Source organism: Doryrhamphus excisus, linkage group LG19 (assembly GCF_037039965.1).
Source record: "Doryrhamphus excisus strain RoL-2023G ecotype Guam linkage group LG19, RoL_Dexc_Guam_v1.1, whole genome shotgun sequence".
Taxonomy (NCBI): domain Eukaryota; kingdom Metazoa; phylum Chordata; class Actinopteri; order Syngnathiformes; family Syngnathidae; genus Doryrhamphus; species Doryrhamphus excisus.
The window spans coordinates 3,912,515-3,970,670 of record NC_136375.1 but is presented as its reverse complement, the minus strand read 5'-3'; the positions used below and the strand labels follow the sequence as shown (position 1 = coordinate 3,970,670).

The window sequence follows — 58,156 nt, the reverse complement described above, 5'->3', positions numbered from 1 at the left end:
GTTAGAGGCCTTGGAGACAAAGTCAGAGAGGCCAGACTGAGATGGTTGGGACATGTCCAGAGGAGAGATAGTGAATATACTGGTAGAAAGATGCTGCGTTTAGAGCTTCCAGGTAGGAGGCGTAGAGGAGGTATATAGATGTAGTGAAGGAGGACATGAGGGTAGTTGGTGTGAGAGAGACAGATGCAGAAGACAGGGTTGGATGGAAGCGATTGATTTGTTGTGGCGACGAAGGGAAAAGCCCAAAGAGAAAGAAGAATCATAATGTATCATAATTCATCATTGTAGCGGAAAGCACCTCAAGGACACAGCCACTCTGGTCAGCAAGCGAGGTGAGACACAATAGAATGTTGGCGGCATGGGCTTTATTAATACACAGTTCAGATTTTCACCCAGCTGAACAGTGCCTGCACTAAATAGAAACATTTAATTAGGGATTTACAACAACTGGGTAAGACCCAAAGACCCAAATATGGAACTTACAATTTCAGGATTATAGCTGCAGGTATAGAAAACAATTCTTAAGTCATAGTGAATAAATTGCATTTCATTTTCGGCTTTCAAGGGCCGCATAAAAACAACTGTAGAGGGTCACCTTCAATTAGAACTTATTGGAAACAAAACACAAAATGGAGAAACTTTACATTCTTTGGTACAAAGTAATGTGAATAACAAACATCATAATGGCATGGTCAAGAACACGCTTATAAAATTTAATTGTATCAACAAACCCATTGAAATCTAACATTTTCCAGTATAATGCACTGTTAAGAGCAAGTCAATTTTGCATACACAGATTACTTCATATTGTAGACTCTAAAGACAGAATAAAACAGTGTTGAACATTGAAATTAATCACACAACCAGCTGAAGGTAAAATGCACAAGAAATATTTCTAGAAGGTATAGTGGAAATAAATAGTCCACACTCTGGTAGTAATAGTGCAAATGATGATGTCAACTGCTACTGCTGGCGTTTCCTCTCCCAAAGTGACAGCAGCTGTCTGCCTGCCTGGGCGTCTAACTCCTACAAAAAGAAAAATAGTTCAATGAAAATCTGAAGCAAAGTACACTTGCATATTCATTTTGCACACCATCGCTTGTTGAACTCTTTATCCAGAATAATTGCCCGTATGTTTATTTTGCCTTGCACCGCGCTCATATACACTGCATTTCCGCACTATAAGGTGCACTTAAAAGCCTTTAATGTTCTCAAACTTCGTCAAGGTTTAGTGCACAAGCCCTGCCTACCATCTGAGTGCACGCGGAGTTGACTTATGGGGCATGTCTGTTTGTTTGTCAGCATGTATGTCGCAAAAACCATGACTTTCTACAGCATGTGTAATGTCTTTAATGTTAGTGTAATGGCATTATTCAATGGGATCATACTGATGATTTTTCTCATTTACAGTATCATTCAAAACTGAATATTTTCTTGAAAAAAACTCTGGCACCCATTCAACCTGTTGTGTGTGCTACTGTAATGAATAAATTGCCTTTCCAGATTAAATGTCATTGGTCTTGAAGTTTCTGAAATCCAACATTTACAAATGCAGCAAGTGCAGTATGACTTTCATTCATTCATTCATTCATTTTCTACAACTTATCTTCAAGAGGTTTGCGGAGGGTGCTGAAGCCTATCCTAGCGGTCTTCAGGCGAGAGACGGGGTACACCCTGGACAGCCAATCACAGGGCACATATAGACAAACAACCATTCACACTCACATTCATACCTATGGACAATTTGGAGTCGCCAATTAACCTAGCAGGTTTTTGGAATGTGGGATGAAACCGGAGTACCCGGAGAAAATCCACGCATGCACGGGGAGAACATGCAAACTCCACACAGAGATGGCCGAGGGTGGGATTGAACTCGGTCTCCTAGCTGTGAGGTCTGTGCACTAACCACTCGACACCATGCTGCCGCAGTATAACTTATACATGTTTTTTTTCCTCTTTATGCTAAATAATAATACATTTTATTTGTATAGCGCTTTTCAGAGTACTCAAAAGACGCTTTACAGTGAAGTGAACACAGTAAAAGATGCATTAAAATACAACATCCATACATTCATTCAGAGCTAAAACAAGGCTAAAAGCAGGGCAGGGTACAGCAGTCAGGTATAAAAAGTTAGACATTAAAAATGGATTTAAACAGGTGGGTTTTGAGTTGTTTTTTGAAGGTGGGAAGGTCAGGGCAAGTACGGGGTGAATGGGGCAAATAATTCCAGAGGGTGGGGGCAGTGATGGAGAAGGCTCTGTCTCCCCAGGTTCGGAGCTTGGTCTTACAGGGGAGTGCCAGGAGATTGGAGTCTGAGGAGCAAAGGGGACGGGGGGGATTGTGTGGATGGAGGAGGTCTGTGAGGCAGGGAGGGGTCAAATTATGGAGATGTCTGTAGGTGATGAGAGGGACTTTGAAATAGATACATTGGGGGAAGGGAATAGAGTTAAAAAAGAATACCCTGTGTGATTGCTATTTTCTGGACTATAAGTCGCACAAGGCCAAAAATGCATAATTAGGTAGAAAAAAACATACATAAGTCGCACTGGACTTATAAGTCACATTTTTTGTGGGTAATTTATTTTACAAACTACTTGACCAAAACAGACATTATGTCATCTTGGAAGGCAAGTTGTAACATAAATAAAAGAATAGAGAACAGGCTGAAAGATGTAAGATATGCTAACACAATGGTTATTCAGCTACACAAAAAATAAACATGAACAGAAAAAAAACAGAAATTCTTCATTTATAAATGGATTATTTTCATCGTTAGAGCATAGAAAACCTGTTTACAAGCTTCTAAATACTCTTTTCATTTTTCATTATTAGAGCCCTCTAGACACACTCCTATTACCCAATATAGTAGCCATAATAAGAGAAAATAAGACATAAATATGATTTATGCACGTATGTTGCTGGAAATGTATTCCAGTGCCAACAGGGGAGAATGGGTGGCGGAAAGGGAAGGCGTTGGGGGTTCAGAGTTGAGTATTAGCTTGGCGTGAGTTACGACTGCAACAGTACCCCAATAATAATCCTGTTCTTTGTGCTTTCTAATGAGGTTTAGCCTTAGGTTTTACAGTAATATGCTTCGTCATCTATAAAACAACGCGTATATAGCTTATAGTACAACATCCCTTAATTTTTCTGTATTCTATATCAATATTTGTATTTTTTGATAATTGTATTTATTGGATAATTATTGGCAGTGAATAACTTAATAATGGTGGCTGAGGAGCAACCAGTGGCAGTGGAAAGTAGTGAACAGAAGAAGGTAAATATTGCGATCACCATTTCCGGTATGCACTACAACACCACAGTCATACCTTGTTTAGCGTGGTTAATTGGTTCCGGAACAGACCATGATAAGTGAATTTCCATGAAAAAGGATCAATATTAATAAACAGAATATTTTCATAGTTAGAGCATACAAAACTTTTTTTTTACCATTGTTAGAGCCACGTAGGCATGAAATAACACCCCTATAGTCACATTTACAATCGTATTATTCTTTGTTTACACTACATTAATTTCAGTATTTACTTAGCGGATTCAAGGCCTGGTAGTGTCATCGAATAAATGAAAAGTGACCCCAAAATTTAATATATAAATACCCACAACGCAAAAAGCTGATATGTATTTCATTTGCTAATAATATTGTTCAAACTGCTGACTTGAAAAGTGTTTCAAGTGGAGTGGGGAAGAAGAAGAAAGAAAGAAGCCAAAAACATACCACTTCCACACAGAATGAGAGGATAACTTTGGGAGTGGAATCTTTCTTTTGGTATGTTCCATGTTGAGCACAATATTCAGTATGCCTTGAAAGAGCAGTCTAAACTGTCTAAAATGGTTGGTAGGGAATTGTTTTTTCAAAATGGATGGGATTGTATGAGTTCATTAAATCATTTTCTAAAAACCAGGGAAGAGCAAAGGAGTGATGCTCAAACTGCGATGTAGGGAGGGCCAACTGTAATGGATTCAAGACAGCATTACAATGTCAAAATTCTTATACTTATTGAAGTGTACTTCCATGTGAAACAGTCATTGTTTTCACAATGAACTCATGTCACCCTGAAGAGTAAAGAATGAGAACTTACCAACCCACTCAACATTTGATTAACATGCAGGTGTGAACTGAATACCTGTCATCAGTCGTCATGCAGGGAAGCATTGGGCTGCCTTTACAGTTCTTTAAAGAGTTCTTGATGCCCTCCTCCGACAAGGCAGGCCGAGGACGCTGGCCTATCCCGCTGGGCTGCTGTAAGCCTGCTCCCTTCTCCTCTGTTGTAAGCACCTGCAGAGGTCACCTTCATGTTAGTAAACATTGTCCTTGTGTACATTGTGCATTGCACTCATTTGGTCAGCAAATACAGAAATTCATAAATATCAAAACCTACAATTTCATTGAAAAACTAAACTAATTTTATATTACTGAATCTTAAGATGTAAGATTGATTTTACATAATGTTATATTTTACAGTGCTAAAGGAATCAAGTAAAGTTGTCGATTTTCATTCAGCCCATTTTTTTTGGGGGGGGGGGGGGGGGGGGGGGGGGGGGTTCCACTCAGGTTTGGCTAGTTGCAGCGTTTCTTTAATGGAGACGTTTTTGGGGTTTCTGCGTGTTTTGGGCATTTGCCGCTTTTTCTTTTCTCCATTTTTTCATCTTGCAGGGTTTGAGAGGGCAGCATTTTTAATTAGCAGCATGCTGCGCTACATTTTTTTTTTAAATGGTGTTTTTGGTTTTGCATCATTCTTTAGTTTGTTAGCATCCCGTTGCGAGGGAACAGTGGTAATTCACAGAGAGAGTGTGATTGTAGCCTGAACTGTGACTGAGTTACAACAGTCAGTAGATAAAAACTTAGAGAAGGTGTCTGTGGAGGTGGAATAATGGAAATAATGTATTAGAAGAGGTTTAGAAATTAGAAGAGGTTGTGTTGCCGCTGTGCCCAGCCTGACTAGTGGTGTCATTGGCTTAAGTTTTTGTTGCGTTACCTTAGGTTCTGCTGTTGCTAACCAGTAGTAGAACATGCACCGTGTATAATGAATGCTATTGAGTTATTTGGTAAAATGTTATTAACCAAAAATTATTTGGTGATTTGGTTAATTGGTAAAATTATTGAAATTTTTTTTACTAATTCGTCGTTCATTATTTGGTCAAATGTTTTATTTTTTTTCTTGTGAATATGATATTGTTATTCATCCAAGCAAAATTGTGTTTTTCCTGATTACTCAAAAAATATTTCTGTTGACTATTCGATTACTAAAATATTAGATATCTGCAGCCCTAGATGATAAAACAATGACGCGTTATTTCCTCACAATATATATACGTACATGCAAACTCCGGATCCCAATTAACACTCGATAATAACTATAAACAAAATCTACAAATCAGATTTGACTGAGGTAATCCTTAGTCCAAAACAGCCCTAATACTATCTATTTCATCAATCTCTCTCATGTATCCAAAATACATCACAATTTTCAGTGCAGTGGTCCAACACTACACTTTGCACTGCAAGGTTTCTGTTAGAGTAAAATGTGAAAGAGTATACAACAAGAGCAAAAATAAAATGAAGACTTACAGAAACCAGGGTCTGAATGGTCATCTCATCTTGCTCAGACCAGGGTTTTGAAAGGCAACCGATTCTCTTGACGAACAGATGATGCCACTTGTGCCTCAGGTCAAACACCCACTCTGCCAACTGACAGCATATTGCAAAGTCACATCATATAGACTGTGCAAGCACTGAATGCACTCACAAAGAAAGAGAATCAACATTCAATCAGCATTGGTGATTCATTTAAGAAAATCTTTTGCAAGAGTACGTTAGTAATAAGCTAAATGAAGCGCTCCTAAGCCCATTGCAAAATCATCATGTTTTCTTTTTAACCAGGTTAAAAACTCACTGAGATGAAAAAATCTGGTCCAAGAGACCAGATCTCAAACAGACAGCTTACTTTGGAGCTGATTCCAATCTGAGGGACTAGAGAATTGAAAGACCTTTCGTCCCTGTTCCTCCTGACATGTGTGGCTGTAAATATGATGGTAGCAGACCTAGTAATGGTTTGTCGATGAAGATGTGCCAGGCAATGGAACGCCGTATAGAAAAGGATGAATAACCAGGAAGGCTGCATACGACACACTGACATGACCATTCAGTCATCGGGGACAGAGCCCAGATGTTATCAATGTTTCAATGTTGATCCAGTTTCCTCCATTTACACCACAGGTTACAAATGAATTCTGATGTGTTGGATGAAGTGTTGTCAAGTTATTTTATTACTGTTGATGGCAACGTTTTCACCTCATTGTTCATTTGAAAGATGAGCCACTCGTCAATCTTCATCTCAGTGGAGTCCTCTGTTTCACTGTCACTCATGTCACACGCTGGACTGTCTGAAAGAAAGCACCTTCAGAATCAAACTCGGCTGTACCAAACCATGTGAATGTTCTCAAACAAAAGTGAGTTTCCTGGCAATAGGATGAAAATAACCAACCAGTACACACATCCTGTTCTGTCTTTATTACCACAAATTAGGTAATTTTGTATCATAATAGGTCATTTTAGGACAAAAAACATACACATTCTATGTAAACATGTATGCTAAGTATAACTAATAACTAAGCTAACCTTTTGAACACGTCGAATTATGAACTGGGATATGTCAGATATTTAACTGTTCAAATAACTCAAATCAAATATTTCATGGATTTGATCCTCTTTACAGTTATGTTGCACTAATAGTGTCACTACCGTTTACAGTGGTATGAAAAAGTTGTGCCACCCCTGATAATTTTCAAGATTTTCCTTTATAAATCACTAGTTGTTGGGATCAGCCATTTCACTTAAATATATCATATAGCATACGGACACAGTGATGGATGAGAAGTGAAATGAAGTTCATAGGATTTAAAGAAAGTGTGCGATAATTATTTAAAACAAAAGTAGGCAGGTGCATACATTTGGGCACCCCAACTTTGTCAGTAGCCACGTATACATGGACCCAAATATTCCAATTGCATTTGGTTTATTTGCTCAAACAAAAAGAATGTAACCTTTGTATAAACCTCATTCCGAAAGAAAAGTGCCAATCCGAATGAACATATAATGGGATTCCCAGGGGTGGAATATTCCTTTCCCCGATCCGATTGAGGCATCTTCATGGTGTTTTTCTTCTGTTGTTTATTGGCGGTTGGCAAGCAGCTTTCAGTGTGCATCTGTGGAACAGAATCTAAACCCTTCTATACTTATACTAAACTAAAAGAAAATATATATCTATATAAAACATGTCCCCAGTTTAATTATAAAATATTAGCAAGATTGAATTTGATCTTTTCCTGTTTAAATTTATCCCGGGTGCAGCCTTTCAGCGCATGCTCAGATATGACGTAACATGCAGCTCCAGACGTTCTTCGCTTTTAAAAAATGGAGGCTGACTGCTGAACACTAGCAACTTGGCTGACCCGGGAATGCACTGCGGTCTCACGAAGAAACGCAGCTTTCTGCTTTAATTGTTCCCGAATAAAAACATTATTTGTTCAAAAAAATTAATTATTTGTGCTGTTCCGAATACCGTATTCGGGTTTGGCTCCACCCCTATAGCATACACAAGCTTCTTGGAACACAGCACACAAAAACATAGTTGTCTTGAATGGAACATAATCGTAGGATTGGACAGTAGCGGACTGGGGGGGAAGGGGCTTGGCAATAGCTGCATTCACTTGCCAGAAACCGTACATTTCATAGTGTGCAAACAGAACAAAAACTTCACACCGACACTACCTACATTTGAAAAGATATTACAGTTTCTTAGATGAAGCGAGGATGAGAGTACCTTTCTGAACAGAATCTTCACGACAGGTGAAGGTGAGAGGTCTGGAACTTCCTCCAAATATTGCTACAGTGATGGGTGTCACCAAAGAACAACAGCGAACACTGGCAATCCTATGGCATCGGCTCATCTCATCATAGACCAACCAGTCTGTGGGAAGGGCCTGGGATGACTTGGATGATATATCCTGCATGAAAAAAATGCATAGAACATGAATACAACAAACTGTTTTGTCTCATAATTAGTATTTGCTGCTCCTTGACGCTCCAACCAAAGAAATGGGGAAGCATGTGACACTGCCCGTGATGATGAGGTGCAACATTATCACCACGTTTGATGTTTTGTGTTTTTTTTAACATCTCGTACTTTTTGCTTCCATGTGCAGTTAATGCATACCCCTTTCTGTTGGGCGGAACTCAGGATGGATGTGGGATGAAAGTGGACTTTCTTCTCCTTGTTACTGGACAGCATGTTTGTCTCTTGGTTGATGTGAACCAGATTTGGGTACATGCCCGCAACTAGGGCTGCCTTCACCACAGCCCAGTTTTCCGAGTTGATGTTCACATTGCGAATATCACCATCCCCATGGGCCCTGACAAAACCTGAAGCATAAACAATCATTATAAAGGGCCAAAGTTATTCAAAGTTTTTGGATAATAGAACCCGTACAAAAGTGAAAAATAAAGAGATAATTTTGCAGGAAATGTCATTCTGCTGTTAAATAAAAGGCATTCTCAAGGGGTGGACAAAGTCTGGCCGGTTTTGTCCTTTGGCCCATCTACAGAATGGTGGCAAGTGCTCCTACCCAACTGTGATAGCTTACGATCAACCATTGTTAAAGGGGACCTATGGTCATGTTCGGTCACGAGAGCTTTGCCCAGGATGCAGAGAGCAGGACCAAATGCAGGTAAAAAAGCAACTCAGGAAGCAGAAGGACAAACTATAATGATCCTGCACAGGGAGAAGCACACACCTGAACTAAATACACACAGAAATTAGGCACAGGTGTGGGTGACTATGGCAACGCAGGCAGACGAGGCAAAACAGGAAGTCCAATACAAAATAAGTGTCAAAAACGGAAACCAAAGCCCAGACAGGGAACACAAACAAACTGCCTCGAGGCAACCCACACAGGGCGTGACACCTATTGTGCTCTTTGCACTTTGACTTCTGACCTACAAATGTTACAATGTTGTATTGTCCTGTTAAACTATGGTAAAGTTTATAGAGTTTTTTATGGGGTACCAGGGTACGCCTGCCCTCCTCCCCAGTCTGCTGCATTCTTGGACAAGATTTCACTGTCTTAGCATTGTTGCTGAGCATTTTTTTGTGTAATCTTATCTGCATGCATGCAAATTACAAGCTCAGTGATGTCTGGAACACGGCTAGTTCCGCAAAAAAACATGTAATAACCACATTTCCACTACCAATGTTGTGCCAAGATTGCATGCGGCACCCTCACATCCGACTTCTGAGCTCCATGGCACCAACGGTGCTTCTGACAAATTGTGCCCGACACTGTGTGCTCCTCCTCGGGTAAGCAAGGTGGAGGCACCCACTCTGAGTTCATACACAGTTATTCAGGGGTTTTCAAACAGTAGCTAATGAGCTACCAGTAGCTCTTAACCGCTTTTCAGGTAGCTCTCCAAAGGATTCATTCATTTATTATCAACTCATATACTGACAAATATGGAAAGTGGGGTTCAGCGGTCGTCCGGAAAGAGTCTGGAGCATTGTAGGAATGTGATGAAACACAGCGGAGTGGGCATAAGTGGATAAATAAAAAAAGACCATTTTGGAAATCCAAGGAAATATAGCTGGAATGGGTGAATATTCTGGAAGATCTAGAAAGCCTTCTGTGCGAGTTAGTGTGTAGCTTCTCTATAGGAGTCCACATCTCAATACAGGGCCGAAAATGAGCATAGTAGGTCGTAGCAAGTGCTACCTTGCTCGATCGTAGTTAACATTTCACAGATTTGCGATGCTTAGTGCTTCTTTTTATCAAATTATTATTAATTTAATTTTTATTATTCATTATTAATTAATTAATTAATTAATTATTAAATGAGTGTCTCTCTCTCTCTGTCACTTTCTCTTCCCGCTGTCATCTGCGCCGTCCATTATTTTCTGCACCCGGATTGGCTGTTGACCATTGTCAATCTTTGTCAATCCCCTTTGTGCCGCCCTGCCGTGTCTCCTGCATGTGTCATCGCTAGCTGGTAAATGAATCTTAGGTTCGAAGGCGGAAGACTGCTATAGGAGGGGTACTGCAGCAATAACAATTTAACAAGGGTACAAAAATGCTACAGTACAGCGGAATGGCGCCATGAAGAAAATGCACGGTCACAGCAGTGAAATATGCTGACTGAATAATTTATAGTGTTGGACCTGACAATTAAAATTCAAACAAAGGTTTGAACTTTGAATGTTTAAAGAAGAGATAAATATGAGAAAACATTACTGCCTGTTTGAGAAGAGGTTATAGTGTATGGTCATGGGTTTTACAGTTTTTTTTTGTCCCGTCCAGCCCTTGGGGCAGATAGTATTGTTGATCTAAATGCCCTTACATGCTAGACAGATTTGCTCTGTGTCAGGAAAGGTGTTGGCTACAACTTCCCTGTACCATGACATTTTATTTGCCATTATTTGATGTTTTTGTTATGCCATTTGGAGCGACTGGACCGGAGCAAGAAGAAGAACAGAAAAGAAGAAGAAAAGGGTGGGGTGGGGGGGGGCAGTAGAGGGAGAGACAAAAACAGCAGCAACAAGAATTCCCATAACAACAACAGTGACAAACAGAACAGTTAAATGTCAATGATGACTAAGGGTCATAATGGAGATGATATCAGTGAAATGAAACAGTTCAACTTACCAGTAGCAATAGTAACAATAAAGACATGAACCATTATAGTAAACACAATTACAGCCATACGGTTACAGTAATTAAAATCTCACTGCTTGACATCATTATTACTGTAATAATAGCATACCAATAGCATATAAACATCAGGGATAAAAGGGTAGATTGTATAGAGAAGCACCCATGTGCTGTGAGTGTCCATATGGAGGTGTGTTGTGTATGTGAATGCGAGTGTGTGAATGTGTAATTGTCACTGAGAATGACAAAAGGAGAGCGACTGCCTTCTACCACCCAGCAAGCCCCGCCCCGTGCAGCCAGGCCAAGCCCCCACCGCCAGAGATCCTCCGGCCCCGTGGGTGTGGGCAAAGCCAGGGCCGGCTCCCCAAGACCCGCCCCTGAAGCAACTCCCCGAAGAGACCAGCAAGAGGCCATAGAGGAGCAATCCCAACCCGGCAACAGGGCGCCAGCAGGCCGGAGGAGAGCCGCACCCCCGAGACCAGCGGGAGACCATACCCCACTAGGGCAGAAGGGCATCGAAGGCCACACACCCGTGGGCACAGGGGCGCCCCCGCCAGCCGGAAGGGAGCCCGTCCACGGCTGGAGGCACCGCCCCCCGCCCCCCACACACCCCCAGGAAGCAGAACCCGGCCCGCCCCAGGTAACCCCAGGCCTGACCACCGACATAGGACCGCCCCGGCCAGGACAGGAGAGGCCCGGGCACACTCCCCCATGGAGGACCGGGCGGTATAGATGGAACGCCCTGCGCCAGACCCCCGCAGAGCCCCCCCCCCCCGTATATCTATATGGCCATATACACACACACACACACACACCCACACACATATATATATATATATATAGTAATTATAATAAAACTAATCATTATTTATCTAAGTATTTAAAAGAATAAATACATAAAATAATCTCAGACACACGCGCACACCCCATCCACTCAATACACACACACGCAAGCACACACTGTGGACGTCCCCGGGTGGGGCGTCCGGGGCATCACAGGGCGGGGGACCCAGGGGTCCCAGACCCACAACCAGGCCCCGAGCCCAGGGAGGTACGGACCGCCAAGGCATAGCACCCCCAGACTCCCCTCGACCACGGCATCAGGGCTACGGCAGTGTGGCAGACAAAGGAGCGGGCGAGGGGAGAAGGCCCGCACATGAGCAAGCGGAGGGGGCGAGCAGGCGAGTGGTGAGGCGCTCCACCGCGCCGGCCGACACCCGCCGGGCAGCTCACCCCCGTGAGGGAGAGCCATAGCTCCAAGTCATGGGGAGGCCAGGCACCACAGCCGAGGAGTTAAGACCAGCGCAAGGCCACCGACGGACCCCACCATCCACCAGGAGGGCCAACCGCCCCCCGCCCCCAGAACCAGCAGCGCTCCACCCACGTACCGGAGAACCATCCCCGACGAGCCCTAAGGCAAGACTGGGGATGGGCAAAGACAGGGAGAGCGATGCAGCAGAGCATAGGACCAGTGGCAGCAGACACCCAAACGCCCGGAAGAGCACCACCCCCCCAGCAGGCCCCACTCCGAGGAGCATGCTCCCCATCCTCACACGCCACCCAGGCCCCCGTCCCCATGAGCAGGATCAGGCCCCCTCCCAACACACAGCCCGGTCCCCGCAGCAGCCACCACAGCGCAACAACCCCAGGCCACCACCGTAGACTTCAGGCCACCAGCAGCGCGGACCCCACCGCCTGGAGGCCGGCGAACGCCCCACACCAGAACAGCAGGGACCGCGCCCCGGCAACACATCCGTCACCATGGCAGCCCAGGGAGTGACACCACAGAGACCGCAGGAGAACCGGGACCCGCATGGGGAAAAGCCCAACCCCGCCCCCCGGGCACGTGAGCCAAGAGTGCCAGGGCGGGACAGAGACACACACACCAGGCAGCAGGCCACCAGGTAAATGACACCCCAACAGCCGCAAAAAGTGAATGCCCCCCCAGTCCCACCCTCCGCCACAGCGCCGACCCGTCTCCACCACAGCGCCGACCCGTCTCCACCACATCTCCCATCCACCCACGGACCCGGGCCAGCCCCCCCACCTGCCCGCCCCACATCCACCACAACCCAGCCACCCCCTTACCGAAGGGAGAGAAGCAGGTAATGCCCCACCCCAGCACCGCACCTCCCCACCCAGAGCCCAAGCTGCACAAACGAGACCCCCCCTCCCATATGAGCTTACCAGGCGCCCCACCCGGGAAACAGCCACAGCCAGAGGGACGATAGCACACAGTCCCCATAACTCACACATGCCTACCATACACAAAAATAAAAATTGAGAATAAAAATAATAAATAAAAATAAAGTAAAGTAATTGATAATAATAATAATAGTAATAATAATAATAATAGTAATAATAATAGTAATAATAATAGTAATAATAATAACAATAATAGTAATAATAATAATAGTAATAATAATAATAATATTTATTGATAAGAGTTATGTATGTATAATAATGATACTACTATTGATACTTAATATATAATAATTTATATATAATATATTTTCTAATAATTTAGATCTTTTAGCTATTTTAGATATGATAATAATAAATATATACATGCATACCTACACACACACACACATATATAGCCATATACAGTGAAGAAAATAAGTATTTGAACACCCTGCTATTTTGCTATTTCTCCCACTTAGAAATCATGGAGGGGTCTGAAATTTTCATCGTAGGTGCATGTCCACTGTGAGAGAGATAAACTAAAAAGAAAAATCCAGAAATCACAATGCATGATTTTTTAACAATTTATTTGTGTGATACAGCTGCTAATAAGTATTTGAACACCTGAGAAAATGAATGTTAATATTTGGTACAGTAGCCTTTGTTTGCTATTACAGAGGTCAAACGTTTCCTGTAGTTTTTCACCAGGTTTGCACACACTGCAGGAGGGATCTTGGCCCACTCCTCCACACAGATCTTCTCTAGATCAGTCAGGTTTCTGGGCTGTCACTGAGAAACACGGAGTTTGAGCTCCCTCCAAAGATTTTCGATTGGGTTCAGGTCTGGAGACTGGCTGGGCCATGCTAGAACCTTGATATGCTTCTTACGGAGCCACTCCTTGGTTTTCCTGGCTGTGTGCTTCGGGTCGTTGTCGTGTTGGAAGACCCAGCCACGACCCATCTTCAATGCTCTGACAGAGGGAAGGAGGTTGTTCCCCAAAATCTCACAATACACGGCCCCAGTCATCCTCTCTTTAATGCAGTGCACTCGTCCTGTCCCATGTGCAGAAAAACACCCCCAAAGCATGATGCTACCACCCCCATGCTTCACAGTAGGGATGGTGTTCTTCGGATTGTACTCTTCATTCTTCTTCCTCCAAACACGCTTATTGGAATTATGACCAAAAAGTTCTATTTTGGTCTCATCTGACCATAAAACTTTCTCCCATGACTCCTCTGTATCATCCAAATGGCCATATGCAAACTTAAGACGGGCCTTGACATGTGCTGGTTTAAGCAGGGGAACCTTTCGTGCCATGCATGATTTCACATCATGACGTCTTAGTGTATTACCTACAGTAACCTTGGAAACGGTGGTCCCAGCTCTTTTCAGGTCATTGACCAAGTCCTGTCGTGTAGTTCTGGGCTGATTCCTCACCTTTCTTAGAATCATTGAGACCCCACAAGGTGATATCTTGCATGGGGCTCCACTCCGATTGAGATTGACCGTCATGTTTAGCTTCTTCCATTTTCTAATGATAGCTCCAACAGTGGACCTTTTTTCACCAAGCTGCTTGGTAATTGCTCCGTAGCCCTTTCCAGCCTTGTGGAGGTGTACAATTTTGTCTCTGGTGTCTTTGGACAGCTCTTTGGTCTTCGCCATGTTACAAGTTAAAGTCTTACTGATTGTATGGGGTGGACAGGTGTCTTTATGCAGCTAACGACCTCAAACAGGTGCATCTGATTCAGGATGATACATGGAGTGCAGGTGGACTTCTAATGGGCAGACTAACAGGTCTTTCAGGGTCAGAATTCTAGATGATACACAGGTGTTCAAATACTTATTTGCAGCTGTATCACACAAATAAATTGTTAAAAAATCATGCATTGTGATTTCTGGATTTTTCTTTTTAGTTTATCTCTCTCACAGTGGACATGCACCTACGATGAAAATTTCAGACCCCTCCATGATTTCTAAGTGGGAGAAATAGCAAAATAGCAGGGTGTTCAAATACTTATTTTCTTCACTGTACATACCTAAGGGGGAAGGCTCTGCAAGGGCAGCGGGGTATTACCACCCGTGCCCACACCAAGGGCAGGGCCAAAGCCTCCCATGCCCACCCCCCACGGTCCCACACAGTAGCCAAGCCAGAGCACCCAGGGCAAACCCGGCCCACCCCCAGGGGTGAGGGAGGCCGCGGAGGAACCAGCGCCACCGGACGCACACAGGCCCCCCCCAGCAGCAGCAGGTGCCCACCACCCACAGAATGCAGCTCCCCGTCTACCCACCACCCCGAGGGATGGCCTGCACCACCCCCGGGACGACCACCACCACCCCACCCACGCCCCATCCCCAGATCCGGACAGCCCCCCACCAACCCCCACCAGAACCTCCAGGGGGTCAGCCCAGCAAGAAGGGACAGAGATACACGGCACCCACCCGCCCACCCCCCAGACGCCAGGGCAACCCGGCGACCAAGACCATGCCCCAAGCCAGAGGAACGGGACCGCCAGGGGCAGAGACAGGCACACTCAGCCCTTCGAGAATTAGATTAAGAGATTAGATTAAGAGATTAGTTTAAGAGATTAATTATTGGAGCCCATATACATTGAAATTCTGACAGTTGTTCTTTGGATTCAGCAGACATTCTCTCAATTGCTATATGATCTAACAGAAGATTTTTGTAAAAGGCTATGTTCAGTTTTTTTTTGGATTTCCAATTGATAAGAATGGTTTTTTTGGCAATGCTTAACGCTGTGATGAGGAGTTGTGTGTGATTTGTTTCTACGTTGACTGTAGAAAGATCACCCTACAGGCATAATACAGGTGAGGAAGGAATAGAGGTCCCAAGTGCCAAAGAAAGGTCTTCGCACACTGCTTGCCAGAAATTACTAATGGGGGCACATGCCCACATGGAGTGTAAATAATCATCTACTACATGATCTGGGCAGTGTACACAGATGTTAGAGTCGGTTAGACCCATTTTAAACATTCTCTGCCCTGTGTAGTGTACTCTATGAATGGTTTTGAACTGAACCAACTGTAGGTTGGGATTGTTTATTAAACGGGACGAATTAAGGCATATTTGCTTCCAGAACTCAGGGTCACAGCTTGTAGATAAATCTAGGTTCCATTTGGAGACTGGAACCCCAACGGTGTTGTCACACTTTGACAAAAGAATGTACAACTTGGATAATGTTTGGGGAGCGTTTAAGAATTGGTCAATGGTAGGATAGCTTTCCCAAGATGTGTTACGAAACCTAGCTCTAATTATGGATTTTATTTGTGAGTATTCAAGAAATGTATTCTGGCTTAACCCATACTGTGTAACAAGGTAAGTGAATGACACAAACTTTCCCCCCCTTATGATATTTTCCAAGCAACTTATTCCTTTGTCATGCCATGTTGTAAAATCCAAGGTTTTTTTTTTAAGCAATATATCAGGGTTATTCCAGATCGGAGTGTACTGGCAAGGAGTGAGCGAGGACCTAGTTATTTTTAAAAATTCCCACCAAGCTGTCAGAGTAGTTTTAATATTTATGCTTTTAAAACAATCGTGTTTCCTAAGGATTTGACTTATGAAAGGTAAGTTAAAGATGGGGATTTCTTGGCTAAATGATTGTTCAATGTCTAGCCATAACTGATCCAAGGGGTTAGGTTTTATCTATTTTAAGATATACTGTAGCCTATTTGCCAGGAAGTAATTGGAGAAATTTGGCAGTTCTAAGCCCCCCATTCTTTAGATTTTTGTAATGTTTTTAGGCTTATTCGTGCTGGCTTATTTTTCCAAAGAAATTTATTTATATATGAATCTAATGACTTAAACCAAGTTATAGATGGTTTGGTTGGGATCATAGAGAACAGATAATTGATCCTTGGTAATATCATTTTCACAGTGGATATTCTGCCCATAAGAGAGATCGGCAAAGTTCTCCAACGTTCAAGATCATCCTCAATCGATTTCAACAGTGGGGTATAATTCAAGCTGATCAGGTCTGACAGATTGGAGGAAATGTTGATGCCCAAATACCTGATATTCCCTGAACACAGTGGTATAGAGGGGGTGCTCTGGAAAACGAAATTAATGGGCAATACTATGGATTTAGACCAGTTAATAGAGTAGTCCGAGAAGGTGCTAAAGTTATTGATGAGTGTGATAGCTTGGTGAAGTGAGGAGTGTGAGTTTTTTAGGAAGAGTAACACACATCAGCATAAAGGCTTATCTTATGATGAACATTCGTTGTGTGGATCCCTTTAATATTTACATGTTGTCGAATTGCAGCTGCAAGAGGTTCAATGAAGATAGCAAACAATGAGGGGGAGAGTGGACAACCTTGCCTAGTACCTCTTTGTAAAGTGAATTCTGGAGAGATCAGATTATTGGTTCGAATGGAGGCCTTTGGGGTGCTATATAATATTTGGATCCACGTTCTAAATGACTCTCCAAAGCCAAATTTCTGTAGGGTTGCAAAGAGAAATTTCCAGTTAACTATGTCGAATGCTTTTTCAGCGTCTAGTGAGACGATTGTGGTTTCCAAATTATGGATGATAGAGTGATCAATCAGATTGGTTAAGCGGCGTACATTGCTAACTGAGTGTCTCCCCTTGATAAATCCTGATTGATCGGGATGTATTATATGAGGGGTAACTTTTTCCAGTCTTCTAGCTAATACTTTGCATATTATTTTAAGGTCCGCATTAATAAGTGAAATTGGACGATAACTGGAAGGTAATGTTGGGTCCTTTTCTGATTTTAGCAAAAGACTGATTGTAGGCGTGCATTTTCTTTTATTTCCTGAACCATTTTAAAAAATACTGGGGCTAGCAATGACCAGAATGTTTTATAAAATTCGGCAGGGAACCCGTCCGGTCCTGGTGCCTTGTTATTTGGCATTTGCTGTAGCGCATCATAAAGATCTGTTAGAGAAATGGGTAAGTCCAGGGTTGTCACCTGATTTTTTTCCAATTTTGGTAATTCTATGGTGCTAAGAAATGTTTCAATGTCTGGAACAGAAGGGTTAATCTGAGGTGTGTATAGTCTTTTATAAAAGTCCCAAAAGACTGAATTAATTTCCTCCGGAAGGTGAGTGATGTTGCCTTCTGAGTTTCTAATGGAGGAGATAGAGTTTTTTTCTTTATTAAGTTTTAGTTGGTTAGCTAAGTATTTACCAGATTTATTGGCATGTTCAAACTTCTCCAAACGTACTCTTTGTAATTGGAACAGAATTTTCTTATCAGTAATTTCTTTTAAATCTAATTTAAATTTTCTAAGATTATTCAGAGTATTCTCATCCTGTGAATCTGCATAAGCGGTTTCAAGGAGTTTGATTTTTCCCTCCAATTCCAATTCCAATAATCTTTCTTTCTTTTTCTTATATGATGAGTAGGAGATAATTTTCCCGTGCATTACTACTTTTGCTGTCTCCCAGAGAACACAAGCCGAGGTTTCCGGTTGGTAATTAAAATCTAAAAACATTGTCCACTCTCTCTCTCAAAGTCCTTTAAAAAGTCTGGGTCTTTAAGCAATGATGTATTAAATCTCCAGCATTTAGTAGGTGTACTTGTGGTTTGGTTAGTAAGAAAGAGAGAGACTGGTGCGTGATCACTAATAATGATAGGGTGTATGTGAATATTTGATATGTCAGATAAGATTGAGCTACTTGTTAAGAAGTAGTCAATTCGGGAGTACGTGTGGTGCACTGGTGAGAAATACGTATATTCTCTGTGATTAGGGTGATAAGAGCGCCAAGCATCACAAAGACCAAAATCAGTCATATATTTTTTCAGTGTTGTTGTTGATTGAGACTCACGATGTCCCCCAGCTGGGCTAGACCTATCTATATCTGGATTAAATACCAAGTTGAAGTCCCCTCCCAAGATCAAGCTTGAATCCAGGTGTGCAGAGAGAGAAGAAAAAAGGGTGTGAAAGAAAGAGGGGTCATCAACATTAGGACCATATATGTTGGCAATGCAAAATTTAACATTGTCCACAGATATGTTAATTATTATATATCTACCTTCTATGTCTATAGTATTGTTGAGCAGTGTAAAATTGACCCTCCGGCTAATTAAAATGGCTACGCCCCTCTGTTTGGAGTTGTAGTTTGCTAAGTATATGTGTGGAAACTGTGGTGAGTGAAATGTATGGGCAGCTGCTTTGGAGATGTGAGTCTCTTGCAATAAGACAATGTCTGCTTGGATATTCTTTAGATGGTTAAACATTTTTTGTCTTTTTTCTCGAGACCCGACTCCCCTGACATTCCAAGTGACAAATTGCAGTGAGGACATCCTAGACTAGCTTATGATGATATGTGTGTGTATAGTACATGTGCAAGTGTGAAGTATATGTGCCTGTAGGTAATGTAAGCATATACATTAAATATATGCTTGAAGTGCACATGGGCATATTATAATGTAGTCCTCCTGATCTGACTAGTGAAGGTGTAATGTTGGTGTATGCATGTGTGAGATATGCGTGTGTGTAAGTGGCAGTGTTGTAGGTTTATGTGTCAGGTTATGTGGGTTTTACAGTCTTAAAACATATACAGTAATTGGAAAAAAAATAATGTTGGCTACTTTGCGGATTTCAGTTATAGCAGGCTATTTTGGGAACCTATCCCCAACGATAAACAAGGGAACACTGTAGAGTATTTGAAGAGCTTGCAACCAAAAGGCGCTAAATCCATTTTGACTGATTTCGAGAAAATCAATGATTTTTAATTACGCACATATCAATCTATTTGGTCATCAAGTCTATATTGCAAATGAAAGAGCTATCAATATAGGTCATAAAAATGCATGCTATAAAAATCCTGCACACACCATGTATTTTATTTTTTTATTTTCCGGATTTAGCGCCTTTTGGCTGAAATGATGGATTTAAATTTAAATAGAATAGAAATTTAAATGGAAATAAATTTGAAGTCACCTTTAACTTCTTCAATGGCATTGTTGTAAAAGAATGTAAGGTGCTTTAATGTGCTATGCTAATAAAATAATTACAACACAGAAGCCATTCTCAACATACAATACACCCCCCCACCCACACACACACACACACACACACACACACATGCACTCGTTCACCTTCACACATTACAGAAACAAAATGTTATAACCTACCACTAGTAGACTGTTACTGATAAAATTTGGTTAAGATATTATAGCACACATTAACATCATCCACATTCCATGATGATCAGCTTTAACACAACTCAACATAGCCAATTATACAAGACTCTAATTGGTCAGATTATCAATAGATGGGAAACTTGGGCCAATCAGAATAAAGAATGGGATTTAGCGCCTTTTGGTTGAAATCTGAAATGGAAATAGCGCCTTTTGGTTGAAAGCATACATTTCATATCACTTTTTTTCATATTTTTAAAAATGATTTCAAGACCAAAATATGTGATTTGGATACACATGACAGAGGTCTATTAAACTCATGAAAAACATGCAACTTGGTGAAAATTGGATTTAGCGCCTTTTGGTTGCAAGCTCTTCATTTGTTAATATGTAAACTAAAATAATATATCATTAGAATCATACATTAAGCCTTTTTGCTCTATTTTACCACTTTTGCTGTTTGTTTTATGTCTGCATGTTCCACGCTGCACGGTGACTGAGAGGTTAGCATGTTGGCCACACAGTTAAATTGGAAAGATCTGGGTTTGAACCTCCGCTTGTGCATTTTCTCCCTGTGCATGCGTGGGGTTTTCTCTGGTTTCCCCACATCCCAAGAACATGCCTGTTAGGTTAATTGGCGACTTGGTATGAATGTGAGAGATTGTTTGTCTATATGTACCCTGTGATTGGCTGGCGACCCGTCCAAGGTGTACCCTGCCTTTCGCCCGAAGTCAGGTGGGATAAGCTCCAGCATATCCCTGCGACCCTAACTGTGATAAGCGGTATAGATGGATGGATGGATGGAGTCATGTACTACACTTTAGCAGCTACCATGTCACTAAATTGTCAACCCAGACCTCTTCTACCTATGAAGTGTTTTATGAAGCCAAATGTAACAAGCATAAATAGAAGCCCAAACATCTATCGTTTTGATCTGACAAATCTTAGGTTTGATCAAATGTCGAAATACTACAGCTTCAGCCTGGACATGAACACGGATGCAGCTGTTCAACTCCGATGGAAGATACAGCAAGCGTCACTCGCTCACCCTGACAACACAGAGGTAGGTGTACGTGAAGCACTTAATGTGTAATTCCACTCATGCCTCGCGCACTCCCACTTGTATATTATTATCAGTCGTAGTAGCGATACCATAGCTCACAATCTGATTAGCTTCTGGCTGTCTCCAAACAAGAAATCTTGTCATATTTTAAACTCCCAAGATCTCATGACACCCCTGTTCCAAAAAAAAAATTTATTTGTTTTTGTGGTTCTGTGCATTATAACGCTGGTCCGAATTCCCACGGTATACACATTGGAAGGGAAAGACAGGAAGCGTTTCAATCAGCTACAAACAGCCACCGAAGGCAAAGCATGCAGGGTACCTCCACAAGTCTGAGCACCGCCTTGAAAGGCAACATGTAGAAGTGTGCGTCAGAGTGCAAACCCCAGCCTTTGACTAGTAGGAGTCATGACTAGTAATAGTGCCAACAAGACAAGAGATTGGAGACACTCTTCTGTTGTTTGGTAACAATTCATCTTTCCGGTGAAAAACATAAACCAGGCGTGTCCAAAGTGTGGCTGGGGGCTATTAGTGGCTGTGGCTTGATATATATATAAATATTTTTTTTAATGGGTTCATGGTACATTGTAGAAATTAAATAAGTCGCAATAAACAAAAAAACACGGCAAGAATGGAGCAAAAAGCCATCTTGTACAATATCTGCATATTTTAAGAACAACTTCAAAGACTTTTAAGACCCTTTTGATACTTTTTTGACACTTTATGACACACACGTGTAATTGCAAATTAGATAATGATGTCATCTAGCCCAAAAATGTGACCACCCCTGTTCTACAGTGAATAAAAGCATACTGACCAATAGCACGAAGCTGTCCCATCAGCTGTGTTCTCATGCCAAGAATCATGTCCATGGTGGCTTGGGATAAAAAGTTCTTTTCACAGAAGGCTCTCTCCCATCCATCACTACGGGCCTTCTGCCATGCCTAACGACACAAATTATCAATTGGTTACAAAACACCAAAAATAAAATAATTTGTCATATCATTATCTGATCAACTGTTTATATTCCAGACAGTCGGTCTCCAATCAAAAATGAACTATGCCTATAGTTGAACTATGAACTTAAAAATAAATAAATAAATAAAATAAAAAAATAAAAAAAAACATGAACTATGCCTTACTTGGAGTAGGGGAATGACACATTCTTTCCTAGCATGCAAATCCTCTCATGACGTGCGGATACTGAATGGACCCTAAAATTACCTGGAATGCCCTCAACAGGGCCATGTGGTCACTGAAGGAGTTGGAAGAGAAACGTTTGCGGCATTGAAGAGCAGCTCTCTTCTGAGAACCCTGGGCAGGAAGAACAAAGGGATCCCGATAGCCTAGCGTACAGGCTATGGTCAAAATGGGGTCCAGACACTTGAGCACCACGGCGCACAGCACCATTTTTCCCAGATGGGGCTCCACTGGGAGATCGGCCAGATGGAAGCCAAGATCAGTAAGGTCTTCACTTGGGTTTAGGGCATCTATTGTCTTGAAGGAGAAGATGTGGGTCAAATAATGTGTAGACGTATGCAGTGTCTTATGAGAGACTATTTCTTACCTTAAGCATCTGCACAGCACTCTTAACAGAATGCAAAGGAGGAGGCTGTGGAGCTTTGGATAAGAATTCCAATATTGGACAGGGAGCCAGTTGTTTGGTCTGCAGACATAATTCCTAACAAACAAATAAACACACAGGAAGTTAAGGAAGTTAAATGTGAGTGCACATTCATTCACCACCTCTGGTGGCAAAGGCAAAAAGCATTTCTGTCTTTTAGGATAGGTAGGATCGTACAACTACACAAACAAGGTCATGGTTGAGTTGAATTATCAAGCGTATTTAAAGTCAAGTATTCAAAGTTGGGTTCATGCTGCCCCAGAGTGCTGTACAGATCAATAAATATAAATAAAATGCTGCAGCCCGGGTAAAAACATACCTAAAGTAATAAAAAATAAAGAATTAAAAGATGACACATTTGATAAAACACAATAATTAACCCGTTCTTCCCAGCCATTTTTCAAAAGACAGTCCAGTACCAGCCATCCTGGAGGGTTTTGACTATTTGAGTATTGTGTTGTGTATTGTGGGCTATATAGACATGGTACATACCAAAGGGAAGATTAGACTCTCATCTTTCATCAGAAAAAAAAGTTTGTTTCTACTAGGGATCAGGATTTTATGCTGCTGATACCGATCCTGATAATCCATGAGTGAAATTGAACGATACCAATACCGATCACACACATGCAGTGTAAATGTTTAAATGTACTGTTGGCTATATCACGGGTCACCAAGGGTATACAGAGACATACAGTGCATCCGGAAAGTATTCACAGCGCTTCACTTTTTCTACATTTTGTCATGTTACAGCCTCATTCCAAACTGAATTAAATTAATCTCTTACCTCAAAATTCTACACAAAATACTCCATTATGACAATGTGAAAAAAGTTTTTTTTGACATGTTTTGAATTTATTAAAAATAGAAAACAAAAAAATCACTTTTACATACACTTTGTTGATCCACCTTTGGCAGCAATTACAGCCTCAAGTCTTTTTGAATATGATCCCACAAGTTTAGCACACCTATCTTTAGGCAGTTTTGCCCATTCTTCTTTGCAATAAGTCTCAAGCTCCATCAGGTTGGATGGGAGACGTCTGTGCACAGCCATTTTCAGATCTCTCCAGAGAAGTTCGATCGGATTCAAGACTGGACTCTGGCTGGGCCACTCCAGGACATTCACAGAGTGGTTCTGAAGCCAATCTTTTGAGATCTTGGCTGTGTGCTAATGTCTACTGTCTATATGGTCAAGGTACATGACCAGTCTACTGAGGTCAAGAGCGCTCTGGAGCAGGTTTTCATCCAGGATATCTCTATATATTGCTGCATTCATTTTCCTTCTATCCTGACTAGTCTGCCAGTTCCTGCTGCTGAAAAACATCCCCACAGCATGATGCTGCCACCACCATGCTTCACTGTAGGGATGGTATTGGTCTGGTGATGAGCAGTGCCTGGTTTCCTCCAAACATGGCGCCTGGCATTCACACCAAAGAGTTCAATCTTTGTCTCATCAGACCAGAGAATTTTGTTTCTCATGGTCTGAGAGTCATTCAGGTGCTTTTTGGCAAATTCCAGACGGGCTGCCATGTTCCTTTTACTAAGGAGTGGCTTTCGTCTGGCCACTCTACCATACATGCCTGATTGGTGGATTGCTGCAGAGATGGTTGTCCTTCTGGAAGGCTCTCCTCTCTCCACAGAGGAACGCTGAAGCTCTGACAGAGTGACCATCGGGGCCTTGGTCACCTCCCTGACTAAGGCCCTTCTTCCCCGATCGCTCAGTTTAGAAGGCCGGCCAGCTCTAGGAAGAGTCCTGGTGGTTCCAAACGTCTTCCATTTACCAATAATGGAGGCCACTGTGCTCATTGGGACCTTCAAAGCAGCAGAAATTTTTCTGTATCCTTCCCCAGATTTGTGCCTCAAGACAATCCTGTCTCGCAGGTCTACAGACAGTTCTTTTGACTTCATGCTTGGTGTTTGTGCTCTGACATGCACAGTCAACTGTGGGACCTTATATAGACAGTTATTATATTTCCAAATCATGTCCAATCAACTGAATTTACTGCAGGTGGACTTCAATTAAGCTGTAGAAAGATCTCAAGGATGATCAGTGGAAAAAAGATGCACCTGAGCTCAATTTTGAGCTTCATGGCAAAGGCTGTGAATACTTATGTAAATGTGATTTTTTTGTTTTCTATTTTTAATAAATTCAAAACCTGTCAAAAAAACCTTTTTTCACATTGTCATAATGGAGTATTTTGTGTAGAATTTTGAGGTAAGAGATTAATTTAATTCAGTTTGGAATGAGGATGTAACATGACAAAATGTAGAAAAAGTGAAGCGCTGTGAATACTTTCCGGATGCACTGTATGCCTCTTTTTTTTCAATTTTTTGGTGTTATTATTTTTTTCTAAATTTTCCAACTTCCTTCTAAATGTTCAACTGTCTTCTTAAATAATCTTCATAACTTTTATTTTTGTAATTTTGTAATATTAGGACTTTATTTATTTATTTACTCATAATGTTTGGAATTTATTCCAATAATATACATTTTTTGCCCCCACTAATTTTCCCAAAATTACAACTTTTGGTCTGGCACTATAACATCATAACAATTCTAATAATAATCATACAGATTGAGTGGTTAGCTCACAGGCCTCACAGCTAGGAGTTCAGTTCCACCCTTGGCTATCTCTGTGTGGAGTTTGCATGTTCTCCCCATGCATGCGTGGGTTTTCTCCGGGTACTCCGGTTTCCTCCCACATTCCAAAAACATGCTAGGTTAATTGGCGACTCCAAATTGTCCATTGGTATGAATGTGAGTGTGAATGGTTGTTTGTCTATATGTGCCCTGTGACTGGCTGGCCACCAGTCCAGGGTGTACCCCGCCTCTCGTGCGAAGACAGCTGGGATAGGCTCCAGCACTCCCGCGACTCTCGTGAGGATAAGCGGTAGAAAATGAATGAATGAATAATCATACTAAATCTAACTACAAAAATATTAAATTTGTTAATAGTGAATCCTCCTTTGTGGAAATTTGAAGGCGGACTGTTAGAATTATAAGCCTGAAATAGTGTGTGTGTTAAATATATGTTCTGGTCCCCCGCACAATTTTGTTAACTCAACGCGGCCCACGAGTCAAAAAGTTTGCCCGCCCCTGCTCTACATGGACGTTATTTTTTACTTTTGAGTTGATAGGTTGATGCTTCTAGGCCTCATTGTGGCGTCTCCATCTGGAAGACGTTTCATCTCATGGCAAAGAACAAAAAAGTTGAACTGCAAGTGTGGTTACCTGCAGAGGCATCCGCAGCAGCTGTGGAACCTGAAACTCCTGCATGTTGTGGAACCTTAGCTGACTGAAGAGGTGAAAGCAGATCCCTGGCTGGCAGCGGCCGGCTCTGTGAAGACGCAAAACTTTTAGTTCCATTGCAGTAACGATAAATGGCGGATGCACTCACACAACCAAACATCACATCTGCGGAACATACTTGTTCGTAAGAAGGCATTCAGTGGGATTTTGTCAGTTATTGATGTGTGAGCTGACATGTGCGTTAATAAACCAACAATGACAATAACACACATACAGTACATAGATGGTGTCGTTTGCTTAGTTTTTTGCATCAGATACAATTGAGAAAAACAACAATAATACAGACCAGGTCAAAATCTTAAGACCAAATGAAAAATAACTTGAATTTACCTACAATAGCGACAATATGCAAGAAGACAAAGAGAAATTTGAAAAAGTATTTATTGAAAACAACCATTAAAATGAAATAGGCTGTTTATCAGCTGATCAAAAATTTACATAAAAACTCTCAGAACAAAAAAAAATCACAGTAGGACTCGGTAATGAGTAGCTCCACCGTTCTGGTTAATTCATAAATTGCACTACAAAAACACACATCTCACTGTTATGTACAGTAAGTGTGCAATACAATTGTGTGCAATTTTTATTCATAAAAAGAAAATATATATCTATATAAAACATGTCCCGAGTTTAATTATAAAATATTAGCAAGATTGAATTTGATTTTTTCCTGTTTGAATTTATCCCGGGTGCGTTCTTTCAGCGCATGCTCAGATATGATGTAACACGCAGCTCCAGACGTTCTTCGCTTTTAAAAATGGAGGCGAGCACTGGACTGCTGCGGAAAGTTTGTTTTTGATCCAAACCAAATTTCAAGACTGGACCAACGAAATTAATGACGAACAATGCCGACAAAACTGGCCGGTGACAGGAGCCCCACTCAGCACAAAGCTGATACACCATGCTCACCGCGGCCTCACTTTAGTTTCTTCCCTGTATTTGATTAGATCTGCAAATTCAGCCTTTTTTAGTGAAGAAAGTTCATTTTTTTATCATGACAGGTGACCTCACCAGCCTCACCTGCTGGTTGGTAGGGGTTCAAATACTTACTTCCCTCAGTCAGATAGAAATTAATTTCTAACCTTTATTTCATGTTATTTTCTAGATTTTTAAACCCTGTCTCTCTCTGTTACAGTACAAAGAATTTATGGAATTTCCATATCTAAAAAGGGGACCTATTATGCTCATGTTCTGTGCTTTGTATTGAGTAGTGGACTCCTATAGAGCAGCTACACGTGTTAACCCACACAGAAAGCTTTCGAGATCTTTCAGAATCCACGCCAATTGCAGCTGTATTTATTTTAATTTATTCCAACCACAGCCCGCCTGCGGGCACGCCCAATGTGCTGTGATTGGTCCCACTCACCTTGTACCTTTAACAGCTTGAACCCGGAAATGCCCATATACAGTGCATCCGGAAAGTATTCACAGCGCTTCACTTTTTCTACATTTTGTCATGTTACAGCCTCATTCCAAACTGAATTAAATTAATCTCTTACCTCAAAATTCTACACAAAATACTCCATTATGACAATGTGAAAAAAGGTTTTTTTGACATGTTTTGAATTTATTAAAAATAGAAAACAAAAAAATCACATTTACATAAGTATTCACAGCCTTTGCCATGACACTCAAAATTGAGCTCAGGTGCATCTTTTTTCCACTGATCATCCTTGAGATCTTTCTACAGCTTAATTGGAGTCCACCTGCAGTAAATTCAGTTGATTGGACATGATTTGGAAATATATTAACTGTCTATATAAGGTCCCACAGTTGACTGTGCATGTCAGAGCACAAACACCAAGCATGAAGTCAAAAGAACTGTCTGTAGACCTGCGAGACAGGATTGTCTTGAGGCACAAATCTGGGGAAGGATACAGAAAAATTTCTGCTGCTTTGAAGGTCCCAATGAGCACAGTGGCCTCCATTATTGGTAAATGGAAGACGTTTGGAACCACCAGGACTCTTCCTAGAGCTGGCCGGCCTTCTAAACTGAGCCATCGGGGAAGAAGGGCCTTAGTCAGGGAGGTGACCAAGGCCCCGATGGTCACTCTGTCAGAGCTCCAGCGTTCCTCTGTGGAGAGAGGAGAGCCTTCCAGAAGGACAACCATCTCTGCAGCAATCCACCAATCAGGCCTGTATGGTAGAGTGGCCAGACGAAAGCCACTCCTTAGTAAAAGGAACATGGCAGCCCGTCTGGAATTTGCCAAAAAGCACCTGAATGACTCTCAGACCATGAGAAACAAAATTCTATGGTCTGATGAGACAAAGATTGAACTTTTTGGCGTGAATGCCAGGCGCCATGTTTGGAGGAAACCAGGCACTGCTCATCACCAGACCAATACCATCCCTACAGTGAAGCATGGTGGTGGCAGCATCATGCTGTGGGGATGTTTTTCAGCAGCAGGAACTGGCAGACTAGTCAGGATAGAAGGAAAAATGAATGCAGCAATATATAGAGATATCCTGGATGAAAACCTGCTCCAGAGCACTCTTGACCTCAGTAGACTGGTCATGTACCTTGACCATATAGACAGTAGACATTAGCACACAGCCAAGATCTCAAAAGATTGGCTTCAGAACCACTCCGTGAATGTCCTGGAGTGGCCCAGCCAGAGTCCAGACTTGAATCCGATCGAACATCTCTGGAGAGATCTGAAAATGGCTGTGCACAGACGTCTCCCATCCAACCTGATGGAGCTTGAGACTTATTGCAAAGAAGAATGGGCAAAACTGCCTAAAGATAGGTGTGCTAAACTTGTGGGATCATATTCAAAAAGACTTGAGGCTGTAATTGCTGCCAAAGGTGGATCAACAAAGTATTGAGCAAAGGCTGTGAATACTTATGTAAATGTGATTTTTTTGCTTTCTATTTTCAATAAATTCAAAACATGTCAAAAAAACCTTTTTTCACATTGTCATAATGGAGTATTTTGTGTAGAATTTTGAGGTAAGAGATTAATTTAATTCAGTTTGGAATGAGGCTGTAACATGACAAAATGTAGAAAAAGTGAAGCGCTGTGAATACTTTCCGGATGCACTGTAAGGGCGGCACAGTGAGCCAGGCTTCCAATCAGTGTTATATTGATAAAACACATTATTGCCGTTACCTTCCTTTTCGTTGAAGAGCACTGGCTTTTGAAATCCAAACTGTTTTTAGCATCGATACACGGCTGATGGTATCAAAGGACTTCTACAAATAAGAGAGTCACGTGTTAAGCAGTGACTACAGGCATGACATTGAATGTTTTGTAAATGCTGTAATGTTTTTATTCTGGGGAAGTCCGAGTCTTCCACAGAGGCTGTACCTCTTTGACTTTTCCAGAATCAATGACGAAAACCACATCGTTGATGGTAATGCTTGTCTCAGCAATGTTGGTGGAAAGAATCTGAAAAAGGACAAAAACATGTCCATTCCAGGGGAAGGGGCCAAGATGATTGTGGGGGGGGGGAAGGTTGTTACTTACGATCTTCCTAACGCCAGGCGGGGACGTCTTCATTGCTTTTTTCTGCTCCGTGCTGGGCATGTCGGAATGCAGTGTGAACACCTGATACCTACAAAAACCAAAAAAGGAGTCAAACACACCCCGTGATTGCTGAAATGAGTAAGTTCTGAGCCAACAGAACTACTGTATTCAATTTATCAGTAGGTCTAGATATAAGTAGGTCAGATCAGATCATTCTGATGGAAGCTACCTGCTACCGTATTTTCCGGACTATAAGTCGCACTATTTTTCATAGGTTGGCTGTTCCTGTGACTTGTACTCCAGAGCGACTTATAAATGAAAAAAACTGTTTGTTACATAAACACTGGACACCTTTTCTGTTCATGTTTATTTTTAGTGTAGCTGAATAACCATTGTGTTAGCATATCTTACACCTATTCAGCCTGTTCTCTTTTCTTTTATTGTTAGAATTTGCCTTCCAAGAGGGCGTAATGTCTGTTTTGGTCATAAAATAAATTACCCGCAAAAAATGCGATACTCCAGTGCGACTTATGTATGTTCTTTTCTACCTAATTATGCATTTTTGGTCTTGTGCGACTTATACTCCAGAGCGACTTATAGTCCAGAAAATACGGTACATAATCCAATCCAATATTATCATTGTGGGGCCTAATCCAACACTGCTTGGCTTCACGAGAACATTAGTCAACAGGGCAAACACGTAGTAAACAACAATGTGGTAGAATCAGTGCAATACATTAAGAAAATAAAACCTATCATGCATCCCATTCATCTAATTCTAATTGACTAAATGCTTCATATTTCACCTTTGGGAGGATCCCAAGAATCTCTTGTCATCGTAGAGGATGCGGTCCCTGAGTGACACAATCTCACTATATCCAGGAAGAAAAATAAGTACTGCACCTGAAGACAGAAAAAATACAAAATTTAACTACATTACTATTAACTATTTATCATTTGTGTACAACCGTTTTTTATTATTATATTAAAAATTATTATTAAGGCTGTCAAATGATTACACATTTTAATTAGAATAATCATACATTTCAAAATAACAAATCAGGACTAGCTAACACTTGCAGATACGTCTGAAAGATGAACATTTTTACCGTGTTTTATGAACAGAATGTTAAATCACAGTACAGGATTATATATATTTAGATCAGTGGCTCCAAATGAAATGATATGAACATCAGTTGCAGACAGTGGACGCCGTCCGGAAAGCCATCTTCTCCTGGAAACCCAACCTTTTGCAGGTGATTAACTGGCGGGGTTATTTTGAACTTTAGCTCAGCTGACGAAACAGGCTATTTCACTTTGTTTGAAATTGTTTTGAAGCTCTACTTAGATCCTCCTTAATTAAGACCCGACAGCACAAAATGAAAATCCTTGCACTTTTACAACTGATCTTAACATCAGGACTGTATGCAGCAGGGGTAGGCAAATATTTTGACTCGTGGGCCGCATTGAGTTAACAAAATTGTCCGGGGGGCCAGAACATATATTTAACACACTAATTTTATACTTATAATTTTCCTTGAATTATTTGTCTAATTGTATGTGTAAACGTGTTATACTATCAGCAGTATGTTCTCATGTCCCTTTTTTCAGGAGCACTTTAAACATCAGACCACATCAAACTACCGTATTTCCTGGATTATAAGTCGCACAAGGCCAAAAATGCATAATTAGGTAGAAAAAAACATACAGAAGTCGCACTGGACTATAAGTCGCATTTTTTGTGGGTAATTTATTTTATGACCAAAACAGACATTAAGTCCACTTGGAAGGCAAGTTCTAACAATAAAAGAATAGAGAACAGTCTGAATAGGTGTAGGATATGCTAACATAATGGTACAGCTACACAAAAATAAACATAAACATAAAAAGGTGTCCAGCGTTTATGTAACAGCAACAGTTTTTTCATTTCTAAGTGGCTCTGGAGTATAAGTCGCAGGAACAGCCAACTTGTGAAAAAAAGTGCGACTTATAGTCCGGAAAATACGGTATGTCATTTAAATTTACAGTTTTTTTTAATTAATTAATTAATTTTTAATAAATAAGGCATCCGTAAGTCATGTTGCCAGTTTGTATGTTAAAAGTTGAAATACTTAGAACGCAACTGGCGGGCCCGATTCAAATGCTTGGTGGGCCCCGGGCTGTAGTTTGCCCACTCCTGGTATACAGTGTCAGAGGAGCACTGCTGTTGCTGTGGTCAGTCACGTCAGGATAAAGTTAATAAAGAGTATCAAACTCTGCGGGGATGTTACACATTGTGCCTCAGTTTGCTTCCAGTTGTGATTCAGTCAATACATTATTTTTTGACAGCCATAACTTTCATGTATAATTATTCATTATTATTTATTGACATACTGTATAGTACCGTATTTTCTGTATGTAGCTTACTGTGTGCTAATAAAGCCAAAGTCTAATGCCTTGTTTCCACTTGCACGCATTTTGTCCCCACATTGGTATGCAATTTTGGGTGCGTCTGGCATGACAATGAGTAAATCGGTGGTAAATGGGTGTGAAGCAGTACCGTATTTTCTGGACTATAAGTCGCTCCGGAGTCTAAGTCGCACAAGACCAAAAATGCATAATTAGGTAGAAAAAAACATACATTAGTCGCACTGGAGTATAAGGCAAATTTTTTGCGGGTAATTTATTTTACAAACTACTTGACCAAAACAGACATTACGTCCTCTTGGAAGGCAAGTTCTAACAATAAAAGACTAGACAACAGGCTGAATAGGTGTAAGATATGCTAACACAATGGTTATTCAGCTACACTAAAAATAGTTTATGTAACAAACATTCATTCATTCATTTTCTACCGCTTTTTCCTCACAAGGGTCGCGGGGGTGCTGGAGCCTATCCCAGCTGTCTTCGGGCGAGAGGTGGGGTACACCCTGGACTGGTCACCAGCCAATCACAGGGCTGTAACATAAACAGTTTTTTCATTTATAAGTCGCTCTGGAGTATAAGTCGCAGGAACAGCCAACCTATGAAAAAAAACGCGACTTATAGTCCGGAAAATACGGTAATATGCATGCTTGTGCATTTTGTTAAGAAGTATTTTCTGTAAGGCTATTAACAGGCATTGTAAGTAATGAGTCACACCATCACTCATGGTTGAGCAAATCTTGTGCAGCAGGTCCACAATGAGATCCAGGTCTACAAACTCATCATCAAAGTTGCCATGATACAGCGTGAGGACCTCCTGGTCTTCGGTCCTCAACTCAGCAGTGGCACACTGAACCGGAGCAAGCTCATCCCGGCTATGCGTCGCTCCCAAGAGACTGCAAAAGGTGAAATGTAATTCAGAGCTTCTCCACGCAAAATTTAGTTATATAGTTTATAGGTGAAGCTCTCTTTCTGTACGAGTCCAATCGCTTGTCACATTTTCATAAAATGTTTGTGAAAATGTTTGTGTCCAAAGAACACGATACTCACGTTGAGGACTGAAGAAGATCCACAGCCTCTGTCTGCTGGAAATGTTGAGCAAAGTCTAAAGCAGTCCTATAAGAAAACAAAAAACATTTCATATGACAGGGGTGTACAAATGCATCTTCAGTCAGTATGGATGGATGGATGGCCTACCATCCGTTGGACAGCTTTAGGTTGACATCCGCTCCCATGCTAAGCAACTGCTCCATCTGAGTGAGGAACCCTCGGCCTGCTGTCACCATCAGCGGTGTTGCTCCCGTTTCACTGTGCATGTAGTCCACTAAACACATGAAGAAACAACTTTTCATATTTTATTTATTGCTGTTCCGGACAGAAGTTTAAGCCTCCGTCACACGAAGCACAAATTAGCACGAGTATTTCTCCATTCCAGAATTGCACCATAGGAACTTAAAACACATTCATTTTGCCTTTAGGGATGTGGGAATTATTTACATTAATTCATTTTCTCAAGCTCCTACATCTTCCTCAAAGTCTTGGCCTCACACTTTAAAAACCCCTGATGTACTTGGTTCGTCAAATACTTCAAAGTAAAATAATTCTGAATCCTCTTCTTATAACACCAACAATTGTGCAAATAACTAATTAAATGCCATTTTTATGTTATGGATCATGTTTGCTGAGCTACCAACAAACATATACAAAGTATATGTACACTGGCACCCATTATTTGTTTTCATTAAGGTTCATAGAGCAAAAGAAGATGGTCTGATCGTCCTACCATTGACATTTTCATAGAGAATGAGGTGGAAAAGGTGAATAAAAGTCTCCTGGTCATCATTCATGAAAATATTAGAAATGCAGGCATCCATCTCTCTTCTCAGCCATGGCTCCAACTGCTCTGTGCCATTCGCATTCTGTCACAATAGACAAATGCAAAAAGGAAGTGGTTACCAATTGAAGTCAAAGGATGTACTGTGTGTATCCCTTCACGCCACTGGTGAAATAGTGGTGCAAAATGTCGTATTTGTATTACCTACTACTACTTTACACTTTACAAGAAGGGTCTGAGCGGACTCTATTTGCTCAGGGGACTGAGGTCTTTTGGAGTGCAATGGGCACTCCTTAAGACATTCTATGACTCTGTCGTAGCGTCAGCCATTTTCCAAGGAGTAGTCGGCTGGGGTAGCAGCATTTCGGCTGTGGACAGGAACAGACTGGATAAGATCATCAAGAAGGCCAGCTCTTGCCCCCTTGACCCAGTGGAGGTGGTGGGTGCAATACTTTCCTTTTATATCCAGTATAGTTATTCCAGGCTGCACGGCGGTGGAGTGGTTAACTGAAAACCTGAATGAAAAGCAGGTTTGCCTGCCTCTACTAGGCCCTGCTGAAATTAGTGTGCACAACGCGCGTTTCAAGCAAAGGCACACTCGTCACGGTCCACACGAGGAAGTGCTGAGACTGACGTGCACCCACTGCGGAGTCAGAAGTGGTTGCCGAGGGTACGCGAGTCACACGTCATCCGTAGCCCAACACAATATTTATGAGATGCAGCCGAGCATGTAAATCAGGGGTGTCCCAACTTTTTCCAGCGAGGGCCGCATACTGAAAAATAGGGCCACTTTGGTATTGATAAGCAAAACATATAGACATGCTAACAAGTTATACATAGTATTTTAAAAAACTGTCATCCAGGTGAAAAAGCCTATTAGTATAAACTTCTGTCTCTTTTTTTCAATTTTGTGGGTGTTATTTTCTTATTATCTTAATTTTCCAACTTCCTCCTAAATGTTCAACTTTCTTCTTAAATAATCTTCATAAATTTTATTTTCGTAATATTAGGACTTTATTTATTTATTTACTCATAATGTTTGGAATTTACTACAATAATATACATTTTTTGCCCCCACTAATTTTCCCAAAATTACAACTTTTGGTCGGGCACTATAACATCAACAACAATTCTAATAATAATCATACTGGCTGCACGACGGTCGAGTGGTTAGCCTACAGGTCTCGCAGCTAGGAGTTCAATTCCACCTTCTGTCATCTCTGTGTGGAGTTTGCATGTTCTCCCCGTGCATGCGTGGGTTTTTACGGGTACTCCGGTTTCCTCCCACATTCCAAAAACATGCTAGGTTAATTGGCGACTCCAAATTGTCCATAGGTATGAATGTGAGTGTGAATGGTTGTTTGTCTATATGTGCCCTGTGATTGGCTGGCGACCAGTCCGGGGTGTAGCTCTCGCCCAAAAACAGCTGGGATAGGCTCCAGCACCCCCCGCGACCCCCGTGAGAATAAGCGGTAGAAAATGAATTAATTAGTTAGTCGAGACTCCATTCACTGTGCAATATCTGATCAAGCTCCATGTGCAATATCAAGTTCTAAGTGCAGTATTTTTATAATGCCTCATATTTAACTCACCAGCAAGATCTCATAGTTTATAGACTGGTCATATATTTCATCTCTTATTTCATATTACCTTGCAAACTGTATTGGTATATAACCCAGGGTAAAATTATTAATACGTAGGTTGTTTATATTGTTTATTTTTATATTGTATATTTTGTACTGCTTATAAGATTCTGTTTTATAGCTGCTGTGCAATGCAAATTTCCGCACTGAGGGACGCATAAAGGCATACCTTATCTTACCTATAACAAAAAAGGAAAAAAGAAAGTTGGCAGACATACAATGTTGAGGTGTAAATACACAGTATTTACTGTATTTACATTTACAGTATTTGTCAGATGTGTGTTGGTGAGTAAGTTACCAGTGTGTGGATGGCGCCATCTCCTTCCTCTGAGTCCAAAACACTGCTGCTCTCGAGCAAGCCAGAGGACACCGCATGTGCGTTCTGCACTTCTTCCACACCACTCTTTTCCACGACCTTACACCACTTTGTCAAAAGGTTCTGCTTGCTGTCTTCTGGGGGTTAAATTAACAGGAAAGTGCTTAGGACAATGTTTCAGGGTAAAAGAGTCAGTATTTATTCAGTACTTGGAATAAATCATTATACTTCGGTGGGAGTCCTCCTTGCACTCCATTTCCTTGTTAAAACCAGTCAGCCTCAGAATGTCTTCCAGAAAAAGTTGCTTCACTTCAAACTGTCTTCCTTTCACTAGAAGTATACCAAAAACCTCATATCAATTGTTAGTAGGGGAGTAACGTGATACTCAGTCCTTGAGACACTCGAGGCGACACATGAGATTGGGTCTACAAGAATGAGACATGACAAAATTAACATTACGTTAAAGAAAAGTACAATGAAAAATGACAATATATTGAAATTTCCTAATTTAATTTCTATTACATTACATGTTTCTGCACTCTGTGTGTATTCTAGCGCGCCCCGCCGCCACCCACCGAGACAAAATGACTGTATGGCTAACAAAAGGGGTCACTCCATTCATGCCGTTGTACCGTGGATCAAACTTACCAAAGGTGCTGAACCCTATCCTGCCTGTCTGCCTTATTTCGATCTGCGATTAATTGTTCACTATGGGTAAAAATGTGATTAATCATGATCAAGTATTTTAATCGATTGAGAGTCCTGTTAATTACATGCAGGTACATAAGCAGGGGGGCCTTTACGAATATGGAGGACCAAAACTGCCAAAACAATAAATAAATAAAAGTGGAAATAAAAACAAAAATGAAAAAAAAGAAAAAATTAAATACAAAAAATAAATATAAATGGAAATAAAAACAAAAATTAAAAAAAATTAATTTTTTAATCTTGTTTTTTATTTTTGTATTTATTTTTGCTTTTATTTATTTATTTATTTATTTATGTATATATATATACTTTTTGTTTTTATTTCCATTTATATTTATTTTTTTGTATTTAATTTTTTGATTTTTTTTTTCATTTTTGTTTTTATTTTCACTTTTATTTATTTATTTATTTATTTATTATTTTGGCAGTTTTGGTCCTCAGAAATGCAGAAGGAAAAACTATTCAAATGAGGGGGCGGTCCTAAGTGTGTCTTGGGTTGAACTGTTCGCCTATTGGTTGATCGACATGTGAGTGCGAAAATCGACTAGGTATGCCTGCAAACAGCCACAGCAAGAGGAAGTCACCACACCACTCTCGTCCGATTCGTCCGAAGTTGAAGCTTGTGAAAGCAGAAAGTAAAGAAAGAGTCAACACACCTGAACTGGAATTAAGTAAAAGCGTAACACATCAGCTGTTTCATACTTACCACGTTCCAAATCATCCAAACGATTGGCAGCGTCCCTGAGAAGCTCGGACACCGACTTCCTGGTGGACCCCGCCATTATTGTCCCGGTAAATGTATACTTTTCTCCCTGTATACTTCCTCTTGCTATGGCCGTTTGCAGGCATACCTAGTTTCCTAGATTTTTTCCTAGATACCTAGATTTTCGCACTCACATGTCGATCAACCAATAGGCGAACAGTTCAACCCAAGACACACTTAGGACCGCCCCCTCATTTGAATAGTTTTTCCTTCTGCATTTCTATAAGGACCAAAACTGCCAAAATAATAAATAAATAAAAGTGAAAATAAAAACAAAAATGAAAAAAAAAATCAAAAAATTAAATACAAAAAAATAAATATAAATGGAAATAAAAACAAAAATAAAAAAATATATACATAAATAAATAAAAGCAAAAATAAATACAAAAATAAAAAACAAGATTCCAAAATTAAAAAAAATATATTTTTGTTTTTATTTCTATTTATATTTATTTTTTGTATTTAATTTTTTGATTTTTTTTTTCATTTTTGTTTTTATTTCCACTTTTATTTATTTATTTATTATTTTGGCAGTTTTGGTCCTCCATATACGAATGCTTTTTTTTATCGAGTGTGCTCCCTACTCCCTCAACATCAAGCAGCTCCTCATCATTGTGGGCTGCTCCCTCACCTTTCTCACAATCATCCTTGTTATTTCGTAATTCTTACTCATTGGCACCAAATCCACCTTATCTAAAGTTGACTCCTTCTCTCTCTCTCCATCGACAGCTCCTTAGTCTCCCCCTCCCCTCAGGTCAAGAGTCTGGGTGTCATCCTTGAAAGCACACTATCTTTTCAATCACACATTAGTCCATCCATAACCTTGCCCCCCCTTCCCTCTCTGACCTCATCCACATTCTCAAGCCATCCCGTTTTCTCAGATCTTCCTACTCCCTCCATCTCACAGTACCCTCTGCACGCCTTCGCACTTTGGGGAGCTGGTCAATATGTAACAATCTGCATCGCCACAGCTTGACAATTTTTTTTGGCACCTCCGGGATTCGGGGACTGGGCACAATAATTGATTGCTCTGCTTTAAATGCTTTCGTCTTATTTTTTGGGAGAATGGCCTGCTAGCAGTTGGCAGTTTTAAAGCTTTTTACAAAAACCCTAAGCAGTCTAAAATGAGCCGAACCATGGCCTTAAAACCAAAGTAGATACCAAACCAAAACAATAGTGTCGCCAACCCAGTCAGTTCAAAAAACTTGTGTTGTTACAAGGACTTACACAGAAAAATAAAAACAACCAAAGATGTAGCTCAGTACTAAGTAGTAAATAAGAAAAAAGTACTTACGATGGATAACTGGGCAGGACCAAGTGGCAAAGTATTTGATGAACAAGTCAACGTCCAGTGAAGCACTGGAAAGGATAAGTTTCAATGTGGGGATTTCCTGAAGTACATCAAGCATCTTCGTAAGCAGAAAGTCAGTCAGACCATCACGCTCATGCACCTCATCCTTGGAAAACAGAGGTGGGTTTAAACAAAAAACTGCTTCGTGCAGAAACCAAAAAAAGCCAATTGAAAATAGTGCAGAATATAGAATTGTACATCATTTGCTCACCACAATGACATGTGTGACAGATGTCATGTGGACATTTCCCGCCATCAGTGTCCTGAGGAATACTCCAACGGTGCAGAAGGTCAACAGTGTCTTTGGGGAAACCCTAAAGATTCATGGGGAAAAGTCAATCAAGAAGAAACCGTACAGATTCATGGTGAAGAGTCATTTTTTTTCCAAAAAGCTGAGTGCATTGAGTCTAGCTGCAGACAGAAATAAAATTGCGACTAGTTGTTGAGAACACAGCCAATACTAGTGGTGGGCAAAACCGTTCACCTCAGTGAACCGGATCATTCCGGTTCGTTCAGTAAAAAGAGCTGTTTATTTTGTTCAATTGGTTGTTAGCCTGTGATCTCTCCCTGTGCATAGACCCGGTCAACCGTGTCGAGTCAGTACGTTCACTCATGTTCACTCATGTCACGTTCGTTCCGACTCAACAGCGCAACAACTCGTGATGACATACCTTGAAATCTGAAGTATTATGACAGCCGGATCCGAGGGTCTCAGCTCCCCGGTCTGGCGTTACAACGGATCTCTCGGTCTTTCTGACTGGAAAAAACGAGACCGGGAGGTCTCGTCTTTCAGTCAGCTAACCCCACCCACCCACAGAGCGAGGCGCGACGATAGGATAAGACAGGCAAGCACGCAAACAGTCCCGCCCTGCAAAAGGAACCGTGAACCGACTCTCCAGCAAATCAAAAAAAAGCATTTGCAACGAACGTGTATTTTAGGGGCGGTGGCCTTGTTCATTCCGTTCACAAAAAAGAACTAGTTTTTTTACCCGTTCGTTCATGACTGACACATCACTAGCCAACACAGCAATGTCGTCTTCATCACAGGCTGGATGACATATTCACACTCCCATTCATACCCATAGACAATTTGGAGTCGCCAATTAACCTAGCATGTTTTGGAATGTGGGAGGGAACCGGAGTACCCGGAGAAAACACACGCATGCACAGGGAGAACATGCAAACTCCACATAGAGATGGCAGAGCGGAGATTCGAACCCAGGTATTCACGATCTCCTGACTGTGTGGGCAACATTAAGGATCGACCAAAACATCGGCCGGCTGATATATCAGGCTAATATTTGCGTTCTCTACTTGAATTGATATCGGCCGATACGCGAGTGTGTTTGATGTATTTTTCCGCCACATGATTTACAGACACGCATCCGCCAGGCATCTTTGTGTTGCCGGTGGACCCTGCAACACACGCAGTCGCGGCACCCCTGCCCCACTGCAAGAGTACATTTTCACAAAAGGGTACGTTTTCAACTTTTAATTAGCCTATAATAGTTAAACTTACTTGAAATATTGCCACCTGCTTTGAAATAGGAAACATGAACGCCAAGTGCATGCAATATACGTGCTTGAAAATATAGTTTAGTTTGTGGGTCTGAAAACCAGGAATGCTGCTGAATGTTTCATCTTTAAAAGTGCCTACCGTTGGAATTAGGGAGCTGTTGATGTAGTTGGAGGCTAATATGTACAGCTGTTACCAACACCGCTTTAATGTCAACGTTGGCAATTCAGTCCCATGGTGTTTGGAGGAGTTTCATTCAGCCAACGGCTGAGGTGCGCTCTCTCTGAACATGCATGTGCGCGCACACACAAACACACACACACAACGAATTGGAGCAGCCGTGTCTGCTATCAGAGGTCTTTAGCGTGCACAACACGAACTTTAATGATGAGAGAAATGTTTTATATATCGTACTAAATTGTGTCAGTGTGATGTGTTTGTGTGTGTGGAGGCTTGGGTGGGCGTCTCACTGTGGAGGAGCAGTCATCACATCGATGCTAGATAAAACTTAAACTACGACAGAAATGTTTTGCACATGGATGAATATTTATTCCTTTTAAAGTTGATAATGCCGTTTAAATGTGTGTTTAAGAAAGCTGAATCCTACTGTGTTCAGTATTTACATTTCAATAAATATTTGTTTAAACTTGTACCTGTAATAGTTTTGTTATCATTGTCATTTTTTCATGTAAATTGAGGGATCAAAAGCAGTATCGGCCAAAATATCGGCCCAAGCAAAATCAGCCATCAGCTAAGGGTGATGGAAAAAAATCGGTATCGGCCCGAAAAAAAACATATTGGTCGATCCCTAGCCAACATGCTAATAAATTTTCCACTGTGTGATGTTCCCACTGTGTTTGGATAAAATATAAACAATTAAATAATTAGGGCTCGAGCACTGACCAGTGCGAAAGCCCTATTGTAATCGTTCCGTTTTTTATTCTGCCGAAAGGACGGCCATTTTGAGGGCCTTAACATGCCCGAAAACTCACCAAATTTTGCAAGCGCGTCAGGTCTGGCGAAAATTTCGATCTGGTGGGGGTCCCGAAAACAATGTTCCAAAATTGACTCTCTAGCGCCACCTTTAATTTTTGAAAAAATTGGCCCCCGCCACCAGTTTCACCTATCGTCACGAAACTTGGTGGAGACGTCTATCGTGACAGGACGGACCAAAAAGTCTCAAGAACCCATATTGGAAAACGAACAGGAAGTCGGCCATTTTGGATGGCGGCGGCCTTTTTCGTGCCAGAAGTTGGGGTCGTATCTCGACGAACTCCTCCTAGGGGGTTTGACCAAATGAGTCCGTTGTTGCATCAACGGACACTAGACGGATGGCCGACGTTAAATTGCGAAGGATTTTGGGATATTCCATACGATGTGGGCGTGGCACGCCCCCAAATTTTGCCCATTTTCATATGTCCGGGCCTTGCACGCTGAGCGTAACTGTAGACGTGAATAACTTGGCTCCACGTGGTCAGATCTTCATCATACTTGGTACATGTGATCATGGCCCCGCCCCGAAGGTCCCCGTAGGTCACTTCCTGATTTCGTCGCAGCGCCACCTATTGGCGACAGGCTAAAGGCGTGTCATCTACATGAGGCCTTTTCTGCCAGGAGATTCATCAGATGAACATCAGGGTCACAAGGTCACTGCCTGACAGCCTGGTGAAGCCTGTTGATGGACCATGATGCAGGAAAAGCGCACGTGGTGGGCGTGGCCTGGCGGCGAATGCTCAGACCTCGCCATTTACATAGAAAAGGTCATCATTCGCCCGCAAAAGGTCGCATGGGCTTGAAAACTCATAGGGGGGGGCAGAATCCAGGCCTGAGCGGCCTGGTGTGGCCCCCATATGAAACCAAGCCAAATTGACTCACTAGCGCCACCTAGAAGTTTTAAAATAATTATCCCTCGCCTCCCGTTGCACGTATCGGCATGATTTTCGGAGGAGACATCACTCGTGACAGGACGCACAAAAAAGTCTCAATAACCCATGTTCTAAAACCAACAGGAAGTCGGCCATTTTAGGTGGCGGCGGCCATTTGGGGGCGGATGTATGGGTCGTATCTTGACGAACTCCTCCTAGGGGGTTTGACCGAATGAGTCCGTTGTTGCATCAACGGACACTAGACGGATGGCCCACGTTAAATTGCGAATGATTTTGGGCCGCTCCATAGGATGTGGGCGTGGCACGCCACCAAACTTTGACCATTTCATATCTGGCCCTGCCTGGTGTCTGGCCTTGCCTTGAAGCAATGTACATCAAAGTCAATACACAGTTTGACTGACAGACTGATGATGTCAGTTGATGGACTATGATGTGTGTAAAGCACATGTGGGGGGCGTGGCCACGGCGAATGGTCAGCCTTCGCCATTGACCATCAAAAGGTCATCATTTGCCTGCAGAAGGTCACAGGCTGCTGAAATCTTAAACGTGAGGCCTTAATCCAGGCCTGAGCGCCCTGGTGGTGCTCCCATGTGACACCAATCTAAATTGACACACTAGCGCCACCTAGAAGTTTCAATTCATTATCCCTCGCCACCGGTTACACGTATCACTATGATTTTCGGTGGAGACGTCTATCATGACAGGACGCACCTAATGCTCCAGAAGCCATGTTCTAAACACAGCGCCACCAACTGGTGGAAATGTATATCTGCCGTAACTTCCTGATTCATGGTCAGATTGTCTTGAAATTTTTTTTGGTGTGTTGGGTCAATCTCTGGTTTGTTATACTGTGTGTACATAGACTGTATAGCGCCACCAACTGGTGGAAATGTATATAGCCGTAACTTCCTTCCACATGGTCGGATCAGGCCCAAATTTTTTCTGGTGGTTTGGGGTACCCTCTGGTCTATGACTGTGTGTGTACATCGACTGTATAGCGCCACCAACTGGTGGAAATGTATATAGCCGTAACTTCCTTCCACATGGTCGGATCAGGCCCAAATTTTTTCTGGTGGTCTGGGGTACCCTCTGGTCTATGACTGTGTGTGTACATACGCTATAGCGCCACCAACTGGTGGAAATGTATATCTGCCGTAACTTCCTTACGCACGGTCGGATCGGCCCCTAATTTTTTCTGTTGGTTCGGGGTACCCTCCGGTCCGTTACCGTGTGGGCCAACCACTCTATAGCGCCACCCACAGGCGGAAACGTATATCCGCCGCAAGGACCTACCGCGTGGTCCGATCGTCGTGAATTTTTTTATGGCGGTTCGCGGTGTCGGACGGGACGTGACCGCGCACCCGCCTCGCCGCCGCTGTCGCCCCCTCCTGGCGGAAAATTGCAAGTGCCGTGACTCCCTTACCGCTTATCCGCTCGCCGCGGTTTTTCGTACGGCGCGTCCGCGCGCCCGTCCGGTCGCGCGCGCGACCCCGACCCGCGCGTACCCCCGACCCGCGCGTACCCCCGAGCGCGTCGGGGTGCTCGAGCCCGCTCATCACTGCTTGCAGTTTTAATTTTTTTTGTTTTTGTTTCACCCTATCACATTTACCTGCTCTGTAGTCTGATTTGATACCCAACGGTACGGCCGACGGTCTCTCCCATCTCGGCTGCCACTCTCTCAGCGACTGTGATGGCAGCCAGGCGTCTTGGCTGAGTACAGAAAATTCTGCAGGGTTCTCCTTTCTTGGCGCAGTCATCCAGCAGAAACTGTGGAATCTGGTCAACACACCAAAACATTTACATCCATCAGAGAGATGCAGTCAGACTTTTACCTACTTTGACTTTGGGAATTCAGAACCGTTTTCCACTCACTTGATGGCCAGTTATGCACAGCCCAAAGATACTATCCAAACGATCCCAATGTTGGTTCTCATGTCCAATGCAACAACAGAACTCATCATTGAAATTTCGTATTCTCTCACCTGGGTTGTTTTTCCAGAACCGGTCTCTCCTACCACCAGCACCACCCGGTTCTCTCGAACAAGCCTGACTATCTCTTCTTCATATTCACAAACAGGCAGGGATCGTCTGAAAATGTCAAATTGCGATGGCCTCCTCCGAGGGGGTACCAAAGAAACACTGCTGATGAGGCACCCACTTGGCCTGCTGGTGTCAGCGCTGTTGTCTAATTATGGAAGACAAGAGGATTATTAGACAATTTCATCAAAATGTCACCAAAAAAATATTTTGCCTGACTTTTCCTTGGACTTTCCCATTGCTCTGAGCATTGAGCAAGCAAATCACTGTCAAATCCTGTCAATCCTGTCAAAAAAAAATCCAGCTACAGAGTTGTTTTGGTCATTTAGGTAAATACGGTACAGGGGAACTATTATGCTAATTTTTCATCCCTTGGTATTCAGCTGTGGACTCCTATAGAGCAGCTATACACCAGCACAGCAAGCTTTCAAGATCTGCTGGAATATGCACCTATTCCAGCTGTATTTCTTTGGATTTCATGCTTCCTGAAAAAACGGTCTGTTTTAATTTATTCCACCCACAGCACGCCTTCAGACAAGCCCACTCCGCTGTGGTTGGTCACACCCCCAAGTGCTCAGGAGGACTTCTGGTGTTTTGCCGAACCCAACTTTATGGGAGTTGATAAATGGTGTGGGAGTTTAAAATGAATTGCCATTTATCTTTTTATATATATATTTTTTTTTTTGTGTCCCGTCCAGCCATTGGGGCAGATACAGTGCATCCGGAAAGTATTCACAGCGCTTCACTTTTTCCACATTTTGTCATGTTACAGCCTCATTCCAAATTGTATTAATTTAATAATCTCTTACCTCAAAATTCTACACAAAATACTCCATTATGACAATGTGAAAAAGTTTTTTTTTTTGACTTTTTTGAATTTATTAAAAATAGAAAACTAAGAAATCACATTTAGATATGTAAGTATTCACAGCCTTTGCCATGAAGCTCAAAATTGAGCTCAGGTGCATCTTTTTTCCACGGATCATCCTTGAGATCTTTCTACAGCTTAATTGGAGTCCACCTGCAGTAAATTCAGTTGATTGGACATGATTTGGAAAGGCACACACCTGTCTATATAAGGTCCCACAGTTGACTGTGCATGTCAGAGCACAAACACCAAGCATGAAGTCAAAACAACTGTCTGTAGACCTGCGAGACAGGATTGTCTTGAGGCACAAATCTGGGGCAGGATACAGAAAAATTTCTGCTGCTTTGAAGGTCCCAATGAGCACAGTGGCCTCCATTATTGGTAAATGGAAGACGTTTGGAACCACCAGGACTCTTCCTAGAGCTGGCCGGCCTTCTAAACTGAGCGATCGGGGAAGAAGGGCCTTAGTCAGGGAGGTGACCAAGGCCCCGATGGTCACTCTGTCAGAGCTCCAGCGTTCCTCTGTGGAGAGAGGAGAGCCTTCCAGAAGGACAACCATCTCTGCAGCAATCCACCAATCAGGCCTGTATGGTAGAGTGGCCAGACGAAAGCCACTCCTTAGTAAAAGGAACATGGCAGCCCATCTGGAATTTGCCAAAAAGCACCTGAATTACTCTCAGACCATGAGAAACAAAATTCTCTGGTCTGATGAGACAAAGATTGAACTCTGTGGTGTGAATGCCAGGCGCCATGTTTGGAGGAAACCAGGCACTGCTCATCACCAGACCAATACCATCCCTACAGTGAAGCATGGTGGTGGCAGCATCATGCTGTGGGGATGTTTTTCAGCAGCAGGAACTGGCAGACTAGTCAGGATAGAGGGAAAAATGAATGCAGCAATATATAGAGATATCCTGGATGAAAACCTGCTCCAGAGCGCTCTTGACCTCAGGCTGGGGCAAAGGTTCATTTTTCAGCAGGACAACGACCCGAAGCACACAGCCAAGATCTCAAAAGATTGGCTTCAGAACCACTCCGTGAATGTCCTGGAGTGGCCCAGCCAGAGTCCAGACTTGAATCTGATCGAACATCTCTGGAGAGATCTGAAAATGGCTGTGCACAGACGTCTCCCATCCCACCTGATGGAGCTTGAGACTTATTGCAAAGAAGAATGGGCAAAACTGCCTAAAGATAGGTGTGCTAAACTTGTGGGATCATATTCAAAAAGACTTGAGGCTGTAATTGCTGCCAAAGGTGGATCAACAAAGTATTAAGCAAAGGCTGTGAATACTTATGTAAATGTGATTTTTTTGTTTTCTATTTTTAATCAATTCAAAACACGTCAAAGAAAACTTTTTTCACATTGTCATAATGGAGTATTTTGTGTAGAATTTTGAGGTAAGAGATTAATTTAATACAGTTTGGAATGAGGCTGTAACATGACAAAATGTAGAAAAAGTGAAGCGCTGTGAATACTTTCCGGATGCACGTATCGTATTGTTGATCTAAATGCCCTTAGATGCTAAACAGATTTGCTCTGTGTCAGGAAAGGTGTAAGTTACAACTTCCTTGTACTACGAAATTTTATATGCCGTTATTTGACGTTTTTGTTATGCAAATATGGAGCTATCGGGCTTCAGCAAGTTTGTCGGCTAGTCCAGCTGCTTACTGGCCCATGATCATGAAACAGTCAAATGTGAAATGCCGTTGACAGATTCAAATATTTTTCTTTTGCTGGTAGGGAATCAGTAAGTCCAACAACTTGTGCCTGATGCTTTCCTCGCTATGAATTATAAACAAAAACACTTATTTGGAGACGTTGCCAACACCGTAAATGGAGAAGCAGAGCCTGGGGGAGGGCAGGAAGCATATCAGGCCTACAGTGCACACCCATGTAAGGAAGTCAATACAAGCCAATCTGTGACGTCGCAGAGAGACAGACAAATCTCTGAAACGGAGCATTCAGAGCCATTTCGATGTGCAGGATGTGTCGTTTTTTTTCCAAAATGGGACAACTGTGTCAGGTGGATGTTTGTATTCCCACCAGACCAAAGCAGCAATCAATTACATTTTCTATGTTAATACATTTTGGGAAATAAAATCATGATATTTATATATCTTTATATATATTATATAACAAATGAGATCAGACAATATGAAAAAACCTACCACAATCATTTGTTCCTGAAACTGGCGAGAATCAGGCACTGTCTCCGAGGTTCTGACACAAAATTTAACAGAATGTGGCAGTCTCAGTCCACTGGCAAAGAACTGCTCAGGGCACTTGCACTATGGTAGAGAATAGTTTTTTAATTTACTTTATTTATTCATTTATTTATATTATTATATTTTTTTACATTGTATGTACATCTGGGTATCTACGTGGATGTATGTACTATATTAGTGTATATGTATATACATGTTTATGTACATAGTGTGTATGTATGCTTTATACATTATTGTACATGCCCTGTGATTGGCTGGCGACCAGTCCAGGGTGTACCCCGCCTCTCGCCCGAAGACAGCTGGGATAGGCTCCAGCACCCCCTGCGACCCTCGTGAGGAAAAAGCGGTAGAAAATGAATGAATGAATGAATGAATTATTGTACATACTATATATATATATATATATATATATATATTTTTTTTTTTTTTATATTTAAATGTCCTTTTTTCCCTTGTTACGTGGGATGTTCTGGTGTTGTGCGAGCCTTTACACTCTAATGAACCAATATACACTGCTGTATGTATGGAATAAATAAATAAATAAATAAATAGATCGTAGTTTTAAAAAAAAATAATAATTTCTTCCGCCATATGACCCAGTCCTACATGAGGTGTTAAAAGGAAACTAATAAGCGATGTTATTCTTCCTTCGTTGAAGGTGACTTAACATTTTTATTTAACTTTCAACTCACCAGACTGTGCAGCCAGCTTGCTTTTGTTGCTGGCTTGCAATTCTTCACACGCTTTACTGGTCAAAGGGAACCTCTGCAGCAGACTGCGGATGGCATGTAAGGAGTTGTGGGAGAGTGTCAGGGTCATGGTGGAGCGACAGCCGTCTTGATTATTCTTTTTTCTGATGGTGAGGAATCGGTGTAATCCTTTCCTAAAATATAATGCACAAATTGTTATACTGTACTGGAGGGTGCTTGGTGCATGTGTGCATAGGTGTTTGTATCCCTGTTCACCACTCACACCCCAAAAAACACAAACACCCACACACACACCCCACATCTACTGTATCTGTGGAGGAGCAATCACATTGCTTGTTGATTTGACCAGGGACATGATTAGGGTAAATATGTTATTATTAAGCAATGTTTACACTTGCATGTAATGTTCCGCAATTTACTTATTTATAGAAATCCTAAAAAGCGTGAAGACTATTTTTCACACCTTGTCAAGTATTGTATTATTACAAGTATTGCACAACAATAGCAGTAACATGCATTGTTCCCTCAGGTGCTGTCACCACCACTTCCCGCATCCCAGGAGTTGCGGCAATATAATGCCACGTGTTGTCATGCAACAGCAAGCATCACCACTAAGTTTGCAAGGGACCTAAAAGATGTTGAATTCCAGAGAAGAAGCTCACATTGCAGAAAAGTATGGTAAGTCACAGCTGGAAGAGCAGGAAGAAGAAGTAGAAGACATTGATTTGGGCATTGTGATGTCTTATTAACAGAAATACACAGGTGGCCGCATGGTGGACGAGTGGTTAGAATGTAGGAGATCGAGAAGACCAGGCTTCAATTCTCCACTTGGGCATCTCTGTATGGAGTTTGCATGTTCTCTCCCTGGGTTTTCCCGGGTACCTCCCACATTCCAATGCATGTTAGGTTAATTGGTGATTCAAAATTGTCCATAGGTACACTATATGACCAAAGTATTTGCTCACCTGCCGTGACTCACATATGAACTGGGGATTGCCATCCCATTCGGAACCCATCAGGTTCAATATGATGTCGGTCCAACTTTTGCAGCTATTACGGCTTCAACTCTTCATGGAACTCTGTCCACAAAGGTCGAGAAGTGTGTTTATCGGAATTTTTGACCAGTCTTTCAAAAGCACATGATGTTGGTGGAGAAGGCCTGGCTCTAAGTCTCCGCTCTAATTCATCCCAAAGGTGTTCTATCGGGTTCAGGCCAGTCAAGTTCATCCACACCAGACTCTGTCATCCATGTCTTTATGGACCTTGCTTTGTGCCCAGGTGCATAGACATGTTGGAAGAGGAAGGGGCTGCTCCAAACTGTTCCTACAAGGTTGGGAGCATGGAATTGTCCAAAATGTTTTGGTATCCTGAAGCATTCAAAGTTCCTTTCATTGGAACTAAGGGGCCAAGCCCAACTCCTGAAAAACAACCCCACACCAGAATTCCTCTGTCACCAAATTTCACACTCGGCAAGATGCAGTCCCAAATGTACCGTTCTCCTGGCAACCTCCAAACCCAGACTTGTCCATCAGAAGGATGGAAAAGCGTGGTTCATCACTCCAGAGAACGCGTCTCCACTGCTCTATAGTCCAGTGGCGGCGTGCTTTACACCTCTGCATCCGGCATGAAGCTCTCTGTGTGCTTTGGCTAACCTGAAGGCCACATGAAGTTTGGTGCTCTATCGCAACGGACCGTGCAGGAAGTTGGCGCGCTATGCACCTCAGCATCCGCTGACTCCTCTCCATCCATTTATATGGCCTAGGATTCTGTTCTTCCATTTTCTTGTATTAAAGCTGACAGTTGACAGCGAGGAAATTACACGACTGCATTTGTTCCACAGGTGGCATCCGATGACAGTTCCAGCCTGGAACTGACTAAGCTCCAGAGAGCGAGCCATTCTTTCACAAATGTTTGTAGAAACAGTCTGCATGCCTAGGTGCTTGATTTTATACACCTGTGGCCAGGCCAAGTCATTAGGATACCTGATCCTCATCATTTGGATGGGGGAGCAAATGCTTTTGGTAATATAGTGTATGAATGCGAGTGTGAATGGGTTGAATGAGTTTGTCTATATTAAGGGTGTGGAAAATAATCAATATTAATCGATACATCGATGCCCATGTGCGCGATGCGAGTGCATCGGCTCATTCACTGGGTATGGATGCAATTGACGGGTGAAATCTAGATTCATCGCGATGCGTTTGTGGGTATCGGTAAAATCCGATGCAAGCGCAGTTTTATTAATGTTCAACTTCACCCCATATGCTGTTCCCCACTTTAGTTGAATTTACTGCCAAGTGCCTATAAAAAATAAAGTAAGGATCGACCGATAAATCGCCGATATTTGCATTCTTTACTTGAATCGCGAGTGGGTTCACCGATGTATTTTTCTACCACATTACAGACAGGTATCCGCCGGGCAGCTTTGTGTTGCTGGAGAGTGGTGCAAGAGTGGTGAATCACAACACTTTCAACTTTTAATTAGCCTCTAAAAGTTAAACTTACTTGAAATATTGCCACCTGCTTTGAAATAGGAAAATTGAAAATATACAGTAAAGTCTCGTTATATCGATATCGGTTATAACAAATTACTGCTTATTACGATACTATTTTCATTTCCCGGCAAATTTCTAGTCTTTTATGATATAATTAGTTCCGTTAGTACGATCTAGAGCGCAGCACACACACACCGATTCCCGCACTTCCTGGTTCACAGGTCATGCTCAACCCGCCCCACATAGCTGGCCAAACACATGCCTGCAACAGAAGAACCAACTGACATAGCATGTTCTATACTATAGAACAATGTCGAGTGCATTATTGCCCACTTTTAATGCAGTTCGGCGCAGGATCGGATATATCGACAGTCCGGTTATATCGATATTTTTTCCGACTCCCGACAATATCGATATAACGAGACTTTACTGTAGTTTAGTTTGTGGGTCTGAAAACCAGGAATGCTGCTGAATACTTCATCTTTAAAAGTGCCTACCGTTGGAATTAGGGAGCTGTTGATGTAGTTGGAGGCTAATATGTACAGCTGTTACCAACACCGCTTTAATGTCAACGCGACGATAGGATAAGACAGGCAAGCACGCAAACAGTCCCGCCCTGCAAAAGGAACCGTGAACCGACTCTCCAGCAAATCAAAAAAAAGCATTTGCAACGAACGTGTATTTTAGGGGCGGTGGCCTTGTTCATTCCGCTCACAAAAAAGAACTAGTTTTTTTACCCGTTCGTTCATGACTGACACACCACTAGCCAACACAGCAATGTCGTCTTCATCACAGGCTGGATGACATATTCACACTCCCATTCATACCCATAGACAATTTGGAGTCGCCAATTAACCTAGCATGTTTTGGAATGTGGGAGGGAACCCGGAGAAAACACACGCATGCACAGGGAGAACATGCAAACTCCACACAGAGATGGCAGAGCGGAGATTCGAACCCAGGTATCACGATCTCCTGACTGTGTGGGCAACATTAAGGATCGACCAATACATCGGCCGGCTGATATATCAGGCTAATATTTGTGTTCTCTACTTGAATTGATATCGGCCGATACGCGAGTGTGTTTGATGTATTTTTCCGCCACATGATTTACAGACACGCATCCGCCAGGCATCTTTGTGTTGCCGGTGGACCCTGCAACACACGCAGTCGCGGCACCCCTGCCCCACTGCAAGAGTACATTTTCACAAAAGGGTACGTTTTCAACTTTTAATTAGCCTATAACAGTTAAACTTACTTGAAATATTGCCACCTGCTTTGAAATAGGAAACATGAACGCCAAGTGCATGCAATATACGTGCTTGAAAATATAGTTTAGTTTGTGGGTCTGAAAACCAGGAATGCTGCTGAATGTTTCATCTTTAAAAGTGCCTACCGTTGGAATTAGGGAGCTGTTGATGTAGTTGGAGGCTAATATGTACAGCTGTTACCAACACCGCTTTAATGTCAACGTTGGCAATTCAGTCCCATGGTGTTTGGAGGAGTTTCATTCAGCCAACGCCGGGCTGAGGTTAAATGCGTGTCGTGTTATTATATGTGTGTGCGCTCTCTCCGAGCACGCACACACACACATACATACATACAAAACAAATTGGAGCAGCCGTGCCTGCCATCAGAGAGGTCTTTAGCATGCACAACACAAACTTTAATGATGAGAGAAATGTTTTATATACAGTAAAGTCTCGTTATATCGATATTCTCGGGAGTCGGAAAAAATACCGATATAACCGGACTATCCATATATCCGATCCTGCGCCGAACTGCATTAAAAGTGGGCAATAATGCACTCGACATTGTTCTATAGTATAGAACAATATCGAGCAGCTTAAATCAATCTTTGCTTAAGGATTTCAATACCAAAAAAAAAACACTGCGAACGGCTGCTTCCAGTCAACTTTATTTTTCACACTTCCACCACCAGAGAACAGCACACACACCGATTCCCGCACTTCCTGGTTCACAGGTCATGCTCAACCCGCCCCACATAGCTGGCCAAACACATGCCTGCAACAGCGTTCGTGGTTTCTCTCACGAGCGAAACATGTACATATGAAAAAGAGTGATTATTGCAAGCGATAAAAAGATATCTGAATACAACACAATTAAATACATGTATTTGTACGCTTGTGTCTTCGTTGGAATAGGTGTGTATGCTATGTCAGTTGGTTCTTCTGTTCCAGGCATGTGTTTGGCCAGCTATGTGGGGCGGGTTGAGCATGACCTGTGAACCAGGAAGTGCGGGAATCGGTGTGTGTGTGCTGCACTCTGGTGGTGGAAGTGTGAAAAATCAAGTTGACTGGAAGCAGCCGTTCGCCGTGTTCTTTTTTGGTATTGAAATCCTTAAGATTGATTTAAGCTGCTTTTGTATCGATATAAGCAGACCAAATTGGCTGGCGGGAGATGAAAAGGGCATCGTAGTAACCGGATTATCATAATAACCGGGTATCGTACTACCGGAACTAATTACAGTGAAGAAAATAAGTATTTGAACACCCTGCTATTTTGCTATTTCTCCCACTTAGAAATCATGGAGGGGTCTGAAATTTTCATCGTAGGTGCATGTCCACTGTGAGAGAGATAAACTAAAAAGAAAAATCCAGAAATCACAATGCATGATTTTTTAACAATTTATTTGTGTGATACAGCTGCAAATAAGTATTTGAACACCTGAGAAAATGAATGTTAATATTTGGTACAGTAGCCTTTGTTTGCTATTACAGAGGTCAAACGTTTCCTGTAGTTTTTCACCAGGTTTGCACACACTGCAGGAGGGATCTTGGCCCACTCCTCCACACAGATCTTCTCTAGATCAGTCAGGTTTCTGGGCTGTCGCTGAGAAACACGGAGTTTGAGCTCCCTCCAAAGATTTTCGATTGGGTTCAAGTCTGGAGACTGGCTGGGCCATGCTAGAACCTTGATATGCTTCTTACGGAGCCACTCCTTGGTTTTCCTGGCTGTGTGCTTCGGGTCGTTGTCGTGTTGGAAGACCCAGCCACGACCCATCTTCAATGCTCTGACAGAGGGAAGGAGGTTGTTCCCCAAAATCTCACAATACACGGCCCCAGTCATCCTCTCTTTAATGCAGTGCACTCGTCCTGTCCCATGTGCAGAAAAACACCCCCAAAGCATGATGCTACCACCCCCATGCTTCACAGTAGGGATGGTGTTCTTCGGATTGTACTCTTCATTCTTCTTCCTCCAAACACGCTTATTGGAATTATGACCAAAAAGTTCTATTTTGGTCTCATCTGACCATAAAACTTTCTCCCATGACTCCTCTGTATCATCCAAATGGTCATATGCAAACTTAAGACGGGCCTTGACATGTGCTGGTTTAAGCAGGGGAACCTTTCGTGCCATGCATGATTTCACATCATGACGTCTTAGTGTATTACCTACAGTAACCTTGGAAACGGTGGTCCCAGCTCTTTTCAGGTCATTGACCAAGTCCTGTCGTGTAGTTCTGGGCTGATTCCTCACCTTTCTTAGAATCATTGAGACCCCACGAGGTGATATCTTGCATGGGGCTCCACTCCGATTGAGATTGACCGTCATGTTTAGCTTCTTCCATTTTCTAATGATAGCTCCAACAGTGGACCTTTTTTCACCAAGCTGCTTGGTAATTGCTCCGTAGCCCTTTCCAGCCTTGTGGAGGTGTACAATTTTGTCTCTGGTGTCTTTGGACAGCTCTTTGGTCTTCGCCATGTTACAAGTTAAAGTCTTACTGATTGTATGGGGTGGACAGGTGTCTTTATGCAGCTAACGACCTCAAACAGGTGCATCTGATTCAGGATGATACATGGAGTGCAGGTGGACTTCTAATGGGCAGACTAACAGGTCTTTCAGGGTCAGAATTCTAGATGATACACAGGTGTTCAAATACTTATTTGCAGCTGTATCACACAAATAAATTGTTAAAAAATCATGCATTGTGATTTCTGGATTTTTCTTTTTAGTTTATCTCTCTCACAGTGGACATGCACCTACGATGAAAATTTCAGACCCCTCCATGATTTCTAAGTGGGAGAAATAGCAAAATAGCAGGGTGTTCAAATACTTATTTTCTTCACTGTATATCATAAAAGACTAGAAATTTGCCGGGAAATGAAAATAGTATCGTAATAAGTAGTAATTCGTTATAACCAATATCGATATAACGAGACTTTACTGTATCATACTAAATTGTGTCAGTGTGATGTGTTTGTTTGTGTGTGTGTAGGTGTGGTGGGGTGGGGTGTGTGCGTCTCACTATGGAAGAGCAGTCATCACATCGATGTTAGATAAAACTTAATCTACGACAGAAATGTTTTGCACATGGTTGAATATTTATTCCTTTTAAAGTTGATAATGCCGTTTAAATGTGTGTTTAAGAAAGCTGAATCCTACTGTGTTCAGTGTTTACATTTTAATAAATATTTGTTTAAACTTGAGACCTGTAATATTTGTTATCATTGTAATTTTTTCATGTAAATTGAGGGAGCAAAAGCAGTATCGGCCCAAGCAAAATCAGCCATCGGCTAAGGGTGATGGAAAAAAATTTGGTTCGGCATTGGCCCAAAAATCCCTACTACATACATAGTTCAGCAGCTACCCTTTGAGTTCAGGCCAGCCTTACTTACCCTTTGCTTTTTGAAATGTACCCCAGGGTCTGTGCTGCACGATGAATGAAAGCCCTCTCTGTTGAAGTAAGCGAGGAGGGAAACTCCATCTCTGTTTGTTGAGAGGAGAAAACAAACAAAGAAGATTTTACCACACTTGATGACAAAAGTGACCATTTCAAACACATTCGACGATAGATACCTTTCTGATCACTGTAACGAAACCTTTCCAGAGCGAGGTTGATTGAAATTTTGACTTCTTCACTGATGTGAATATCTTTGAAGCGACTGCTGGAGGAAGACGGACGTGGTGTTTTCCGCATCTTTGGAGGCGTTTGTGAGGATGCACGAGAATTTGGCATGGTGCACTGCAACACAAGATCCAGTTATTCTCCAGACAACATGATTCTCGTGCTCACAACATTTTGGGGGGTACACAATAGAAGGCTTTAAGGTTAAGAGAGAGCAAGTATACAGCTTTAACAGTCCACATTCAGGTTAACCTAGTAATGCTAATCACTCGTCCTGTGTTAACGTTCGCATTTACATGTTTAGCATTATACAGTCTTGCTCTATTAGCGGCGACGGTGTTGCTTTTGGCTCTTAATGTTTCCATAATAATGACTTAATTTTTCAATGATTTTTTGTTAAATACATCAGCTGGGAGGGCAGTAGAACAATATGAGGTAAAATGCCCCCTTTTATGTGAACGTGTAAGTTGAAAAGCACATAAAAACATGTGAGGTTAATTGGCGACTCCAAATTGTCCATAGGTATGAATGTGAGTGTGAATGGTTGTTTGTCTATGTGCCCTGTGATTGGCTGACCACCAGTCCAGGGTGTACCCCGCCTCTCGCCTGAAGACAGCTGGGACATTCTAACCACTCGTCCAGCACCCCCTCGCGAGGATAAGCGGTAGAAAATGAATGAATGAAACTAAGCTAATAAAAGAAAACACTATACTTGTGTGATTCCGCATCTAATGGATGTTCAAACTACCAGACAAAAGCCCTAAGAGGTGTACAATCTGGTGACGAAACGCCCTGTTTTCCCAGGACATGTCCTGTCTTGTCAGCTTTTTTTGTTTGTTTTTAAAAAAGTGAGGAAACTATCCTGATTTTCATTGCCTTTCCTTGGGACATTAATTTGCATATTTTTGTATTAATTTTACCAAAAAGCCAAAGAAAAAGCAAAACATACACACAGAGTTGATCCATTGCTTGTCAAAATACCGCCACCCTACTCTCGTGTAGGAAGTATAGGATGATGGAGACATATCTGTGGCAGGCTGTTACTTTTGAACTTAACATCGTCGTCAACGTTACATGGGGTTTACTTTTTGTGGACTCTTACCTCTTTTAGGTACTAGTACGGTTCTCCAAATGAACGTTAAACAGCCATGAGCCAACACATCACGTGAAGATGACAATAAATCATCATGAGTATACTACGAGTATTTTATGACGCTGAATTGATAGCACAACTGGACTCGGTGACAAAACATCCAAGTGTCCACTGGTTAGTCTTAGAAAAAGACTCAAAATACGAGCGGGAGGAACGTAACATTGCTCAAGAGGAACACTAGCTTAAATTCAAGATTCTTTACAGTCGCTCCGCCTTTTCTGTATTCATCAAGCACCGTACACCGAACACCGTAAAATTACTAACTATCTAGTATACACACCTTTAACTGTACTTATTCAACTTTTCCTAAAAGTCATGAACCATTGCTAACCAACAAATACGTCACCTTGTATTTAATTTCTCCTCCTTTTTCCCTTTTTCTTCTCCTCTTCTTCGGAACAATGGCAGGAGTTATCTACTTACCACCAGTTTATTAAAGAGCATTAACGCCACCTTCTGGCCGGGAGTAGTGATCAGTCTTTTACTGTTATGGGTTGTTCGGGTCTCGTCTATGATTTTTTGTGTCCTCATTAAACAAATATGAAGTCAAATAAATTGTGATATTTTAAAATAATGATTTAATCATGGATAATTTAATTAATTATGAATACAATATTACATATAGAAACTGTCGAAAAAAAATTTGTGTTTATTTTATTTACCTTTTAAACACATAATTTTTATACATTCCAATAGTAGCAAAGTTCAAACTTACTTGATCTTTGCTACTATTCGAATGTATGAGATGGCACTACAGATCACTACAGAGCATCAGTCAGTTTTGAGTGACAGGTGGAAAAAAATCAAGCAATAATAGAATGCAAAAAAAATCAAATTGGTTTTTTTTCAAGGCTTTAAAGCAAAGTCATGTACAGTACATGTAGTGTAGTAGTACTTGATTATCAAAATGAAAGGGACTGTTTCCAACGGTTACGTTGCTGCCTGGAAACATATCTAACCTTGTGATTAGACAGCAAGCAAATAGCACAGACAAGTAGGCAAGGTGCATTCACAGACATCAAGTCATTATATTATTTTTCTCTTGGACAAAAACCCTCGGCCCACTGAAAATGGCTCTCTGACCTACTTTTGGGTTGAGAATCAGTGTTCTCTCTAATACAGTAGTTTACTGGCAAGTGTCCTGGAGGGTGGGGGGCACACACACAGGCCACACAGTCCGGGGAGACCTGGGTTTGAATCTCTTGGTATCTCAGTACTGGTAACTGTGGACTGGTTGCCAGGTTGGATCTCACCTCTGCTGTTTGTAGACGCGGTCCTCATCACCCCATCAAGTTTGGTTTGCAGCTGGTTTCTTGCCCCAGGTGGAGTATATCAGGCTGGAGCTCGAGATCTGCATCTGCAAAGCTCTCCATTTTCGATTTTAAGATTCTCTTACTGGTTTTTAAATGTCTTAAGGGCCTTGCACCTTCTTATTTATCTGATCTGCTTTTACCATATCAACCCCAGCGGACCCTGCGGTCCTCCGGCACTGGCCTTTTAACAATACCAAAACCCAGAACAAAAACCCACGGTGAGGCAGCATTTAGCCACTATGGCCCCCACCTGTGGAACAGCCTGCCGGAGAGCCTCAGGACTGCAGAGACTGTTGATATTTTTTAAAAAAGATTAAAGACACACCTTTTTAATCAGGCTTTTAACTCATATTTTTAAACTTTTATGTTTTTATCTTTTTAGTCCTATTTTATGCTTTTAGTCTTTAGCTTTTAACTCCAGTGTTTCCTCAGGGGGGGTCCTCCACACTGGGGGCTGTGTCGGGTCTGCTGAGGGGGTGCCATCCTTGGGTCCCTTCGACCCGGCCGGCTGGGGGTTCCTCCCTTTAATGTGGGGGTCCGCCCATCTGTCGGAGTCGGGGGGCCCGGG

At 42.0% G+C, this 58,156-nt stretch overlaps 1 protein-coding gene and 1 long non-coding RNA gene across 5 annotated transcripts; both read right to left on the bottom strand.

Annotated features, from left to right (window-relative positions):
• Positions 1-348: 348 nt before the first annotated feature.
• ythdc2 (YTH domain containing 2) lies at positions 349-56,768 on the bottom strand. 4 transcript variants are annotated; one of them, XM_058057259.2, is made up of 28 exons: positions 56,622-56,767; positions 55,074-55,239; positions 54,893-54,983; positions 47,740-47,930; positions 43,899-44,101; positions 43,526-43,692; positions 38,726-38,828; positions 38,458-38,620; positions 35,921-36,022; positions 35,675-35,829; positions 33,683-33,818; positions 33,097-33,223; positions 32,950-33,015; positions 32,617-32,795; positions 30,303-30,399; positions 29,497-29,584; positions 29,338-29,418; positions 29,140-29,222; positions 25,952-26,057; positions 22,663-22,776; positions 22,320-22,592; positions 21,913-22,039; positions 8,239-8,444; positions 7,846-8,029; positions 6,315-6,406; positions 5,592-5,711; positions 4,147-4,298; positions 349-1,026 (listed from the first exon to the last, which is right to left on the bottom strand). In XM_058057259.2, exons 2-28 carry the CDS (start codon positions 55,231-55,233, stop codon positions 1,020-1,022), a joined length of 3,573 nt encoding a protein of 1,190 aa, XP_057913242.2. In that variant the 5' UTR covers positions 55,234-55,239; positions 56,622-56,767; the 3' UTR covers positions 349-1,019. The 4 variants fall into 4 exon arrangements, 3 of the variants coding, with proteins under 3 accessions (XP_057913242.2, XP_057913243.2, XP_057913244.2); XM_058057260.2 differs by lacking the exon at positions 56,622-56,767 and adding an exon at positions 56,225-56,503; XM_058057261.2 differs by lacking the exons at positions 47,740-47,930; positions 54,893-54,983; positions 55,074-55,239; positions 56,622-56,767 and having other exon boundaries at positions 43,789-43,931.
• LOC144902084 (uncharacterized) lies at positions 36,710-37,257 on the bottom strand. The gene is made up of 2 exons (XR_013630339.1): positions 37,107-37,257; positions 36,710-37,019 (listed from the first exon to the last, which is right to left on the bottom strand). It is a non-coding gene; the product is annotated as an uncharacterized LOC144902084 (long non-coding RNA).
• Positions 56,769-58,156: the final 1,388 nt, after the last annotated feature.

Coding starts and splice junctions, on each gene's coding strand:
- ythdc2 (XM_058057259.2), bottom strand. CDS start 55,233: ATGCCAAATTCTCGTGCATCCTCACAAACGCCTCCAAAGATGCGGAAA. Junction 29,419..29,496: donor CGCCTGGCGTTAGGAAGATC/GTAAGTAACAAC, acceptor GTCCTTTTTCAG/ATTCTTTCCACCAACATTGC. Junction 29,223..29,337: donor ATTCTGGAAAAGTCAAAGAG/GTACAGCCTCTG, acceptor TCTTATTTGTAG/AAGTCCTTTGATACCATCAG.